The 72,089-nt window shown below is 38.7% G+C and overlaps 1 non-coding gene and 13 pseudogenes across 1 annotated transcript; all 14 read left to right on the forward strand.

Annotated features, from left to right (window-relative positions):
• Positions 1-6,978: 6,978 nt before the first annotated feature.
• Positions 6,979-7,085, forward strand: LOC132600939 (small nucleolar RNA R71). Its single transcript, XR_009567394.1, has one exon. It is a non-coding gene; the product is annotated as a small nucleolar RNA R71 (small nucleolar RNA).
• Positions 7,086-17,283: 10,198 nt separating this feature from the next.
• Positions 17,284-18,583, forward strand: LOC132643710 (flowering time control protein FPA-like; annotated as a pseudogene).
• A 1,503-nt stretch (positions 18,584-20,086) lies between these two features.
• Positions 20,087-21,343, forward strand: LOC132643711 (flowering time control protein FPA-like; annotated as a pseudogene).
• A 1,666-nt stretch (positions 21,344-23,009) lies between these two features.
• Positions 23,010-25,064, forward strand: LOC132643712 (flowering time control protein FPA-like; annotated as a pseudogene).
• A 624-nt stretch (positions 25,065-25,688) lies between these two features.
• Positions 25,689-27,880, forward strand: LOC132643713 (flowering time control protein FPA-like; annotated as a pseudogene).
• A 2,279-nt stretch (positions 27,881-30,159) lies between these two features.
• On the forward strand, positions 30,160-31,368 carry LOC132643714 (flowering time control protein FPA-like; annotated as a pseudogene).
• Positions 31,369-31,603: 235 nt separating this feature from the next.
• LOC132643717 (flowering time control protein FPA-like) lies at positions 31,604-34,173 on the forward strand (annotated as a pseudogene).
• Positions 34,174-35,518: 1,345 nt separating this feature from the next.
• LOC132643718 (flowering time control protein FPA-like) lies at positions 35,519-36,392 on the forward strand (annotated as a pseudogene).
• A 150-nt stretch (positions 36,393-36,542) lies between these two features.
• On the forward strand, positions 36,543-46,889 carry LOC132643719 (flowering time control protein FPA-like; annotated as a pseudogene).
• A 563-nt stretch (positions 46,890-47,452) lies between these two features.
• LOC132643721 (flowering time control protein FPA-like) lies at positions 47,453-51,269 on the forward strand (annotated as a pseudogene).
• Positions 51,270-51,841: 572 nt separating this feature from the next.
• Positions 51,842-54,137, forward strand: LOC132643722 (flowering time control protein FPA-like; annotated as a pseudogene).
• A 1,600-nt stretch (positions 54,138-55,737) lies between these two features.
• On the forward strand, positions 55,738-56,984 carry LOC132643723 (flowering time control protein FPA-like; annotated as a pseudogene).
• Positions 56,985-57,129: 145 nt separating this feature from the next.
• Positions 57,130-59,772, forward strand: LOC132643724 (flowering time control protein FPA-like; annotated as a pseudogene).
• Positions 59,773-71,941: 12,169 nt separating this feature from the next.
• LOC132643725 (flowering time control protein FPA-like) overlaps positions 71,942-72,089 on the forward strand; it is a 4,894-nt pseudogene continuing 4,746 nt past the window's right edge.

The raw sequence follows: 72,089 nt of genomic DNA on the forward strand, positions 1-72,089 counted from the left end.
TTGGCTCGACGAACTCGACGAGCTCGACTCTCTTAACTCCTCAGTCGAGGAGGAACTTTCTGATTGTGGGTCTGGTTGGCTGGGTGCAACTGGTGGGGGTGGCTTGCTGGGTGCGACCGGCCTCTTTTTAGGCCTGGCGTCCTTGATCAGATCGTCGTCGCGCAGCCGTGAGGGTACCTTGCTTGCAGCACGACCTTTTCCTTTTTGCGCGACCTTAGGTGAAGCCTTCTTTGATTGTCGTGGTTTACCCATACCTGTGGAAGGAAAAGTTAGATATGATGTACGAGAAGTTGTAAAAATTTTACACCTTATGAATTTAAGCCAAAGACTTTAATTAGGTCAGGTACCGTAACACAGTCGACGGACCGTCGATGGTGTTACGGGCCGTATCTTCATCCGTAACTGAAATGGTTCAATTAAGCAAAGGGACCGTAACACAGTCGACGGTCCGTAACATCTCACCGTAACATGATCAAAATTTTCAGAAAAGTTACTGGAAATTTGAGAGGTGTTACGGTATGATGTTACGGTCCGTCACTCGTGTTACGGTCCGTAACACCTCACCGTAACGTCTGTCAAAATTCCAGAAGGTTTTCATGGAATCCATCGATGTTACGGTCCGTAACATAGAATACGGGCCGTAACATCCCACCGTAACATCAGCCAAATTTCCAGAAAGTTTTCATGGAAATTATCGGTGTTACGTTGCGATGTTACGGTCCGTAACGTACGTTACGGTCCGTAACACATAATGACGGGTAACGGATTAGCAAACAAATGACTTGGCCAAATTTTCTCGTTTTAAGCACGAGGCCAAGATTTTGGACTTAATGTCCCATGGGTATGTTGTAAAATAATATTATATCCCCTCACATGCCTCGGGTTACTCAGACTTCACCCGGTTTTATTAAAGTTTTTATTGGGGACTTTTATCGAACAGTTGGGTGGCAAACCGATTTAGTAATTTCAAAAATGAAACCTTTAACCGGATTTGCCCTCCAATTCAGTGGGAAGCAATTGCTCGTGCCCAAGAATCTTTTAAACAACACCAATACCAATCCCAACCCTCAACCATTGTCAAATCCCCCATAACTTATCAATTGAAATTCAAACTCAACCAACACAGCCCAAATCACGAATTTTAACGCATATTATACGAAATTACTCATGAGCATCATAGAACTCGCATTGATAGCTAAAAGAAAAGAGCAAAGACATGTAATACCTGATCGTTGGCGATTGTAAGGATGAAACTCAAACTTACAACATGGATTGTGATTAGAAGATAGTAAAGAGATTTTTAGAGAAATATGGGGGAGAATGGAAGATGAAGAGAGGAGGATGTGAAGAAGAGAAGAGAGGATTTATGAGGGAGAAGGAGTTGAAAAACGTTTTAAGAATCCTTTTAATTTGAAATGGGAACCGTCGGTAATGTATTTAAACATTTCCGACAATTACGTTACCTGTTACGGACCGTATCCTGAAATACGGACCGTATCTTGTGTTACGGTCCATCAAACGACCCCGTTTCACTTATTCATTAATGACCTGGCAGTCCAATCGACGGACCGTAACTCGTGTTACGGTCCGTATCACCTGGCGTAACATGTTGAAAATTTCCAGTGAAGCCCAGATTTTGTATCAACGTTACGACCCAGGCTTACGGTCCGTAATACGTACGACGGACCGTAACTTGTACCGTAACACTCTTCCTCACCCTTCAGTGATTTTTTTCTTTTTTTCTTTTTGCCTGTTACGCTTCATGATACGGACCGTAACATGAGTTACGGGCCGTAACATGGAGCGTCTCGCCTTGAATCATTCAGCAGTTATTTCGTCCCTTCAGTTCTCAAAATCCCATCACATTAGCACATCAACAACACAAAAGAATACAAGGACAATACAAACTTTGAACTACTTACAAAGCGGTAAATGTGGGTTGCCTCCCACACAGCGCTTGGTTTAACGTCACAGCTCGACGTGGTACCTCATTTTCGAGTTCAGGAGCCATATTTCAAACGATACCTATCCACGACCTTACCATCATCAATACACCAATGGTAATGCTTCACTCTTTGTGCATTCACCTTAAACGTCCGAGTGCCATCCTCGGATTTCACCTCAATGACGCTTCCATTTGGGGATACACTCACAATTTCAAAAGGGCCAGACCAACGGGACTTTAACTTGCCTGGGAAGAACTTCAGGCGTGAATTGTATAACAAGACCAAGTCTTTTGGCTAAAAATCCCTTTTTAGGATCTTCAAGTCATGATAGTATTTCATCTTTTCCTTGTACAGTGTTGCACTTTCATAGGCATTGTTCCTAAATTCATCCATCTCGTTGATTTGAAACAACCGCAGCTTGGTTGCTTCATGCCAATCCATATTCAGCTTTTTCAATGCCCAAAGGGCTTTATGCTCAAGCTCAATAGGCAAATGACATGCTTTCCCAAATACCAACTTATACGGTGAAGTCCCTATAGGCGTTTTGAATGCCGTGCGATATGCCCATAAAGCATCATCCAACTTTTTAGACCAGTCAGTGCGATTCACATTGACCGTCTTTGCCAAGATGCTTTTTATTTCTCTGTTTGAGACCTCAACCTGACCACTCGTCTGAGGATGATATGGAGTGGCAACCCTGTGATGCACGCCATATTTTTCAAGAAGATCAACAAATGGTTTATTGCAGAAATGAGATCCACCATCGCTAATAATAGCTCTAGGAGTGCCAAATCTAGTAAAGATGTTCTTTTTGAGAAACGCATTGACTCTCCTACCATCATTGTTAGGCAAGGCCACCGCCTCCACCCATTTGGAGACATAATCCACTGCGACAAGAATGTATTTCAGGTCGTAGGAGCTCACGAAGGGCCCCATAAAAGCAATTCCCCATACATCATATAGCTCCACCTCAAGAACAAAGTTCATCGGAGTTTCATGCCTCCGACCTATTGTGCCCTGGCGTTGGCATTTATCACAAGAGCGTGCCAACATATTTGCATCACGATAAATGGCTGGCCAGTAGTAGCCACACTCTAGCACCTTGGCTGCTGTTCGATTTCCACTGTGATGTCCACCAACTGGAGAATCATGGCAAGCTTTCAAAATGTCCATCACCTCAGATTCCGCCACACATCTCCGGATCATATTGTCAGCACACGTTCTGAATAAGTAAGGCTCATCCCAACAATACTGTCGGCAGTCTCTCAAGAACTTCTTCTTTTGATATGTCTTCAACTCTTCAGGAACGATGCCAGTTACCAAATAATTGGCAATATCGGCATACCATGGTGCCACATCATTGGCAATGACCAAAACTCTTTCATCCGGGAAAGTGTCATCAATATCTAGCACATCACTCGGTCTCCCTGGTGCTTCCAGTCTGGAAAGATGGTCAGCTACTTGATTTTCTGACCCTTTTCGGTCTCTGACTTCAAAGTCAAATTCTTGTAGCAACAACACCCATCTTATCAACCGAGGCTTAGCATCCTTTTTCGCCATCAAATAGCGCAATGCAGCATGGTCAGTGTGAACCACTACCTTGGCACCCAACAAATAAGCCCGGAACTTTTCAAAAGCATAAACAATAGCAAGTAATTCTTGCTCCGTTACTGTATAGTTCAGCTGGGCTCCATTCAATGTTTTGCTGGCATAATAAATTGGGTGTAGGATTTTGTTTAACCGCTGACCAAGCACAGCACCAATTGCAAGACCACTGGCGTCACACATTAATTCAAAGGGAAGTGACCAATCTGGGGACACCACAATCGGTGCGGAGGTTAATTTCAGCTTCAACTCGTCAAACGCCTTGATGCACTTTTCATCAAAATTGAATTTGGATTCTTTTTCTAAGAGTTTGCACATGGGATTTGAAATTTTTGAGAAGTCTTTGATAAACCTTCTATAGAATCCGGCCTGCCCCAAGAAACTCCGAACTCCTTTTACTGAAACGGGCGGAGGGAGTTGTGAAATCACATTGATTTTAGCTTGATCAACCTCAATCCCTTTTTCTGAAATCTTATGGCCAAGGACAATGCCCTCCTTGACCATAAAATGACACTTCTCCCAGTTGAGCACGAGGTTGGTTTCCTCACACCGTTGCAGCACCCGATCAAGATGACCCAAACATTCATCGAATGAATCTCCCACCACAGAGAAATCATCCATGAAAACTTTAAGAAAGTTTTCAACCATATCAGAGAATATGGACATCATGCATCTTTGGAAGGTAGCTGGTGCATTGCAAAGACCAAATGGCATCCGGCTGAAAGCGAATGTCCCATAGGGACAAGTGAAAGTAGTCTTTTCTTGGTCTTCCAACGCAATGTTGATCTGGTTGTATCCTGAGTACCCATCCAAGAAACAGTAATAAGATCTTCCGGCTAGCCGATCAAGCATTTGATCAATAAAAGGCATTGGGAAGTGGTCCTTGCAAGATGCGGTATTCAGCTTCCGATAGTCCATACACACTCTCCAACCGGTGACAGTCCTTGTCGGAATCAACTTATTTTTAGAGTTAGGAACAACAGTGATGCCCCCTTTCTTTGGCACACACTGAACTGGGCTTACCCATGGACTGTTGGCTATCGGGTAAACCACCCCAGCATCTAACCACTTAATTATTTCCTTCTTCACCACCTCTTGCATCGGTGGATTTAATCTTCGCTGATGCTCAACACTCGGCGAACTTTCCTCCTCCAACTGTATTCGGTGCTCACAAATTCCGGCGGGAATCCCCCGGATGTCTGCAATAGTCCATCCCAAAGCTCTTAAATGCTTTCTCAATACTTCGATGAGTCTTTGGATTTGGCCCTCATTCAGAAGTGATGACACAATAACTGGGAGGGAGGCATTCGTTTCAAGAAACACATATTTAAGATGAGCTGGAAGTTGCTTGAGATCGAACTTCGGTGGCTCAATAATTGAGGGTTTTGCTGGAGGAGTTGTTCGCTTCTCTAGATCAAGAGATTGTTTCTTGGGCTCATAAGAGTAAGACCCCAGACCGATGAGTGCATTTATTGTCTCAGTATATTCCTCCATTTGTTCAGCATCAAAATTTACCAAGATGGCCGATAGTGCTTCACTCAAACATTCTTCCTCCATTTTGAATTCCACAGCATCATCCACCTCATCAACAAAATTTATGACTGAAATACTTTGATAAGGACTAGGTAATTTCATACCTCTGCTTGCGTGGAAAGTCACCTCCTCATCGTTCACCCGGAACTTTATTTCGTGCTTCTCGGAATCCATAAGAGCTCTCCCCGTGGCAAGGAAAGGTCTTCCCAGAATAATAGGAATTTCTTGATCAATAGCACAATCAAGAATCACGAAATCTGCCGGCAGAAGGAATTTCCCGATTTGAACCAGTACATCATCAACTACCCCCACTGGCCTTTTTATCGATCTGTCAGCCATCTGCAATCTCATGGTAGTTGGCCTCGGCATCGCTAACCCTGATCTCATAAAAATTTCCAGGGGCATAAGATTTATGCTAGCCCCGTTATCACATAAAGCCCTAGCAAAATTTTGCTGCCCTATGGTGCATGGAATTGTGAATGCTCCAGGATCTTCCCTCTTTTGCACTGTGGTCTTGGAAAGAATGGCACTAACGCGGTGAGTGATGCCCACAGTGTCATGTTTCAATGTTTTTTTCTTCTTTGTTAAAAGGTCCTTCAAATACTTAGCAAAGCCAGGCATTTCTTGGACAGCATCCATGAACGGAAAATTCATCGTTAACTGCTTGAGTTGATCATAAAATCGCAAGCACTTCTCATCTTCTGTTTTTCTCACCAGCCTTTGAGGAAAAGGTGGTGAAGATTTGAACAATTGGCTCAAAGGGCGAAGAGCACCGGAAAGTTTTGCCTTCCCCTTTTCCTGGTTTTCCACCGGTTCCTTTGGTTTATTAAGATTCAGCTCTTCTTCAACTACAATGGGGACTTCCTCCCCTGCTTCTTCCTCGACAATATCATCCAATACATTAGGCTGCGCTTCTTTTTCAACAATTGGTTCCTGATCAATTGGCTTTTTATTGTCACCCTGAAGTATTTTTCCACTTCTGGTGCTAATGGCAAGTACATTCTCCACAGAGTTCACTCCACTACCTTTTGGATTAGGAACTGTATCACTCGGTAATTGTCCCCGTTGAGGAGTATGCACTTCTCGGGAAAGGTCTCTGAATTGCGCTTCAAGCTTCTGAATGGAAGCTGAATGCGATAGTTGGACCTGGGACATTCCCTTGATTGTGCTCTCTGTTCTGTCTTGATTCATCAGCATTTTCTGCATCATACTCTTCAGTTCTGCAGAATCATTAGACGTGTTACCAGCAGAGTTAGTAGCTGAATTATCTTTCCATGGCTGGGAATTGGATGCTTGCCCCCTAGGTGGAATGTAGGGGTTAGAGCTCTTGTTGCCATAATTATTGTTATTGTAATTCCCTTGATTGGGATTACCCTGATCAGTTCTTCCATAATTCTGTCCTTGGTAATTTTGTTGAGGCCTTTGCCATGGGTGATTACCGGAACCTTGGTAGTTTTACCGTTGATAACCCCCTTGCGAGTTATTGACATAATTCACATCCTCATATTGTGGCTGCCCCTCAAGATAAGTTTCGTCAGAAACTTGATACATTCCGGGAGCATGAGGTGGCATCTCATCGATAACATTTACACATTTGGCCTCTTTCTCCATAAGCCTTTTGGATAATAAATCCACGGTGGTTTGCAGTTGAGTGAACGCATGATCTCGCTCATGATTTTCGTTGGCCACCGCGGCCACAGAGGGACTACCATATGATAGGAATTCGCTATCAGTCGAATGCCAGGCTTGATTATGGGTAGTAAGCTTGTCGAGCAACCGGGTGATGTTGACAAAGGTTTTGTCCATAAAGCATCCCCCAGCTGCAGTGTTGACAGCTATTTGATTCATTGTATCTAGCCCCTTGTAGAACTTCTCTGTGAGAATTGCATCTGGAAATCCATGATTCGGAGATTGAGCTAGATAATATTTGAACCTCTCCCATGCAGCATATAGTTGTTCCCCTGGAAGTTGTTTAAACCCAAAAATCTTATCCCGAAGCTCAGCCTTTTTGCTGGGTGGGAACCATTTTTTTAGAAAGATATTGGCCAGCTCATTCCAGGTATGAATAGTATTGCTCGGGAGCTTTTCATACCATTCCCTAGCTTGGCCAGCTAATGAATATTTGAAAACCCGCAGTCGCAGTGCATCAGCAGGAACAACACCTTGAGATTGTTGGGAACATACATGCACGAAATTCTTTAGGTGTCGAAGTGGACAGTCCTCCGAAGAATTTCGGAAATAGCCTTCAAGTTTCAATAGCTGATAGATAGAACTATCAATTTTGAAATTAGCATTTCCTGTTCTCGGGGAAACTACAGCAGAAGCATAATCAGCTTCGTCGATGAATTCTGCAAATACATTCTCATCCTCCTCTTCTTCTGGTGCAGGATGGTTCACTTGGATCCCCCCTTGGTTCCCTTGATTGCGATGGGGTCTTCCAGCCATGTTCACCTGGTTCACTAAAACAGCAAACGAAGTGTGATGGAATAGAAAAAGTTTTAAAGAATAGTACACAACAATTAGTAATTTCTGAACCGTATTCCCCGGCAACGGCGCCAAAATTTGATACGCTTAAATTACACCTATTAATGGCGTAAAGCGGACGTTGTCAAATATAGTAACCCAACAAGGTTGGGGTCGAATCCCACAAGGAATATGGAGAGAAAATACTAATCGTATGCGATACCGGTCTTTAGATGCTTTAATCCTATTCCGGATAGTTTGAATTGATTGTTGAATAATGTAATTTAATACTTTGACTTAAAATGTAATTAATGTGAGAGAGAGAGACTAAGGTTGTGTTCCCCAATTTGATTAGATATTATGCTTCAGGTTTCAAAGTGATATACTTCTAATGGTTGTTCTATGAATATGCACTTGGTCTCTTAAAGACTTCTTAATGTTTCCCAACAGTTAAGCAGTATTTCCTCTTTATGATTCTTCCGAATATAAAAGAGTTACAATCGAAGAGCGACCAATGATGCCAATTTAGACTTATTCTTATTCCTAAGTTAGTCTATTAAACGAGGGTTAACGCCTCGAGTCATTGTTATTCAATCTTACCAATATTGACTCTCTTTCCCAAGAAAAGTCAATATAATGGCTTCGGCTAATGCTTGCAATCATTACCCAACGTTACAACTCAAAGATAGAATAAATAACAACAACCATTATGCATATATCAATAATAGAAACCCATTCACATAATACCCATCATGGGATTCACAACCTTAGAATTGAAATTAGCTACTCATAATGTTTCTTGATAGAAAAAGCTTAAAGATTAACATAATACACTTACAATACTAATACAAGATGGAATGAGAGTGAAGTTGTTGCCTTAAATGCTCCAACCACTTCAAGATTAAAAACCTAGGGTTTATGCCTCTAAAATAAAATCTGAATGTTGAATTAAAACCCTACATTATGTATTTATAGAGCCAAAAATCGCGCCAAGTTTCTGGACAAAAATGCCCTTACGCCGCATTGTTACGGACCGTAACTCAGGTTACGGTCCGTCCTTCATTTCGTCATTTGACCACTTTGACGTTACGGCCACCATGCGACGGACCGTACCCTGTGTTACGGTCCGTCCTTCTGAAGCGTAAGTGGTGACAATTACTTGGCAACTTTCTGGAATTTTGGATGATGTTACGGTGAAGGGTTACGGACCGTAACATGCGTTACGGACCGTAACACTAAACCGTAACACTGAAGGTTTTATTGAAACTCTCTGGAAATTTAGCTCATGTTACGGTGACATGTTACGGACCGTAACATGAGTTACGGACCGTAACACTCCACCGTAACACTGATGGTTTCAATGAAAACTTTCTGGAAATTCAGGCCCTGTTACGGTTCAAAGGTATGGACCGTAACATGAGTTACGGACCCTGTTACGGTCCGTAACATGAGTTACGGAGCGTCGCTTAGCTCCAATTTGTCCGTTTTTTCAGCATTACTTCTCATTTCCAATCCTTAGTTAATCAACCCTATAAAACACAAAAATAACATAAGAAACAATGTAAAAACACTTAAAATCAAGCAACATGTCTAGTTACAAAGGCATAAAATGTGCTAAAATTCACGGCACATCAATACCCAACCCATTTTCAACCAAATTTCCAACAAAATTTACAGTAGAATCCTCTATTCTTTTATCACTATTAAAAGGGTTGGAATTACCAGATTTTAGGGCTTTTCTCAGAATCTCCATTTCAGTGACCTGAACTAACTGGTTGTGGTAGTGTTGCAGATGGGTTTTGGTCAATGGAGATTGGGTATTTTGGTGGTGAATCAGGCTATTTTGGGTCTGACAGAGTTGGGTTTTTTGAAGGTGAAGGTGTGGGGTTTATTTTTGGTACAATGGTAGAGGTGGAATCATCTTGAGACATGATTAATTTTGGGACAATTCGACATAGGAGAGGAGAAGTGAAAGGGTTAAGAACGTTACACACATAGAGAGAAGATGAATTGATTTTAAGTGAAGAGAGAGAGACAAAAGCTTTGGCTTAAAATGGGTGCAAGGAACCGATTCTGATTGGCCAACAAAGAACTTTTCTTACACTCCAGGTCGGTTTAGAAAAGATGTATCGTTTGGGCTCTAATTTTAAATTTGAGGCGGGAGGAATTTAATGACATTGCACCTTTTTGACAATTTAAAAACATATAAGTACTGAAGAGACTACTAACCTAAGTCACAGGAACCAGGTTCCTTGATAATCTTTTTAAAAATGTGGGCAAAACCTCTGAGAAGTGCAATGTCTCCAATGCTTATGTTGCCCTGAAGATGTCATGCGTGTATACCTGTAACAGTATAGAAGTAAGTTAGGTGTCACCAAAAAACACTTTTAGCATTGTACCTTTCTTCTTGACATAGCCAATCAAGGAGGGAATTTTAAGGAGAAGCAACTAGTTGAGCTTGATCAAGCCCAATCTCCAAACGATTTCTTTCAAATTATTCTTTGCTCAATGCTTTGCTGAAGATATCTGCTACTTGATCCTCTTTCTTGCAGAACTTCATACAGATCAACCCATTTTCAACATTATCCCTTAGGAAATGGTGCCTTACATCAATGTGCTTGGTCCTTTTGTGTTGCACGGGATTTTTTTTTTGCCATGTTAAGTACACACTCAGTAAGTACACCAAAATCCTCAAGCTGTTATTTGATCCATAGCAATTGAGCACAATACGAGGCAACAACCACATACTCAGCTTCAGCAGTAGAAAAAGCCACTGAATGTTGTTTCTTTGTACCCCAAAAGATCAAGCATGATCGTAGAAAAAAGTGCCATTTCAGTTGTGCTCTTCCTATCCACCAAGTATCCAGCATAATCAGCATCAGCATATCCAACCAAATCAAAATTATCTCCTGAAGGATAGTAGAGGACCAGGTCCTGAATCCCTTTTAGATACCTCAAGATTCTCTTTGCAGCTTTTAAATGAGATTCTTTTGGACTTGATTGGAACCTTGCACACTCAACAAATTTCTTTCCTTTTTCTTCGAAAATAAGGTGTTGTCAATTTTTCCTCTTGTAAATCTATTTTTTAGAACAAACTTTGACAATCCCTCATACCATGTTCGAGGAGCTTGCTTTCAACCATAAAGAGCCTTGTCAAGCTTGAACACATGCTCAGGATGCTCATGACTTTCAAAACCAGGAGGGTGCTTGAAAAAAAAAACTCTTCAGGTACCCATTAAGGAAGGCACTTTTGACGTCTATTCGGAACAATTTGAATTCCATATGAGATGCACAAACAATAGGAATCCTGATTGCTTCCATTTTTGCAACAGGAGCAAAGGTCTCACCATGATCAATACTTTCTTCTTGATTGTATCCTTGAACCACCAACCTTGCTTTGTTCCTTATGGTGTTTCCAGATTTATCAAGCTTATTGTGAAACACCCACCTAGTCCCAATCACTGTTCTGTCTGAAGGCATGGGGACTAGGTGCCACACTTTGTTTCTCTAGAAAAGATGGAGCTCTTCTTGCATAGCAGCTGTCCAGTCAGCATCCTTTAATGCCTCCTTGATATTTTTGGGTTCAATTTAAGACAGGAAGGCTAAAAAGGCAAACATGTTTCTCACCCTAGATCTAGTATGAGTTCCAAAATCTAAGGGAGTGATCACTTTATAAAGTAGATAAAAACCTTTGTACTTCTCATTTGATACTTGTACCTCAGGATTTGAAGGGCCAGGTTCCTCCGTGCTAGATTTGTCATTATCTTTATCAGAGGCTAGACTTTTATGATCGGTTTGTCCAACCTCAGGGGTACCTGATACAACATCTGCTTATGCTCAGCTTCGCTTGGAGTAATGGAGGGACCAGGTTCCTCTGTTCCTTCTGGAGATTCTGCTGCATCTTTTTCATTGCTCTACTTGACTTGACTTATCCATCTTCAGTTCTCAGAAACAGAGTCCAATAATCTAGAGTAGTCATCAACAATAACAAAGATATACCTTTTTCCCCCTCTACTTGGAGTCTCATTGGTCCACAAAGATCCATATGAAGAAGTTCAAGTGTCCTTGAGGTACTTACCTCTTCTTTGGTTTGAAAGAGGATCTGACATGCTTCCTTTTTATACAAGCATCACATACCTTGTGATCTTTAGACTTGGTCTTTGGAAGCCCACGATCCAGGTCCTTTACAACCAACTTGTTCATCCGTGAAAAGCTTGCATGCCCTAGCCGTCTGTGCCACGGTTCAGCATCATCCAGACCACAGAAACATGTCAGATCATTACCATTTAAATAATGAAGAAACAACCACATAGGACACTTAACAACTGTACTTCAAACCATCCGCATAATACACATTTTCAATTGCATCAGAGAGTGTCTTGCTAATTTTGCAACGCCAAGAATGTGACCTTTCTTGCCATTTTCAAAAGACACACTCCTTCCTTGAAAGGACTTGAGTGAGAAAAAATCCTTCATTTTTCAGTCATATGCTTTGAGCAGCCACTATCTATGTACCATTACTTCCTCTCACTCCAGTCTGCAAACTTAGTCGCTGATTAGATTTAGGAACCCAAACTAGCTTGGGTCCCTTAGAATGATAGAACGGGTGAATTAAGCTTTTTTTAGTCCATGCAGGCAAAACGGTTTTTCCTTTTTGGGGACCAGGTCCCTCTGTTCTAGATTCCCTTTCAATGAATTTCTTATTTTTCATAACAGCTTGAGTTTTGGCTTTGCATGCATCTTTGTAATGACCTGTTTGACCACAGTGAGCGCATAGCCAATTTTCAAAAGTGGTAATATACTTGCTATGTGGATTGTAGGGAGATTTAGCCTTTTAAAATCCAATACTTTCCCTTCTGCCGGTAATGCTTTTGTACATAAAGGTAATCACATCGGAGGACCAGGTCCATCGAAGCGACTTATCCAGATAATTCTTTACCCTCTTTAAGTCTTCTTGAAGCTGTTTGTTCCTTTCAAGCGCAACAATAAGATTCATCTTGGTTTTGTTAAGTTCTTTTTCAAGCTCAATCTGAATCTTACTAGCTTCTTCCTTTCCTCTAGAGGATGTGTTCATCCATTTTTTTCATTTGGTTATTTAGCAAAGAATTTTCTCTAGTTACTTCACCAACCTGTTCCTTCAGATCTACTATGGAAACTACCATGTCATCCTTCTCTTGTTCTAATTCACCAACTTCTTCAGTTACAAATCCATTTTCTTTAAGGAGGTCATGATATGCATCGATTAACGCATTTGCTAATGCCATCAATTTCTTTTAAGAGTAACTTTTCAAGTTTTTTTGAACATCAAGAAAATTTACTTCATCCTACTCATTTTCATCATTGGCATCGTCAGATTTTGCCATGAGTGCAAAGATTGATTCATATTTTGAAAGTCCATCGTCAACAACCATTATGGATGCATCTTCTTCATTATCTTCATCTTCAGATTCACTTGAGGAATCTCCCCAGGCAGCCAGAGCCTGCTTCACCAAGTGGAAACCTCAAAAGTTAAAAGATTGAATTACCAAATTACCCTTCTAAATATCTATATATCATATTAAAATTCCTTTCTAAATAATTTACATATTTTATCCAAAAAAATATATTAAACGAGAAAGAAACTAATATATCTAAAGTGTCTTTTCGTAAAGCTTGTAATTTATTCTTAATTTCATGCATGATTGTTTACTCAAAGTTTTGCATTAATAATATTAATACTATCTTAGATAACTATATGACATGGCATGGCATACACGTGCAATGCACGTGAGAAACTAGTAAAGATTACTCGGCATTCAGGTGCAACGCATGTGCCAAGAGACTAGTAATAAATAATAATGAAAGGAGCTAGTAGAAAATGCAGATAACAACATTTAACTACTTGTTTATTCAAGATTGATTATAGCATTTCTCATCATATATTTCCTTTCTTGAAAGAAGATTAATATTAGCACTGATTTCTTTTTATACATATGTGATTGCTTAAATATAACTAGTTCTTGATTAAAAGAGTTTAACTTGTAATCAAGATTACAAAGAGAATGAAATAATAGCACAAGATGGAGTGAAATAGAGAATGAGTTGTCGAGTAGTGGAATGGTGAATTTGTTTTCCATCTCATTAAGGAAGAAAAACTAATGATTGAACATAGAAAGCGCTAAATCTTAGCACTCCAACAAGCTCGGTAGGGAGAAGGAGAAGAGGAAGTACGATGAAAAGGGTATGAAATAGCTCGCTTTTATAGGCACCAGAAAAGGAAAAAATCGAGTAGTGGAGTGGCAAATTTGTCTTTCATCTCATTAAGGAAGTAAAACTTGTGATTGAACATAAAAGTGAGATCTTAACTAAACCTTAGTGTTTATAGGCACCAGAAAAAGAAGAAAATCTGATAGAGAGATTACGTTATTTACAGATGAGTTGAGTTTAGTTAGTGTTGTGCAAATTTTGGGTCAAAGCAATAAAACGATTGGATGTGTTCAAGTACTCCTGAAATTTTTTCGGGGGGGATTTCGGCTAGCAGTTCAGCAGAAAGTGGATGATCAGACCGTCGCTTAAGCTAATGGATGAAATTGCAGATGTTAAATTTTATGATAGCCTAAAATATAGGAAATATTTATTTGCATATGTGTGGGTAACGATGATGGTGACGGAAATGGATCACGGACGTGACTTGGAGCAAACTCGTCGAGATTTCTAACTGAACCAGATGTTGATCAGCCATTAAAGATAACTAGTTCTTAATTAAGAAAGGTTGAGTTATAATCAAGATTATTAAGAAAAACAAAAAATTAGCACAAGAAGGAGTGAAACAGAGAATGGGATGTCGAGTAGTGGAGTGCAGTGGCGGAGCCAGAAATCTAGACAGGGGTGTTCAAACTTTAAGGAAATCGATATAATTTTTCGCGTTGAATGCGTGCACCGAAAATTTTAAATAAAATAATGGCATATTTAGCAAACCCATACAAATACTTTAATAGAACTACAATTTTTAAATCAAAACTAACATAAAAAAGACAACAATTTTTTTTTCACTAATAAATGTACGATTTAAATAACTTCTCACAATTATGAATAAAGAGTAGAACTCTGGAAGCTAGAACCAAAAGAGGGAGAGAGTCGAGAGGGTTTAAAGTTTTTTGTTAAGGAAAATTTTATAAACTTGACTTTAAAACTTTAAGATTTGGTTAATATAAAAAATTATTTATAAGATTATTTGTTTGTTTTCACACAACTTTTAAGTTTTGAGAGTTACTCCTTTATTAGGAAACTTTTAGGTTATTAATTTTTAGAAGGGAGAGGAACTGTTGCTCACCACAAACAAAATGGTCCAATAAGAGTACATAATACTGCTATTAGGTATCGAACCCGCACCTCTAAGAACATGATGAACACCCTACACCGCTGTGCGACGACTCTTACTTGTGTCTACGGTGTTCAAACTCCACTATATACTCACACAAAGTGGTATTTGACCTATATACACGGTATAATTTTCCGGCGCTCGGCTGAACACCCTTGGGAGGCTGTAGCTCCGCCCCTGGTGGAGTGGTGAATTTGTTTTCCATCTCATCAAGGAAGAAAAACTTGTAATTGAACATAGAAGTGAGGGCTAAACCTTAGTTTTTATAGGCACCAAAAAAGGAAAGAATCTTGAGAAATAGATTATGTCATCTACAGATGAGTTGAGTTTAATAGCATATTTGGTCAAGTTGTCGACATCAGTTTATGTTTAGCACGTCCAGCTCAATATAGTTTTTTTTTGGGGGGGGGGGGGGGGGGTGGCTAAAACTAAAAATTAAAAAGAGGTCTCAAAATTTTTCGACATTACTCGACATACACGTGTTAGGCACATGCCGATAAACTAGTAATAATAAAATAAAACAGGAGGAGCTAGTAGAAAATGTAGATAAAAACATTTAGATATTTGTTTATTCAAGATTGATTTGATAGTTAATTTAATCTAAAAGACAATGTTATAGAATTTCCATTAATTTAATCAAAAGACAATGTAATAGAATTTCCATTAATTTAATCTAAAAGACAATGTTATAAAATTTCTCATCATATATTTCCTTTCTTGAAAGAAGAGTATTATTCGTAGTACTAATTTCTTCTTATACGCTTTTGGTTGCTGAGAATGATTTGAAGAAGGCACCTTTTCAAAAACACCATATGTCGATTGAATGTTTTCAAGTACTCCTAAATCTTTTGGCGTGGATTTAGGCCTGCAGCTTCGTAGACGGCGGCTGACCAGACTGCCAGGACACTTGAGCTGATGGATAAAATATAAATATAAAAATCTTATGATAGCGTGAAATATGGAAATTGTTGACGGCGATGGAAACTGAACACGGACATTACTTGAAGCAAACTTATCGTGATTTCTAGCACGAACTGGATCAGATTTTGATCGGCTATTTAAAGTTATTGAGAATGTTTTAGTAATCAAGATTATAAAGAAAAAGAAATAAAAGCACAAGAACAAGGAGTGAAACATAAAATGGGTTGTCGAGCAGTGAAATGACAAATTGGTTTTTCATCTCATTAAGGAACAAAAACTTGTGACTGAACAAAAAAGTGAGCTAAACTTTTGTGTTTATAAGCACCAGAAAAGGACAGAATCTTGAGAAAGAGATTATGATATGAGAGCCAAACTTTTGTGTTCATAAGCACCAGAAAAGGAGAGAATCTTGAGAAAGAGATTACGATACTTACATTTGAGTGTTTGGTCAAGTTGCCAACATCATTTAATTTGAGCACATGCATCTCAATATAATGGAAGGGTTTAAAAGAAATATTAGAGGTCTCGAAATTCTCTGACATAACTCTACATATACGTGCAACGCACGTGCCAATAAACCAGTAATAAATAAAATGGTCGGAGCTAGCAGAAAACGTAGGTAACAACATCTCGGTTAGAAGCTCTGTGGACAGCGGCTGACCATGTCGTCGGAGCTGGTGGATGAAAATATAGATATGGAAATTTATGATAGCTTGAAATAAGGGAATTGTGTATTGGCATATGTAGGGGTGACGGCAGCTGTGGCAGAAATAAATCACAGACATTAATTGTAGCAGACTTGTTGCGATTTCCAGCATGAACTAGATTAGATTTTGATCTCCCATCAAAGATAAATAGTTCTTGATCAAGAAAATTTGAGTTGCACTCAAGATTGTTAAGATAAAGAAACAATAACACAAAAAGAAGAAGCAGAGGAACATCAAAATTATTTTTCATTTGTGATTGAATGTAGAAGTGGGGCAAAACCTTAGCTTTTATAGACACGCAGAAAAGGACTTGAGAAAGAGATTATGCCATCTACAGATAAGTTTAACAGCGTGTTTGGTCAAGTCGTCGAAATCAGTATGTTTTAAGCACGTGTGGGTCAAAGCTACAGTTTTGTAGTCATTTTCTTTGTAATCAAGCATGGATTTTAAGGTGGGTTAGGGAGATAAGAAACTAATAAAGGCATTAATACTTGGAGAAAAATGACCAAATTGCTAGAATCAAATTATTTGCTCTATACAAAATTAAATGGAGTCTGTATTCTCCTTGATATCTATTTACGTACATTATTTTTGTTAAAAGAACAATATAATTGTACGTTCTCGATCAAAGTATAACCAATTTTACGTGAGCACGTGCAACTCAATATAATGGAAGGGGCAAAGACAAAAATAATAAAAAAAAGGTCTCGATTTTTTTTGACATGACTGGCATGCACGTGCAACGCGCATGCCGATAAACTTGTAATAAAATAAAATGGAAGGAGCTAGTAGAAAATATAGTTAAGAAAAACTTGTGACTGAACATAAAAGTGGTTCCAAAGATTGTGCTGCGGTGGAAAGATTTGACGATGGAACAACCTTGTTCTTGGTGCCACCTTTTGACTTCCTCATGAAGGTTCTGAAAGTTGCTGGTCCAAAACGTCTTTATGAGGTGGTTTTAAAGTTTTTACATCATGTACCTAGCGGCACGTCCTTGCCACCAGGGTCCAATCAACCTCAGTAAGTCGATGCACCATGGATAACATCCTCTCAAGCTACGTATGATGCAATGTCATCTGTGGAAAGGGTTTCACAAATGAACTATAATCAAGTTACCAAAGAAGATTTGAAGCCTTCAATTGACTATGGTTCTCTAACGGATGCATACCCCAGAAATCCTGTGCATCCAAGTAATACTGCAGCATACCCCGGGAATCCTGTACACCAAAGCAACACTGCAGCACCAACCCAAGAAAGGCTCTCTTTAACACCTGAACTTATTGCAACCCTAGCAAAGATGCTACCAGCTAACAAGTTATCAAGTGTGGTAGGAACAACCGTGCCTGGTATGCCTGCATCAGATATTGTTGTTGCACCTGGAAAAGTGAAGCAATAGTCTTGGAGATATGAATAACAAGCTTCTGGTAAAGTTGCCGATCACATGGCACAGTTTGGTAGCCAGTTTAACAACCAAACAACAAGTTTTCTCACGGCATCAAGCTCATCCGCAAGTCCTGAACACTCCAAACCAGTATTCTTAAGGGGCCACTAGTTTTAGCTAAAAGCAAGAGCATAACCTCAACTTGGAAGCACAAGGTGGTCCTCTTCAGACATCAACCTCGGCTATTATTTCTCAAGGTACACAATTCTCAGCCCAGCCCCATATTGATCGACATCTTCAGTTTGGAAGACATCAAGATGCTGTGAGTGGTTCTTAGAGGGTTCATGGCACAAATGACTTTGGACATTATGGTTTATTTGTTCCTCAACAACTAACAAATCTTTCTTCATTGCCCAACTAGACTCATGGTGCTAATATTTCCCAGCCACAAGCTGGAATGCCTATTGCCTCTGGGATAGGGCTTCCTACTCAAATGTAGCAGTTGCAATCTGCACTTTATGGGTCTGTACAGGAGGAGGAATCAGAACTAGAGGTAGACAAGAATGAACGTTACCAGGTAACTTTAATGTCCACAGCTAATATCCTTTCTAAGATACACCAGTAGAAGCCAAAAAGTCAAAGTGGGCAAGGCTCAGGCAATCATTAAGAACATCTCTTTAGCTAGGTTGTTAATGCTGCACTTGAAGGCTCCCCCGATCCGTCATAATTTAAGACAATGAAATGCAATCGCGCACCTACTAGCTAAGGAAGTTCTCCAGTCCAGTATAAATAAAGTGTTCTACCTAGTACGGCTTACCCCCATTTTGGAAAACCAACTGTGGCAAAATCATAAAGGGACTTCCTCTTTTGTGAAAAATATCAATGTACTTACTACTATTATACTTGCTAGTCTTGGAAACTTAAATGTCTCTCGTGCAATATGTCCTAGAAACTCTTTGGGTTCTATGTCTAACGCTTCGTCTACTACTTGCAATGCGCCTACTAGATCTACTAAGTCCAAACAGTTAGCCCACGAGGGCTCTACTCTGATTTGTAATATTTTGAATGTTTATTATATAAGTATCTGTAATAGTACTAGAAAATACATTTTTTTCTTATAGGCACCAGAAAATAAGAGAATCTTCAGAAATATATTATGATATTTACATATAGACTGTTACATCAAGTCGCCAAAATCATTTAACTTAGCACATGCATCACAGTATAGTAAAAGGGTTTAAAGGAAACACCAAAAAGAGGTCTAGAAATTCTCTAACATAACACGACACACACTTGTGTTGCACGTGCCAATAAACTGGTAATAAAAAAAAATGGACGGAGCTAGCAGAAAACGTAGGTAACAACATCTAGGTTAGAAGCTTCGTGGACAACGGCTGACCATGTCGCCGGAGCTGGTGGATGAAAATATAGATATGGAAATTTATGATAGCTTGAAATAAGGGAATTGTGTATTGGCATATGTGACGGCGGCGGTGGCAGAAATAAATTTCAGACGTTATTAGGAGATGACTTGTTCCGATTTCCAGAACGCACTAGATTAGATTTTGATCATCCCTTAAAGATAAATAGTTCTTGACCAAGAAAATTTGAGTTGTACTCAAGATTGTTAAGAGAAAGAAACAATAACACAAAAAGGAGAAGCAGAGAAGCAGTAAAATTGTTTTTCATTTGTGATTCAACGTACAAGTAAGGCAAAACCTGAGCTTTTATAGACACCTTGAAAAAAAAAGAATCTTGTGAAAGTGATTATGCCATTTACAGATGAGTTTAATAGTGTGTTTAGTCAAGTCGTCGAAATCAGTTTATTTTAAGCACGTGTGGGTCAAAGCTAAGGTTTTATGGTCATTTTACTTTGTAATCAAGCATCGATTTTAAGGTTGGTTAGGAAGATAAGAAACTAATAACGGCATTAATAGCCTTTTGAAATGGAGTTTGTATTCTTATTGATATCTATTTACGTACATTATTTTTGTTAAAAGAACAATACAGTAGTACTTTCTCGATCAAAGTATAATAAATTTTATGTGAGCACGTGCAACTAAATATAGTGGGAGGGGCTAAGACAAAAATTAAAAAAAGATGTCTCGAAATTTTCGACCTAACTGGCATGCACGTGCAACTCGCGTGCCGATAAACTTGTAATAATAATATGGAAAGAGCTAGTAGAAAATTTAGTAAAGAAAAACCTCTTTCTGAACATAAAAGTGGTTCGAAAGATCGTGTTGGGGTGTCAAGATTTGATGATGGAACAACCTTCTTGTGGTTTCCACCTTCTGACTTCCTCATGAAGGTTCTGAACGTTGCTGGTTCAGAATGACATTATGTGGTGATTTTAAAGTTTGTACATTGTGTACCTAGTGGAACATCCTTGCCACCAGGGTCCAATCAACCTCAGTATGTCGATGCACCACGGATAACAGCCTCTCAAGCTGCACATAACGCAATGCCATCTGTGGAAAGGGTTTCACAAATGAACTATAACCAGGTTACCCGAGAAGATCTGAAGCCATCAATTGATTATGGTTCTCTGACGGATGCATACACCAGAAATCCTGTGCGGCCAAGTAATACTGCAACATACCCCGAGAATCTTGTCCACCAAAGCAATGCTGCAGCACAAACCCAAGTAGGGGTCTCTTTAACACCTTAACTTATTGCAACCCTACCAAAGATGCTACCAACCGCACCTGCAGGACCTTCTGCTGTAATGCCTGCATCAGATATTGTTGTTGCACCTAGAAAAGTGCAGCAACAGTCTTGGAGATATGAACAACACGCTCCTGGTAAAGCTGCCGATCACATGGCAAAGTTTGGTAGCCAGTTTAACAACCAAACACAAGTTTTCTCGCAGCTTCAAGCTCATCCGCAAGTCTTAAACACTCTAAACCATTATTTTCAAGGGGCTACTAGTTTTAGCAAAATTCAAGAGCATAACCTCAACTTGCAAGCACACGGTGGTCATTCTCAGACATCGACCTCGGCCATCATTTCATAACGTACACCGTTCTCAGCTCAGCCCCATGTTGATCGACATCTTTAGTTTGGAAGAAATCAAGATATTGTAAGTGGTTCTTGGAGGGTTCATTGCACAGATGCCTTTGGACATTATGGGTCATCTGTTCCTCAACAACCAACAAATCTTTCTTCGTTGCCCAACCAGATTCATGAATCTAATATTTCCGTGCCACAAGCTGGCATGCCTATTGCCTCTGGGATAGGGCTTCTAATTCAAATGCAGCAGTTGCAATATGCACTTTATGGGTATGTACAAGAGGACGGATCAGAACCGGAGGTTAACAAGAACGAACACTACTAGGTAACTCTAATGTTCGCAGCTAATATCCTTTCTAAGATACACCAGCAGAAGCCAAATAGTCAAAGTAGGCAATGCTCGGGCAATCGTTGAGAAGATCTCCTTGAGCTAGGTTGTTATTTCTGCACTTGAAGGCTCCCCTGATCCGTCATAATTTCAGGCAAGGAAATACAGTCACGCACCTACTAGCTAAGGAAGCTCTTACCCAGTCCAGTATAAATAAAGAGTTCTACCTAGTAGGGCTTCCCCCCTTTGATGAAATCCAGCTTTGGCAAAATCATAAAGGGACTGCCTCTTTTGTGAAAAATATCAATGTACTTACTACTAATATGCTAGCTAGTCTTGGAAACCTAAATGTCCTGGGCGACATAAGTCCTAGAAACTCTTTGGGTTCTATGTCTAACGCATCGTCTACTACTTGCGATGCGCCTGCTAGTTCTACTAAATCAAAACTTTTAGCCCATTAGGGCTCTACTAAGATTTGTAATATTTTGAATGTTTATTATATAAGTATCCGTATTAGTATTAAAAAAAACTTTTGTTTTTACAGGCACCAGAAAATACGAGAATCTTGAGAAAGATATTATGAAATTCACATATGAGACTGTTTGGTCAAGTCGCGAACATCATTTAATTTGAGCACATGCATCTCAATATAATGGAAGGGTTTAAATGAAATATCAAAAAGAGGTCTAGAAATTCTCTAACATAACTCGACATACACGTGCGTTGCATGTGCCAATAAACTAGTAATAAATAAAATGGACGGAGCTCGTAGATAACGTAGGTAACAACATCTAGGTTAGAACCTTCGTGGACAGCGGCTGACCATGTCGTCGGAGCTTGTGGATGAAAATATCGATGTGGAAATTTATGATAGCTTGAAATAAGGGAATTGTGAATTGGCATATGTAGGGGTGACGGCGGCGGTGGCAGAAATAAATCTCAGACGTTATTAGCAGCAGACTTGTTGCGATTTCCAGCACGAACTAGATTAGATTTTGATCGTCTGTTAAAGACAAATAGTTCTTGATCAATAAAATTTGGGTTGTACTCAAGATTGTTAAGAGAAAGAAACAATAACACAAAAAAAAAACAGAGGAACAGTAAAAATGTTTTTCATTTGAGATTGAATGTACAAGTCGGGCAAAACCTTAGCTTCTATAGACACCCAGAAAAGGAGATAATCTTGTGAAAGAGACTATGCCATTTACAGACGAGTTTAATAGCGTGTTTAGTCAAGTCATCGAAATCAGATTATTTTAAGCACGTGTGGGTCAAAGCTAAGGTTTTGTGGTCATTTTTCTTTGTAATCAAGCCTAGATTTTAAGGTTTGTTAGGGAGATAAGAAACTAATAAAGGAATTAATAGCCTTTTGCTTGGAGATAAATTTACCAAATTTCTAGAATCCAATTATTTGTTTTATACTAAATTGAAATGGAGTTTATATTCTTCTTGATATCTATTTACGTACATTATTTTTGTTAAAAAAATAATATAATAGTATTGTTAAAAAAATAATATAATAGTACATTCTCGATCAAAGTATAATCAATTTTATGTGAGGATGTGCAGCTAAATATAATGGGAGGGGCTAAGACAAAAATTAAAAAGAGAGGTCTCGAAATTTTTCGACATGACTGGCATGCACGTGCAACGCGCGTGCCGATAAACTTGTAATAAAATAAAATGGAAGGAGCTAGTAGAAAATGTAGTTAAGAAAAACCTGTGACTGAACATAAAAGTTGTTCCAAAGATCATGCAGGGGTGGCAAGATAGAACAACCTTGTTCTTCTAGCCACTTTCTGACCTCCGCACGAAGGTTCTGAAAGTTGCTGGTCCAGAACGTCTTTATGGGGTGGTTTTAAAGTTTTTACATCATGTACCTAGTGGCACATCCTTGCCCAACCAGACTCATGATGCTAAAGTTTCCCAGCCACGAACTGGCATGCCTGCTTCCTCTGGGATAAGGCTTCCAATTCAAATGCAGCAGTTGCAATCTGCACTTTATGGGTCTGTACAAGATAAGGGATCAGAACCGGAGGTTGACAAGAACATACACTACCAGGTAACTCGCAGCTAATATCCTTTCTAAGATACACCAGTAGAAGCCAAATAGTCAAAGTGGGCAAGGCTCAGGCAATCATTGAGAAGATCTCCTTGAGGTTGGTTGTTACTGTTGCACTTGAAGGCTCCCCTGATCCGGCATAATTTCAGACAAGGAAATGCAGTTGCGCACCTATTAGCTGTGGAAGCTCTTAATATAATTTGATCACATGCATCTCAATATAATGGAAGGGTTTAAAGGAAATATCAGAAAGAGGTCTAGAAATTCTCTGACATAACTCGACATACACGTGCGCTGCACGTGCTAATAAAATAGTACTAAAAAAAATGGACGGAGCTAGCAGAAAATGTAGGTAACAACATCTAAGTTAGAAGCTTCGTGGACAGCGGTTGACCATGTCGCCGGAGCAGGTGAATGAAAATACAAATATGGAAATTTATGATAGCCTATTGGCATATATGGGGGGTGACGGCGGTGGTGGGAGAAATAAATCTCAGATGTTATTACCAGCAGACTTGTTGTGATTTCCAGTATGAACTAGATTATATTTTGATCGTCCATTACAGATAAATAGTTCTTGATCAAGAAAATTTGAGTTGTACTCAAGATTGTTAAGAGAAAGAAACAATAACACAAAAAGAAGAAGCAGAGGAACAGAAAAAATGTTTTTCATTTGAGATTGAATGTAGAATTCGGGCAAAACCCTAGCTTTTATAGACACCCAGAAAAGGAGAGAATCTTGTGAAAGAGATTATGTCATCAATGGAAAAGGTTTCACAAATGAACTATAATCAGGTTACCTGAGAAGATTTGAAGCCTTCAATTGAGTATGGTTCTCTGACTGATGCATACCCCAGAAATCCTGTTCAGCCAAATAATACTGCAGCATACCTCGGGAATCCTGTACACCAAAGCAATACTGCAGCGCCAACCCAAGCAGGGATCTCTTTAACACCTGAACTTATTGCAACCCTAGCAAAGATGCTACCAGCTAACAAGTTATCAAGTGTGGTAGGAACAACCGCGCTAGCAGGACATTCTGCTGGTATGCCTGAATCAGATATTGTTGTTGCACCTGGAAAAGTGCAGCAACAGTCTTTGAGATATGAACAACAAACTCTTGGTAAAGCTGCCGATCACAAGGCACAGTTTGGTAGCCATTTTAATAACCAAACACAAGTTTTCTCACAGCTTCAAGCTCATCCGCAAGTCTTGAACACACCAAACCATTATTCTTAAGGGGCCACTACTTTTTGCCAAATGCAAGAGCATAACCTCAACCTGTAAGCACAAGGTGGTCCTCCTCAAATATCGACCTGGGCCAATATTTCTCAAGGTACACAGTTCTCCGACCAACCCCATATTGATTGACATCTTCAGTTTGGAAGACATCAAGATGTTGTGAGTGGTTCTTAGAGGGTTCATGGCACAGATGCCTTTGGACATTATGGTTCATCTGTTCCTCAACAGCGAACAAACCTTGCTTCATTGCCCAACTAGACTCATGGTGCTAATGTTGCCCAGCCACAAGCTGGAATGCCTATTGCCTCTGGGATAGGGCTTCATACTCAAATGTAGCAGTTGCAATCTGCACTTTATGGGTCTGTACAGGAGGAGGGATCAGAACTAGAGGTAGACAAGAATGAACGTTACCAGGTAACTTTAATGTCCACAGCTAATCTCCTTTCTAAGATACACCAGCAGAAGCCAAATAGTCAAAGTGGGCAAGGCTCAGGCAATCATTAAGAACATCTCTTTAGCTAGGTTGTTAATGCTGCACTTGAAGGCTCCTCTGATCCGTCATAATTTAAGACAATGAAATGCAATCGCGCACCTACTAGCTAAGGAAGTTCTCCAGTACATTATAAATAAAGTGTTCTACCTAGTACGGCTTACCCCCTTTTTGGAAAACCAACTGTGGCAAAATCATAAAGGGACTTCCTCTTTTGTGAAAAATATCAATGTACTTACTACTAATATACTTGCTAGTCTTGGAAACGTAAATGTCTCTCGTGCAATATGTCCTAGAAACTCTTTTGGCTCTATGTATAACGCTTCGTCTACTACTTGCGATGCGCCTGCTAGATCTACTAAGTCCAAACTGTTAGCCCATGAGGGCTCTACTATGATTTGTAATATTTTTAATGTTTACTATATAAGTATTTGTATTAGTACTTAGAAAAACATTTAATTATATTATATTTACATATAGACTGTTTGGTCAAGTCGCCAACATCATTTAATTTAGCACATGCATCTCAATATAATAAAAGGGTTTAAAGGAAATATCAAAACGAGGTTTAGAAATTCTCTTACATAACTCGACATACACTTGCGTTGCACGTGCCAATAAACTGGTAATAAAAAAAAATGGACGGAGCTAGCAGAAAACGTAGGTAACAACGTCTAGGTTAGAAGCTTCGTGGACAGCGGTTGACCATGTCGCTGGAGCTGGTGGATGAAAATATAGATATGAAAATTTATGATAGCTTGAAATAAGGGAATTGTGTATTGGCATATGTGGGGGTGACGGCGGCGGTGGCAGAAATAAATTTCAGACGTTATTAGGAGATGACTTGTTCCGATTTCCAGAACGCACTAGATTAGATTTTGATCATCCCTTAAAGATAAATAGTTCTTGACCAAGAAAATTTGAGTTGTACTCAAGATTGTTAAGAGAAAGAAACAATAACACAAAAAGAAGAAGCAAAGAAGCAGTAAAATTGTTTTTCATTTGTGATTCAACGTACAAGTAAGGCAAAACCCGAGCTTTTATAGACACCTTGAAAAAAAAAGAATCTTGTGAAAGTGATTATGCCATTTACAGATGAGTTTAATAGTGTGTTTGGTCAAGTCGTCGAAATCAGTTTATTTTAAGCACGTGTGGGTCAAAGCTAAGGTTTTATGGTCATTTTTCTTTGTAATCAAGCATCGATTTTAAGGTTGGTTAGGGAGATAAGAAACTAATAACGGCATTAATATCCTTTTGCTTGGAGATAAATTTTGCAAATTGCTAGAATCCTATTATTTGTTTTATACTAAATTGAAATGGAGTTTGTATTCTTATTGATATCTATTTACGTACATTATATTTGTTAAAAGAACAATACAGTAGTACTTTCTCGATCAAAGTATAATAAATTTTATGTGAGCACGTGCAACTAAATATAGTGGGAGGGGCTAAGACAAAAATTAAAAACAGAGGTCTCGAAATTTTTCGACTTAACTGGCATGCACGTGCAACTCGCGTGCCGATAAACTTGTAATAAAATAATATGGAAAGAGCTAGTAGAAAATTTAGTTAAGAAAAACCTCTTTCTGAACATAAAAGTGGCTCCAAAGATCGTGTTGGGGTGTCAAGATTTGATGATGGAACAACCTTCTTGTGGTTTCCACCTTCTGACTTCCTCATGAAGGTTCTGAAAGTTGCTGGTTCAGAACGACATTATGTGGTGATTTTAAAGTTTTTACATTGTGTACCTAGTGGCACATCCTTGCCACCAGGGTCCAATCAACCTCAGTATCTCGATGCACCACGGATAACAGCCTCTCAAGCTGCATATAACGCAATGCCATCTGTGGAAAGGGTTTCACAAATGAACTATAACCAGGTTACCCGAGAAGATCTGAAGCCATCAATTGACTATGGTTCTCTGACGGATACATACCCCAGAAATCCTGTGCGGCCAAGTAATACTGCAGCATACCCCGAGAATCTTGTCCACCAAAGCAATGCTGCAGCACAAACCCAAGCAGGGGTCTCTTTAACACCTTAACTTATTGCAACCCTACCTAAGATGCTACCAGCTAACAAGTTATCAAGTGTGGTAGGAACAACCGCACCTGCAGGACCTTCTGCTGTAATGCCTACATCAGATATTGTTGTTGCACCTATAAAAGTGCATCAACAGTCTTGGAGATATGAACAACACGCTCCTGGTAAAGCTGCCGATCACATGGCAAAGTTTGGTAGCCAGTTTGACAACCAAACACAAGTTTTCTCGCAGCTTAAAGCTCATCCGCAAGTCTTAAACACGCTAAACCATTATTTTCAAGGGGCTACTAGTTTTAGCAAAATTCAAGAGCATAACCTCAACTTGCAAGCACACGGTGGTCATTCTCAGACATCGACCTCGGCCATCATTTCATAACGTACACCGTTCTCAGCTCAGCCCCATGTTGATCGACATCTTTAGTTTGGAAGAAATCAAGATATTGTAAGTGGTTCTTGGAGGGTTCATTGCACATATGCCTTTGGACATTATGGGTCATCTGTTCCTCAACAACCAACAAATCTTTCTTCGTTGCCCAACCAGATTCATGAATCTAATATTTCCATGCCACAAGCTGGCATGCCTATTGCCTATGGGATAGGTCTTCTAATTCAAATGCAGCAGTTGCAATATGCACTTTATGGGTATGTACAAGAGGACGGATCAGAACCGGAGGTTAACAAGAACGAACACTACCAGGTAACTCTAATGTTCGTAGCTAATATCCTTTCTAAGATACACCAGCAGCAGCCAAATAGTCAAAGTAGGCAAGGCTCGGGCAATCGTTGAGAAGATCTCCTTGAGCTAGGTTGTTATTGCTGCACTTGAAGGCTCCCCTGATCCGGCATAATTTCAGATTGAAAAATTGTTTTTTATTTGAGATTGAATGTACAAGTCGGGCAAAACCTTAGCTTCTATAGACACCCATAAAAGGAGATAATCTTGTGAAAGATACTATGCCATATACAGACGAGTTTAATAGCGTGTTTGGTCAAGTCATCGAAATCAGATTATTTTAAGCACGTGTGGGTCAAAGCTAAGGTTTTGTGGTCATTTTTCTTTGTAATCAAGCCTAGAATTTAAGGTTTGTTAGGGAGATAAGAAACTAATAAAGGAATTAATATCCTTTTTCTTGGAGATAAATTTAGCAAATTGCTAGAATCCAACTATTTGTTTTATACTAAATTGAAATGGAGTTTATATTCTCCTTGATATCTATTTACGTACATTATTTTTGTTAAAAAAATAATATAATAGTACATTCTCGATCAAAGTATAATCAATTTTATGTGAGCACGTGCAGCTAAATATAATGGGAGGGGCTAAGACAAAAATTAAAAAGAGAGGTCTCGAAATTTTTCGACATGACTGGCATGCACGTGCAACGCGCGTGCCGATAAACTTGTAATAAAATAAAATGGAAGGAGCTAGTAGAAAATGTAGTTAAGAAAAACCTGTGACTGAACATAAAAATTATTCCAAATATCATGCAGGGGTGGCAAGTTAGAACAACCTTGTTCTTCTAGCCACCTTCTGACTTCCGCACGAAGGTTCTGAAAGTTGCTGGTCCAGAACGTCTTTATGGGGTGGTTTTAAAGTTTTTACATCATTTACTTAGTGGCACATCCTTGCCCAACCAGACTCATGGTGCTAAAGTTTCCCAGCCACGAACTGGCATGCCTATTTCCTCTGGGATAGGGCTTCCAATTCAAATGCAGCAGTTGCAATCTGCACTTTATGGGTCGGTACAAGAGAAGGGATCAGAACCGGAGGTTGACAAGTACAGACACTACCATGCAACTCGCAGCTAATATCCTTTCTAAGATACACCAGTAGAAGCCAAATAGTCAAAGTAGGCAAGGCTCAGGAAATCATTGAGAAGATCTCCTTGAGGTTGGTTTTTACTGTTGCACTTGAAGGCTCCCCTAATCCGGCATCATTTCAGACAAGGAAATGTTGTTGCGCACCTATTAGCTGTGGAAGCTCTTAATATAATTTGAGTACATGGATCTCAATATAATGGAAGGGTTTAAAGGAAATATCAGAAAGAGGTCTATAAATTCTCTGACATGACTCGACATACACGTGCGCTGCACGTGCTAATAAACTAGTACAAAAAAAAATGGACGGAGCTAGCAGAAAATGTAGGTAACAACATGTAAGTTAGAAGCTTCGTGGACAGCGGCTGACCATGTCGCGGAGCAGGTGGATGAAAATACAAATATGGAAATTTATGATAGCCTATTGGCATATATGGGGGGTGACGGCGGCGGTGGGAGAAATAAATCTCAGACGTTATTACCAGCAGACTTCTTGCGATTTCCAGTACGAACTAGATTAGATTTTGATCGTCCATTACAGATAAATAGTTCTTGATCGAGAAAATTTGAGTTGTACTCAAGATTGTTAAGAGAAAGAAACAATAACACAAAAAGAAGAAGCAGAGGAACAGAAAAAATGTTTTTCATTTGAGATTGAATGTAGAATTCGGGCAAAACCTTAGCTTTTATAGACACCCAGAAAAGGAGAAAATCTTGTGAAAGAGATTATGCCATTTACAGACGATTTTAAAAGCGCGTTTGGTCAAGTCGTCAAAATTTGTTTATTTCAAGCATGTGTGGGTCAAAGCTATGGTTTTGTGGTCATTTTTCTTTGCAATCAAGCTTGGATTTTAAGGTTGGTTAGGGAGATAAGAAACTAATAAAGGAATTAATAGCCTTTTTCTTGGAGATAAATTTAGCAAATTGCTAGAATCCAATTATTTGTTTTATACTAAATTAAAATGGAGTTTATATTCTTCTTGATATCTATTTACGTATATTAATTTTGTTAAAAGAATAATATAATAGTACATTCTCGATCAAAGTATAATCAATTTTATGTGAGCACGTGCAGCTAAATATAATGGGAGGGGCTAAGACAAAAATTAAAAAGAGAGGTCTCGAAATTTTTCGACATGACTGGCATGCACGTGCCGATAAACTTGTAATAAAATAAAATGGAAGGAGCTAGTAGAAAATGTAGTTAAGAAAAACCTGTGACTGAACATAAATGTTGTTCCAAAGATCATGCAGGGGTGGCAAGATAGAACAACCTTGTTCTTCTAGCCACCTTATGACTTCCTCACGAAGGTTCTGAAAGTTGCTGGTCCAGAACGTCTTTATGGGATGGTTTTAAAGTTTTTACATCATGTACCCAGTGGCACATACTTGCCACCAGGGTCCAATCAACCTGAGTATGTCGATGCACCACTGATAACATCCTCTCAAGCTACGTATAATGCAATGCCATCAATGGAAAAGGTTTCACAAATGAACTATAATCAGGTTACCTGAGAAGATTTTAAGCCTTCAATTGAGTATGGTTCTCTAACTGATGCATACCCCAGAAATCCTGTGCAGCCAAATAATACTGCAGCATACCTCGGGAATCCTGTACACCAAAGCAATACTGCAGCGCCAGCCCAAGCAGGGATCTCTTTAACACCTGAACTTATTGCAACCCTAGCAAAGATGCTACCAGCTAACAAGTTATCAAGTGTGGTAGGAACAACCGCGCCAGCAGGACATTCTGCTGGTATGCCTAAATCAGATGTTGTTGTTGCACCTGGAAAAGTGCAGCAACAGTTGTTAAGATATGAACAGCAAGCCCCTGGTGAAGCTGTCGATCACAAGGCACAGTTTGGTAGCCATTTTAACAACCAAACACAAGTTTTCTCACAGCTTCAAGCTCATCCGCAAGTCTTGAACACACCAAACCATTATTCTTAAGGGGCCACTACTTTTGGCCAAATGCAAGAGCATAACCTCAACCTGTAAGCACAAGGTGGTCCTCCTCAAATATCGACCTGGGCCAATATTTCTCAAGGTACACAGTTCTTCGACCAACCCCATATTGATTGACATCTTCAGTTTGGTTGACATCAAGATGTTGTGACTGGTTCTTGGAGGGTTCTTGGCACAGATGCCTTTGGACATTATGGTTCATCTGTTCCTCAACAACGAACAAATCTTGCTTCATTGCCCAACTATACTCATAGTGCTAATGTTTCCCAGCCACAAGCTAGCATGCCTATTGCCTCTAGGATAGGGCTTCCTACTCAAATGTTGCAGTTGTAATCTGCACTTTATGGGTCTGTAAAAGAGGAGGGATAAGAACCAGAGGTAGACAAGAGCGAACGTTACCAGCCAACTTTAATATCTGCAGCTAATCTTCTTTCTAAGATACACCAGCAGATGCCAAATAGTCAAAGTGGGCAAGGCTCAGGCGATCATTGAGAAGATCTCTTTAAGCTAGGTTGTTAATGCTGCACTTGAAGGCTCCCCTGATCCGGCTTAATTTAAGACAATGAAATGCAGTCGCGCACCTACTAGTGTAGAAAACTCTTACCCAATTCAGTATAAATAAAGTGTTCAGCCTATTACGACTTACCCCTTTTTGGAAAACCAGCTGTGGCAAAATCACAAAAGGACTGCCTCTTTTGTGAAAAATATCAATGTTCTTACTACTAATATGCTTTCTAGTCTTGGAAACTTAAATGTCTTGCATGAAATAAGTCCTAGAAACTCTTTGGGTTCTATGTCTAACGCTTCGTCTACTACTTGCGATGCGCCTGCTAGATCTACTAAGTCCAAACTGTTAGCCCATGAGGGCTCTACTATGATTTGTAATATTTTGAATGTTTACTATATAAGTATTTGTATTAGTACTTAGAAAAACAGTTTTTCTTATAGGCACCAGAAAATAAGATAATCTTGAGAAATATTTTATTATATTTACATATAGACTGTTTGGTCAAGTCGCCAACATCATTTAATTTAGCACATGCATCTCAGTATAATAAAAAGGTTTAAAGGAAATATCAAAACGAGGTTTAGAAATTCTCTTACATAACTTGACATACACGTGAACCATACGTTCCAATAGACAAGTAATAAATAGAATGGACGGAGCTAGCAGAAAACGTAGGTAACAACATCTAGGTTAGAAGCTTCATGGACAGTGGATAACCATGTTGCCGAAGCTGGTGGATGAAAATATGGATATGGAAATTTATGATAGCTTGAAATAAGGGATTTGCGTGTTGGCAAATGTAGGGGTGATGGTGAATCTCAGATGTTATTAGGAGCAGAATTGTTGCAATTTCCAGCACAAACTACATTAGATTTTGATCGTCCATTAAAGATAAATATTTCTTGATCAAGAAAATTTGAGTTGTACTCACGATTATTAAGTGAAAGAAATAATAACACAAAAAGAAGAAGCAGAGGAGTAGTAAAATTGTTTTTCATCTGTGAATGGACGTAGAAGTCAGGCAAAACCTTAGCTTTTATAGACGCCCAAAAAAGGAGAGAATCTTGTGAAAGAGATTATGCTATTTACAGAAGAGTTTAACAGCGTGTTTGGTCAAGTCGTCGAAATTAGTTTATTTTAAGCACGTGTGGGTCAAAGCTAAGGTAAGGTTTTGTGGTCTTTGTAATCAAGCAAGGATTTTATGGTTGGTAAGGGAGATAAGAAGCTAATAAAGGCATTAATAGCCTTTTGCTTTGAGATAAATTTAGTAAATTTCTAGATTCCTATTATTTGTTTTATACTAAATTAAAATGGACTGTGTATTCTCTTGATATCTATTTACGTACATTATTTTTGTTAAAAGAACAATATAATTGTACTTTCTCGATCAAAGTATAACCAATTTTATGTGACCACATGTAGCTAAATATAATGGGAGGAGCTAAGACAAAAATTAAAAAGAGAGGTCTTGAAATATTTTGACATGGCTGGTATACACGTGCAACTCGCGTGCCGATAAACTTAATAAAATAAAATGGAAGTAGCTAGTAGAAAATGTAGTTAAGAAAAACTTGTGACTGAACATAAAAGTGGTTCCAAAGATCGTGCTAGGGTGGCAAGATATTATGATGGAACAACCTTGTTCTTGTTGCCTCCTTTGACTTTCTCAAGAAGGATCTGAAAGTTGCGGGTCCAGAACGACTTTATGGGGTGGTTGCACATCATGTACCAAGTGGCACATCCTTGCCACCAGGTTCCAATGAACCTTAGTATTTCGATGCACCAAGGATTAAATCCTCTCAAGCTGAATATGATGCAATGCCATCTGTGGAAAGGGTTTCACAGATGAACTATAATCAAGTTACCCAAGAAGATCTAAAGCCTTCAATTGACTATGGTTCTCTAACTGATGCATACCCCAGAAATCCTATGCAGCCAAGTAATACTGCAGTATACCTCGGAATCCTATACACTAAAGCAAGCAGCACCAACCCAAGTAGGGGTCTCTTTAACACCTGAACTTGTTGTAACCCTAGGAAAGATGCTACCAGATAACAAGTTATCAAGTGTGGTAGGAACAACCGCGCCTGGTATGCCTGCATCAGATATTGTTGTTGCACCTGGAAAGTGAAGCAATAGCCTTGGGGATATGAACATCAAGCTTCTGGTAAAGTTGTCGAGCACATGGCACAGTTTGGTAGCCAGTTTAACAACCAAACACAAGTTTCTCACAGGTTCAAGCTCATCCGCAAGTCATGACCACACCAAACCATTATTCTCAAGGGGCCACTTATTTTAGCCAAATGCAAGAGCATAACCTCAACTTGCAAGCACAAGGTGGTCCTCATCAGACATCGACCTGGGTCATCATTTCTAAAGGTACACAGCTCTCAACCCAGCCCCATGTTTATTGACATCTTCAGTTTGGAAGACATCAAGATACTGTGAGTGGTTCTTGCAGGGTTCATGGCACAGATGCCTTTGGACATTATGCTTCATCAGTACCTCAACAACCAACAAATCTTGCTTCATTGCCCAACCAGAATCATGGTGCTAATGTTTCCCAGCCACAAGTTGGCATGCCTATTGCCTCTAGGATAGGGCTTCTAACTCAAATGCAGCAATTGTAGTCTGCACTTCCTGGGTCTCTTTAAGCTGAGGGATCAGAATCGGAGGTTGACAAGAACGAATGCTACCAGTCAACTCTAATGTTCGCAGCTAATATCCTTTCTAAGATACGCCAGTAGAAGCTAACTAGTCAAAGTGGGGAATGCTCGGGCAATCATTGAGAAGATCTCTTGAGCTAGATTATTAATGTTACACTTGAAGGCTCCCCTGATCCGGCATAATTTAAGACAAGGAAATGTAGTCGCGCACCTACTAGCTAAGGAAGCTCTTACCCAGTCAAGTATAAATAAAGTGTTCTACCTAGTACGGCTTCCCCTCTTTGTGGAAAATCAGCTTAGGCAAAATCACTAACGGACCGCCTCTTTTGAGAAAAATATCAATGTACTTATTACTAATATGCTTGCTAGTCTTGGAAACTTAAATGTCCTGCGTGACATAAGTTATAGAAACACTTTGGGCTCGATGTCTAAAACATCATCTACTACTAGCAATGCGCCTGCTGGTTCTACTAAGTCCAAACTATTAGCCCATGAGGGCTCTACTATGATTTGTAATATTTTGAATGTTTATTAAATAAGTATCTATATTAGTACTCAAAAACACATTTTTTTTTATTGGCACCAGAAAATAAGACAAACTTGAGAAATGTATTATGATATTTACATATGAGACTGTTTGGTCAAGTCGCCAACATCATTTAATTTAGCATATGCATCTCAGTATAATAAAAAGGTTTAAAGGAAATATCAAAAATAGGTCTAGAAATTCTCTAACATAACTCGACACACATGTGCAACGCAAGTGCCAATAAACTACTTATAAATAAAATGGAAAGAGATAGCAGAAAGTGTAGGTGACAACATCTAGGTTAGAAGCTTCATGGACATCGGCTAACCATGTCGCTGGAACTGGTGGATGAAAATATAGCTATGGAAATTTATGATAGATTGAAATAAGGGAATTGTGTGTTGGCATATGTAGGGGTGATGGCGGCGGTGGCAGAAATAAATCACACACGTTATTAGGAGCATACTTGTTGCGATTTCCCAAACGAACTAGATTAGATTTTGATCGTCCATTGAAGATAAATAGTTCATGATCAAGAAAATTTGAGTTGTACTCAAGATTGTTAAGAGAAAGAAAACAATATCACAAAAAGAAGAAGTAAAGGAGCAGTAAAATTGTTTTTCATTTGTGATTGAACGTAGAAGTCGGGAAAAAGCATAGCTTTTATAGACACCCAAAAAAGGAGAGTCTCTTGTGAAAGAGATTATGCCATTTATAGACGAGATTAATCACATGTTTGGTCAAGTCGTCAAAATCAGTTTATTTTAACCACGTGTGGGTCAAATCTAAGGTTTTGTGATCATTTTTCTTTGTAATCAAGCATGGATTTTAAGGTTGGTTAGGGAGATGAGAAAATAATAAAGGCAATAATAGCCTTTTGCTTGGAGATAAATTTAGTGAATTGCTCGAATCCTATTATTTGTTTTATTCTAAATTGAAATGGAGTTTGTATTCTCCTTGATATTTATTTACGTACATTATTTTTGTTAAATAACAAAATAATAGTACTTTCTCGATCAAAGTATAACCAATTTTAGGTAAGCACGTGCAACTCAATATAATAGCAGGGCTAAGACAAAAATTAAAAAAAGAGGTCTCAAAATATTTCGACATGACTGGCATTGACGTGCAATGCGCGTGCCGATAAAATGTAATAAAATAAAATGGAAGGAGCTAACAGAAAATGTAGCCAAGAAAAACTTGTGACTTAACATAAAAGTGATTCCAAAGATCGTGCTAGGGCTGCAAGATTTGATGATGGAACAACCTTGTTCTTGTAGCCACCTTCTAACTTCCTCACGAAGGTTTTGAAAGTTGCTGGTCCAGAACGTCTTTATGGGGTGGTTCTAAAGTTTGCACATTATGTACCTAGTAGCACATCCTTTCCACTAGGGTCCAATCAAACTCAGTATGTTGATGTACCACGGTTTACATCCTCTCAAGCTACGTATGATGCAATGCCATCTGTGGAAAGGGTTTCACAGATGAACTATATTCAGGTCACCTAAGAAGATATGAAGCCTTCAACTGAGTATGGTTCTCTAACTGATGCATGCCCCAGAAATCCTGTGCAGCCAAGTAATACTGCAGCATACCTCGGGAATCCTGTACACTAAGCAATACTGCAGCACCAGCCCAAGCAGGGATCTCTTAAACACCTGAACTTATTGCAACCCTAGCAAAGATGCTACCAGCTAACAAGTTATCAAGTGTGGTAGGAACAACCGCACCAGCAGGACCTTCTGCTGGTATGCCTATATCATATGTTGTTATTGCACCCGGAAAAGTGCAGCAACAATCTTGGAGATATTAACTGTAGGCTCCTAGTAAAGCTGTCGATCACATGGCATAGTTTGGTAGCCAGTTTAACAACCAAACACAAGCTTTCTCACAGCTTCAAGCTCATCCACAATTCTTGAACACGCCAAACCATTACTCTCAAGGGACCACTAGTTTTAGCCAAATGCAAGAGCATAACCTCAACTTACATGCACAAGGTGGTCCTCCTCAGACATCGACCTCGGCCATCATTTCTCAAGGTACAAAAGTCTCAGCCCAGCCCCATATTGATCGGCATCTTCAGTTTAGAAGACATAAATATACAGTGAGTGGTTCTTGGAGGGTTCATGGCACAGATGCCTTTGGACATTATGGTTCATCTGTTCTTCAACAACCAACAAATCTTGCTTCATTGCCCAACCAGACCCATGGTGCTAATGTTTCCTAGCCACAAGCTGGCATTCCTGTTGCCTTTGGGATAGGGCTTCCTACTCAAATGCAGTAGCTGCAATCTGTACTTTATGGGTCTGTACAAAAGGAGGGATCATAATCAGAGGTTGACAAGAGCGTACACTACCAGGCAACTCTAATGTTCGCAGCTAATATCCTTTTTGATATACACCAGCAGAGGCCAAATAGTCAAAGGGGGTAAAGCTCAGACAATCATTGAGAAGATCTCCTTGAGCTAGGTTATTAATGCTGCACTTAAAGGTTGTCTTGATTCGTCAAAATTTCAGACAAGTAATTGAAGTCGCACACCCACTAGCTAAGGAAGCTCTTACCCAGTCCAGTATAAATAAAATGTTATACCTCGTACAGCTTCCCCCTATTTGTGGAATACCAGTTGTGGAAAAATCACAAAAGGATTGCCTCTTTTGTGAAAAATATCAATGTACTTACTACTAATATGCTTGCTAGTCTTGGAAACTTAAATGACCTGCGTGACATAAGTCCTAGAAATTCTTTTGGTTCTATGTCTAACGTATTGTCTACTACTTGAGACGCACCTGCTAGTTCTACTAAGTCCAATCTATTAGCCCATGAGGGCTCTACTATGATTTGTAATATTTTGAATGTTTATTATATAAGTATTCGTATTAGTACTCAAAAAAAAAGACTTTTGTTTTTATAGGCACCCGATAATATGAGAATCTTGAGAAAGATATTATGATATTCACATATGAGACTATATGGTCAAGTCGCCAACATCATTTAATTTGAGCACATGCATCTGAATATAATTTAAGGGTTTAAAGGAAATATCAAAAAGAGGTCTAGAAATTTTCTATCATAACTCGACATACACATGCAATGCACGTGCCAATAAACTAGTAGTAAGTAAAATGGAAGGAACTAGCAGAAAAAGAAAAAAAGAAAAAAAAGGTAACAACTTCTTGGTTAGAAACTTCGTGGACAGCGGCTGAATATGTTATCCGAGCTGGTCGATAAAAATATAGATATGGAAATTTATGATACCTTTAAATAAGCTAATTGTGCATTGGCATATGTAGGGCTGACGGCGGCGGTGGCAGAAATAAATCACAGATGTTATTAGGAGCAGACTTGTTGCAATTTTCAGCACGACCTAGATTAGATTTTGATCGTCCATTAAATATAAGTAGTTCTTGATCAAGAAAATTTGAGTTGTACTTAAGATTGTTAAGAGAAAGAAACAATAACACAAAAAGAAGAAGCAGAGGAGCAGTAAAATTGTTTTTCATTTGTGATTGAGCATAGAAGTCGGGCAAAAACTTTGCTTTTATAGACAACCAGAAAAGGAGAGAATCTTGTGAAAGACATAATGCCATTTACAGACGAGTTTAACTGCGTGTTTGGTCAAGTCGTCGAATCAGTTTATTTTAAGCACGTGTGGGCCAAAGCTAAGGTTTTGTGGTGATTTTTCTTTGTAATCAAGAATGGATTTTAAGGATGGTTAAGGAGATAAGAAACTAATAAAGGCATTAATAGCGTTTTGCTAGGAGATAAATTTAGCAAATTGCTAGAATCCTATTATTTGTTTTATACAAAATTGAAATGGAGTTTGTATTTTCCTTGATATCTATTTACGTACATTAATTTTGTTAAAATAAAAATATAATAGTAATTATTTTTGTTAAATAACAATATAATAGTACTTTCTCGATCAAATTTTAACCAATTTTATGTAAGCACGTGCAGCTCAATATAATGGGAGGGGCTAAGAAAAAATTAAAAAAAAGAGGTTTTTTCGACATGACTGGCATGCACGTGCAACGCGCATGCCGATAAACTTGTAATAAACTAAAATGGAAGGAGCCAGAAGAAAATGTAGTTAAGAAAAACTTGTGACTAAACATAAAAGTGGTTCCAAAGATCGTGCTGGGGTGGCAAGATTTGATGATGGAACAACCTTGTTCTTGTAGCTACCTTCTGACTTTCTCACGACGGCTCTGAAAGTTTCTGGTCCAGAACGTCTTTATGGCTTGGTTTGAAAGTTTGCACATCATGTACCTACTGGCACATCCTTGCCACCAGGGTCCAATCAGCCACAGTATGTCGATGCACGGATAACATCCTCTCAAGTTGCTTATGATGCAATGGCATCTGTGGAAAGGGTTTTTGCTGGCATTCCTGCATCAGATGTTGTTGTTGTACCTGGAAAAGTGCAGTAACAGTCTTGAAGATAGGAACAACAAGCTCCTGGTAAAGCTGCCGATCACATGGCACAATTTGGGAGCTAGTTTAACAACCAAACATAAGTTTTCTCACAGCTTCAAGCTCATCCACAAGTCTTGAACACGCCAAACCATTATTCTCAAGGGGCTACTAGTTTTAGCCAAATGCAAGAGTATAACCTCAACTTGAAAGCACAAGGTCGTCGTCCTCAGGCATCGACCTCGGCCATCATTTCATAAGGTACACAATTCTCAGCCCTGCCCCATGTTAATCGATATCTTCAGTTTGAAAGACATCATGATGTTGTGAGTGGTTCTTGGAAGGTTCATGGCACATATGCCTTTAGACATTATGGTTCATTTGTTCCTCAACAACCAACAAATCTAGATTCATTGCCCAACCAGACTCATGGTGCTAAAGTTTCCTAGCCACAAGCTGGCATGCCTATTACAACTGGGATAGGGCTTCCAACGCAAATGCAGCAGTTTTAATCTGCACTTGATTGTTCTGTACAGGAGAAAGGATCAGAAACTGGAGATTGAAAAGAACGAACGCTACCAGGAAACTCTAATGTTGGCAGCTAATCTCGTTCCTAAGATACACCAGTAGAAGCCAGATAGTCAAAGTGGGCAAGGCTCAGACAAACATTGAGAAGATCTCCTTGAGCTAGGTTATTAATGCTGCACTAGAAGGCACCCCTGATCCTGCATAATTTCAGACAAGAAAATGCAGTCGCGCACCTACTAGCTACGGAAGCTCTTACCCAATCCAGTATAAATAAAGAGTTCTACCTAGTATAGCTTGTAACACCCCGTATCTTAAAATAAAAGTTAGACCCGTATCGTTAGAGTTTCAGAGGAAATTTAAAGGTTTGAGCGTGTTGCGAAAGTGGCTAGGGGGCCTACTTCGGGCAACCATAACACCTTGATTTGTTGGGAATTTGGAAAAGGTTCTTTAATGAAAGTTGTAGTACATAGAAATACCTTTCCAGGCATATAAGGATCGGGCCAATCAGAGTTCGGATAAAGGAGATATGATGGTCTCAAAATGGCTAATAGAGGGGTGCTCAGATTCGATAGAATCGGCTAAGTTTTCGATACGTCTTCCTTCCATCCAAATTTCGTGAAAATCCGTTGGGAATTTGAGAAACCTTAAAACATAAAAGTTGTAGCCCTTTGAAATATCTTTCCAATGGTATATTATAGAGCCAAAACGGAGATTTATGCTAGGATTTATGCCCATTCTACCGAACGTTGTTAGAATGGCCTAGGGCGCCGCCCCAAGCCAAAATTTGCAAAAAAACGTAATTTTCGTCGGGGCCTATAGTATAGGCCTAGAGCCCCGCCTTGGGCGACGGCCAGGGCGACGCACCAGGCCAAATTATGCCTGAAACGTCCTTTTCGAATTTTATATGTACCCAACTCCGAAAAACTTTTCCCACTTCTTTCTAAACCGCCTTTTTGGAAAGAAAACACTCTAGGGCTTCCACAAATCATAAAAGGTGAGTTCCTACTCAAACCCTATTGATTATTACATCAATCTAACAAAGATTAACGCTAGAATCCCAATCTATTCCATAGATTATCGATTGAATCTTCGTCTTGGACAAAGGAACTCTAGAATCCGAATTCAAGAGGATTGAACTTCAAAAAGGTAATACTTCTACTCTCTAATCACTTATAGTTGTGAATTGATGAGTTCTTGGGAGAATTGAAAATGGGTTTGATAGAGAGCACCATATGAACTATGCTAGGGTTTTGGATTATTAACTTAGGATTGTTGTAGTCATATGGGTGATGAAGAATGATGTTACTTTCATCAAATTGAGATTGTAGAATCACCTAGAAGTAATAGAATAGGAATTGGATGAAGAAACACCATTAATGGAGATTATAGAGCTTGATGCCCACCAAGTGTTTGATAAAATGCTTAGATGACCAAAGCATGGATATTATTGCTAATATAGAATCCCTTTGACTTGTATTGATATAGATCAAAGTTGAAAGGGTTAACGAACGGTGTATTACGCTCAAAGGCTGAATTAAGGTATGTGAGGCTAACTATCTACGTTAGGGAATGTTCATGATTCTCCCTACGCCTCATTCTTCATACTTGTCAGTAATTTGACTCAAAATACAGTTTAGCCTTAGTTTCATGATATGTTGTAGAACTGTTATCTTCTAGGGTTGCAATTACAGAATTCGTTCATGGTTGTCAATTTGAATATCATGAACTCAGCACGTAATCTTTATAGACTTACGTATTGTTACCACATGAGTCTCAGTCTAGAAATTCAGTATGCTCAGAAACAGTCAATGTTTTCAATTCAGTCCAACATGTCTATTTCAGTTCAGCATTTTTCATAGTTATTATGGTCTCAATCCTTTTTAATTAACCATAATTAAACATATGTGATTTTTTTCAAGGGAACAGCACAGTCTTGTGTATACGTATACATGGCCGAGGCCATTGACGCACTACTAGGGCGAGGCCATAGCGTGCATCACATATACAAACACAGATAATACAGATGATTCAGCTACAGAGCAGGGAGTATTCATATCTCTACTTCTTTGCTATTATAGTTACAGTTATCAGTTTCAGTACTTTATTGCTTCAGTTTCTTTACATACCAGTACAATTCAAATGTGCTGATATCCCTTTTTTATTGCTTGGGGGCCTGCATCTCGCGATGCAGGCAACGATATATAGGTTGACGACTCAGCTATTTAGGAGTGCACGTATCAGCTACTGTTGAGCCCCAAATTCCTTCAGGGCGCTGTCAGCTATCTAGTTATTTCAGTTTATAGACAGCTCTATTATTCAGTATTCTTAGAGGCTTCATTTTCACAGTCCAGACAGTCAGATATTTGTTATGTTAGCCTTGTAGACAGTTATACTCAGTTGTTCGGTTGTTTTGGTTTGGCCATGTTGGCTACTTTCAAATATGTTCAGATTGTCTAAGTATTTTCGCATTATGATATTTCAGTCAGACTTTTAGTTAATCAGCATGTGTTAGTTTTATTTTATAATTCAGTCATGTTTTGATATCACATGTTGATTCAACCAGCCAAATGGTTCGCTCGGTCACATGCAGTCAGGCACCGGGTGTCATGTTATGTCTAGGCCCAGGTTTAGGGCGTGATAAAGCTTCCCCCCATTGTGGAAAACCAGCTGTGGAAAAATCACAAAAGGATTGCCTCTTTTGTGAAAAATATCAATCCACTTACTACTAATATGCTTGCTAGTCTTGAAAACTTAAATGTGCTAGGTCACATAAGTCCTAGAAACTCTTTTGGTTCTATGTCTAGTGCATCGTCTACTACGTGCGATGTGCCTGCTGGTTCTACTAAGTCCAAACTATTAGCCTATAAGGGCTCTACTATGATTCGTAATATTTTGAATGTTTATTATATAAGTATTCGTACTAGTACTCAATCAAAAAAAAACTTTAGTTTTTATAGGAACCAGAAAATAAGAGAATCTTGAGAAATATATTATGATATGTACATATGAGACAGATTGGTAAAGTCGCCAACATCATTTAATTTGAGCACATACATCTCAATATAATGGAAGGGTTTAAAGTAAATATCAAAAAGAGGCCTATAAATTCTCTGACATAACTCGACATACACGTGCAATGCATATGCCAATAAACTAGTAATAAATTGAAGTGGAAGGAGCAAGCAAAAATCGTAGGTAACAACATATCGGTTAGAAGCTTTGTGGAAGCGGCTGACCATGTCGCCGAAGCTGGTGGATGAAAATATAGATATTAAAATTTATGATAGCTTGAAATAAGGCAATTGTGTATTGGCATATGTAGGGCTAACGGTGTCGATGGTAGAAATAAATCACAGACATTATTAGGAGCAGACTTCTTACGATTTCCAACACGACCTAGATTAGATTTTGATCGTCCATTAAAGCTAAGTTGTTCTTGATCAAGAAAATTTGAGTTGTACTTAGGATTCTTAAGAGAAAGAAATAATAACACAAACAGAAGAAGCAGAGGAGCAGTAAAATTGTTTTTCATTTGTGATTGAAGGTAGAAGTCGCACAAAAACTTTGCTTTTATAGACACCCAAAAGGAGAGAATCTTGTGAAAGAGATTATGCCATTTACGGACAACTTTAACTGCGTATTTGGTCAAGTCGTAGAAATCAGTTTATTTTAAGCACGTGTGGGTCAAAGCTAAGGTTTTGTGGTCTTTTTTTTTTTTTTTTTTGTAATCATGCATGGATTTTAAGGATGGTTAGGGAGATAAGAAACAAGTAAAGGCATTAATAGTGTTTTACATAGATATAAATTTAGCGAATTACTAGAATCCTATTATTTGTTTTATTGTAAATTGAAATGGAGTTTGCATTCTCCCTGATAACTATTTACGTACATTATTTTTGTTAAAAGAAAAATATAATAGTACTTTGTCGATCACAGTGTAACCAATTGTAAGCACGTGTAGCTCAATATAATGGGAGGGGCTAAGACAAAAATTAAAAAAAGAGGTCTCGAAATTTATCGACATGACTGCCATACTCGTGCAACGCACGTGCCGATAAACTTGTAATAAAATAAACTGGAAGGAGCTAGTATAAAATATAGTTAAGAAAAACTTGTGAATAAACTTAAAAGTGGTTCCAAATATCGAGCGGGGGTGGCAAGATTTGATAATGGAACAACATTGTTCTTAGTGCCACCTTTTGACTTCCTCACGAAGGTTCTTAAAGTTGTGTGTCCAGAACGTCTTTATGGGATGGTTTTAAAGTTTGCACATAATTTAACTAGTGGCACATCCTTGCCACCAGGGTCCAATCAACCTCAGTAGGTCAATGCACCACAGATAACATCCTCTCAAGGTGCATATAATGCAATGCCATCCTTGGAAAGGGTTTCACAGATGAACTATAATCAGGTGACCTGAGAAGATATGAAGCCTTCAATTAAGGTACACAGCTCTCAACCCAGCCCCATGTTGCTCTCAAGGTACACAGCTCTCAACCCAGCCCCATGTTGATTGACATCTTCAGTTTGAAAGATATCAACATGTTGTGAGTGGTTCTTGGAGGATTCATGGCGCAAATGCCTTTGGACAGTATGGTTCATCTGTTCCTTAACAACCAACAAATCTTGCTTCATTACCCAACCAGACTCATAGTGCTAATATTTCCCAGCCACAAGTCGGCATGCCTGTTGCCTCTGGGATAGGGCTTCCAACTCAAATGCAGTAGTTGCAATTTTCACTTTATAGGTCTGCACATGAGGAGGGATCAAAACTGGTGGTTGACAAGAACGAACGCTATTAGGTAACTCTAATTTTTGCAGCTAATCTCCTCTCTAAGATACACCAACACAAGCCAAATAGTCAAAGTGGGCAAGGTTCGGGCAATCATTGAGAAGATCTCCTTGAGCTAGGTATTTAAAGTGTTCAACCTAATACGGCTTCCCCCCTTTGTGGAAAACTAACAGTGGCAAAATCACAAAGGGACTGCCTCTTTTGTGAAAAATATCAATGTACTTACTACTAATATGCTTGTTAGTCATGGAAACTTAAATGTCATGCATGAAAGAGGTCCTAGAAACTCTTTTGGTTCTATGTCTAACGCATTGTCAACTACTTGAGTCTACTACTTGCGATGAGCCTGCTAGATCTACTAAGTCCAAACTTTTAGCCCATGAGGGTTCTATTATGATTTGTAATATTTTGAATATTTATTATATAAGTATCCGTATTAGTACTAAAAAAAACTTTTGTCTTTATAGGCACCAAAAAAGAAGCGAGTCTTGAGAAAGATATTATGGTATTTACATATGAGACTGTCTGGTCAAGTCACCAACATCATTTAATTTGAGCACATTCATATCAATATAGTGGAAGGTTTTATAGGAAATATCCAAAAGAGTCAAGAAATTATCTAACATAACTCGTCATACACATGCAACGCACGTGCCAATAAGATAGTAATAAATAAAATGGAAGGAACAAGCAGAAAACGTAGGTAACAACATCTCGGTTAGAAGCTTCGTGGACAGCGGCTGACCACGTCGCCGGAGCAGGTGGATGAAAATATAGATATGGATATTTATGATAGCTTGAAATAGGGGAATTGTGTATTGGCACAAGTAGGGGTGATGGCGGCGATGGCAGAAATAAATCAGAAACGTTATTGGGAGAGAACTTGTTGCGATTTCCAGCACGGTCTGGACTAGATTTTGATCGTCCATTAAAGATAAATAGTTCCTGACAAAGAAAATTTGAGTTGTACTCAAGATTATTAAGAGAAAGAAATAATAACACAAAAAGAAGAAGCACAGGAGTAGTAAATTTGTTTTTCATTTATGATTGAATGAAGAAGTGGGGGAAAATCCTTAGCTTCTATAGACAACCAGCAAGGAGAGAATCTTGAGAAAGAGATTATGCCATTTACAGATGAGTTTAACAGCGTGTTTGGTGAAGTCGTCGAAATCAGTTTATTTTAAGCACGTGTGGGTTGAGGCTAATGTTTTGTGGTCATTTTTCTTTGTAATCAAGCATGGATTTTAAAGTTGGCTAGGGAGATAAGAAACTAATAAAGGCATTAATATTATTTTGCTTGGGGATAAATTTAGCAAATTGCTAGAATCCTATTATTCGTTTTATACTAAATTGAAATGTCGTTTGTATACTCCTTGGGATCTATTTACGTACATTATTTTTTTTAAAAGAACAATAGAATAGTAATTTCTCGATCAAAGTATAACCAATTTTATGTGCGAACGTGCAACTCAATATAATGGGAGGGGCTAAGACAAAAATTAAAAAAAGAGGTGTCAAAATTTATCAACATGACTGGAATGAACGTGCAACGCGCGTGCCGATAAACTTGTAATAAAATAAAATGGAAGGAGCTAGTAGAAAATATAGTTAAGAAAAACCTGTGACTGAATTGACCTGAGAAGATCTGAAGCCTTCAATTGACTATGGTTCTCTAACTGATGCATACCCCAGAAATCCTGTGCAGCCAAGTAATACTGCAGCATAACTCGGGAATCCTGTACACCAAAGTAATACTGTAGCACAAACCCAAGCAGGGGTCTATTTAACCCCTGAACTTATTGCAACCCTAGAAAAGATGCTACCAGCTAACAAGTTATCAAGTGTGGTAGGAACAACCGCGCCAGCAGGACCTGCTGCCGGTATGCCTGCATCAGATGTTGTTGTTGCACCTGAAAAAGTGCAGCAACAATCTTGGAGATATGAACAACAAGCTCTTGGTCAAGCTGTCGATCACATGGCACAGTTTGGTAGCCAGTTTAACAACCAAACAAAAGTTTTCTCACAGCTTCAATCTCATCTGCAAGGCTTGAACACGCCAAACCATTATTCTCAAGGGGTCATTTTCGCCAAATGCAATAGCATTACTTCAACTTGCAATCACAAGTTGGTCCTCCTCAAACATCAAACTCGGCCATCATTATTCTAGGTACACAGTTCTCAGCGCCGCCCCATAGTGATTGACATCTTCAGTTTAGAAGGCATCAATATGCTGTGAGTGGTTCTTCGAGGCTTCATGGCAGAGATGCCTTTGGACATTATGGTTCATCTGTTCCTCAACAACCAACAAATCTTGCTTCATTACCCAACCAGACTCATGGTGCTAATGTTTCCCAGCCACAAGTTGGCATGCCCGTTGCCTCTTGGATGGGGCTTCCAACTCAAATGCAGCAATTGCAATATGCACTTTATGGGCCTATACAGGAGGAGGGATCAGAACTGGAGGTTGACTAGAACGAACACTACCAGGAAACTCTAATGTTTGCATCTAATCTCCTTTCTAAGATACACCAGCAGAAGTCAAATAGTCAAAGTGGGAAAAACTTAGACAATCATTGAGAAGATCTCTTTGAGTTAGGTTGCTAATGTTGCACTTGAAGGCTGCCCTGATCCGGCATAACTTCAGATAAGATAATGAAGTCGCGCACCTTCTAGCTATGGAAGCTCTTACCTAGTCCAGTATAAATAAAGTGTTCTGCCTAGTACGGCTTCCCTCCTTTGTGGAAATCCATCTGTGGCAATATCACAAAAGGACTGCCTCTTTTGTGAAAAATATCAATGTACTTACTACTAATATGCTTGCAACTCATGGAAACTTAAATGTCCTGCATGACATAAGTCCTAGAAACTCTGTTCATTCTATGTCTAACGCATTGTCTACTACTGGCGATGTGCCTGCTAGATCTACTAAGTCCAAACTTTTAGCCCATGATGGCTCTACTATGATTTGTAATATTTTGAATGTTTATTATATAAGTATTCGTATTAGTACTCAAAAAAAATTGTTTTTATAGGCACCAGAAAATAAGAGAATCTTGAGAAAGATATTATGATATTTACATATGATACTGTTTGGTCAAGTCACCAAAGTCATTTAATTTGAGCACATGCATCTCAATATAATGGAAGGGCTTAAAGGAAATATCAAAAAGAGGTATAGAAATTCTCTAACATAACTCCACATGCACGTGCAACGCACGTGCTAATAAACTAGCAATAAATAAAATGGAAGAAGCTAGCAGAAAACATAGGTAACAACATCTCGGTTAGAAACTTCGTGGACAGCGGTTGACCATGTCGCCAGAGCTGATGGATGAAAATATAGATTTGAATATTTATGATAGCTTGAAATAAGGGAATTGTGTATTGGCATATGTCGGGGTGACGGCGGCGGTGGCAGAAATAAATCACAGACGTTATTGGGAGCAGACTTGTTGCGATTTGCAGCACGATCTGGACTAAATTTTGATCGTCCATTAAAGATAAATAGTTCTTGATCAAGAAAATTTTAGTTGTACTAAAGATTGTTAAGAGAAAGAAATAATAACACAAAATAAAGAAGCACAGGGGCAGTAAAGTTGTTTTTCATTTATGATTGATCACAGAAGTCGGGCAAAACCTTAGCTCTATAGACACCCAGAAAAGGAGAGAATATAGAGAAAGAGATTATGCCATTTTCAAACGAGTTTAACAGTGAGTTTGGTCAAGTTGTCAAAATCAATTTATTTTAAGCACGTGCGGGTCAAAGCTAAGGTTTTGTGGTCATTTTTCTGTGTAATCAAGCACGGATTTTAAGGTTGTTTAGGGATATAAGAAACTAATAAAGTTATTGATTGCCTTTTGTTGGGAGATAAATTTCGCAAATTGCTAGAATCCTATTATTTTTTTATACTAAATTGAAATGGAGTTTGTATTCTCCTTGATATCTATTTACGTACATTATTTATGTTAAAAGAACAATATAATAGTACTTTCTCGATCAAAGTATATCCAATTTTATGTGAGTACGTGTAGCTCAATATATATAATCAATTTTATGTGAGTACGAGTAGCTCAATATATTGGGAGGGGCTAAGACAAAAATTAGAAAAAGAGCTCTTCGAATTTCTTGACACGACTGGCATGCACGTGCAACGCGCGTGTCGATAAACTTGTAATAAAATAAAATGGAAGGATCTAGTAGAAAATGTAGTTAAGAAAAACTTGTGGCTGAACATAAAAGTGGTTCCAAAGATCATACTTAGGTGGCAAGATTTTATGATGATACAACCTTGTTCTTGGTGCCACCTTTTGACTTCCTCACGAAGGTTCTGAAAGTTGCTGGTCTAGAATGTCTTTATGGGGTGATTTTAAAGTTTGCACATCATGTACCTAGTGAAACATCCTTACCACCAGGATCCAATCAACCCCAGTATGTCGATGCACCACGAATAACATCCTCTCAAGCTGCGTATCATGCAATGCCATCTGTGGAAAATGTTTCACAGATGAACTACAACCAGGTTAACCGAGAAGATCTAAAGCCTTCAATTGACTATGGTTCTGTAACTGATGCATACCCCATAAATCCAATGCAGCCAAGTAATACTGCAGCATACCCCAGTAAACTTGTACACCAAAGCAATACTGCAACACCAACCCAAGCTTGGAAGGGCTTAAAGGAAATATCTAAAAGTGGTCTAGACATTCTCTAACATAACTCGACATACACGTGCAATGCACATGCCAATAAACTAGTAATAAGTAAAATGGATGGAGCTAGCAGAAAATGTAGGTAACAACATCTTGGTTAAAAGCTTCGTGGACAGCAGCTGACCATGTCGCCCGAGCTGGGGGCTGAAAATATAGATATGGAAATTTTTGATAGCTTGAACTAGGGGAATTGTGTATTGGCATATGTAGGGGTGACGGCGGCGGTGGCAGAAATAAATCACAGACGATATTAGGAGCAGACTTGTTGCGGTTTCAAGCACGAACTAGATTAGATTTTGATCGTCCATTAAAGATAAATAGTGCTTGATCAAGAGAATTTGAGTTGTACACAAGATATTTAAGAGAAAGAAACAATAGCACAAAAAGAAGAAGCAGAGGAGCAGTAAAATTGTTTTTCATTTGTGATTGAACGTAGAAGTCGGGCAAAACCTTAGCTGTTATAGACACCCGGAAAAGGAGAGAATCTTGTGAAAGAGATTATGCCATTTAAAGAATAGTTTAACACCATGTTTGGTCAAGTCGTCGAAATCAGTTTATTTTAAGCACGTGTGGGTCAAAGCTAAGGTTTTGTGGTCATTTTTCTTTGTAACCAAGCATTGATTTTAAGGTTGGTCAGGGAGATAAGAAACTAATAAAGGCATTAATAATATTTTGCATGAAGATAAATTTAGCGAATTTCTAGAATCCTATTATTTGTTTTATTCTAAAAAGAAATGGAGTTTGCATTCTCCCTGATATCTATTTACGTACATTATTTTTGTTAAAAGAACAATATAATAGTACTTTCTCAATCAAAGTGTAACCTATTTTATGTAAGCACGTGCAGCTCGATATAATAGGAGGGGCTAAGGCAAAAATTAAAAAAATAGGTCTCAAAATTTATCGACATGACTGCCATGCACGTGCAACGCGCGTGCTGATAAACTTGTAATAAAATAAAACAGAAGGAGCCAGTATAAAATATAGTTAAGAAAAAATTGTAACTGAAATTAAAAGTGGTTCCAAAGATCGTGCGGGGGTGGCAAGATTTGATGATGGAACAACCTTGTTCTTAGTGCCACCTTCTGACTTCCTCACGAAGGTTCTTAAAGTTGCGTGTCCAAAACGTCTTTATGTGGTGGTTTTAAATTTACACATCATGTACCTAGTGGAATATCCTTGCCACCAGGGTCTAATCAACCTCTGTATTTAGATGCACCACAGATAACATCCGTTCAAGCGGCATATGATACAACACCATCAGCGGAAAGGGTTTCGCAGATGAACTATAATCAGGTTACCCGAGAAGATCTGAAGCTTTCAATTGAGTATGGTTCTCTAACTGATGTATACCCCAGAAATCCTTTGCAGCCAAGAAATACTACAGCATACCATGGGAATCCTGTACATCAAAGTAATACTGCAGTACCAACCTAATCAAGGGTCTCTTTAACCCCTGAAATTATTGCAACCCTAGCAAAGATGCTACAAGCTAACAAGTTATCAAGTGTGGTAGGAACAACCACGCCTGTAGGACCTTCTGCTGGTATGCCTTCATCAGATGTTGTTGTCACACCTGAAAAAGTGCAGCAGCAACCTTAGAGATATGAACAGCAAGCTCTTGGTAATGCTTCCGATCACATGGCACGGTTTGGTAGCCAGTTTAACAACCAAACACGAGTTTTCTCACAGCTTAAAGCTCATCCGCAAGTCTTGAAAACCCCAAACCATTATTCTCAAGGGGCCACTAGTTTTAGCCAAATGCAAGAGCACAACGTCAACTTTCAAGCACAAGGTGGTCCTCCTCAGACATCGACCTGGGCCATCATTTCTCAAGATACACAGTTCTCTGCCCATCCCCATGTTGATCTACATCTTCAGTTTGGTAGACATAAAGATGCTATGAGAGGTTCTTAGAGGGTTCATGGCACAGGTGCCTTTGGACATTATGGTTCATATGTTCCTCAACAACCAACAAATGTTGCTTCATTTCCCAACCAGACTCATGATGCTAATGTTTCCTAGCCACAAGTTGGGATGCCCGTTGCCTCTTGGATAGGGCTTCCAACTCAAATGTAGCAGCTGCAATCTGCACTTTATAGGTCTGTACAAAAGGAGGGATCAGAACCGAAGGTTGACTAGAACGATCGCTACCAGTCAACTCTAATGTTTGCATCTAATCTCCTTTCTAAGATACACCAGCAAAAGCCAAATAGTCAAAGTGGGAAAAGCTTAGACAATCATTGAGAAGATCTCTTTGAGTTAGGTTGCTAATGTTGCACTTGAATGTTGCCCTGATCCGGCATAACTTCAGACAAGGAGATGAAGTCGCGCACCTACTAGCTAAGGAAGCTCTTACCCAGTCCAGTATAAATAAAGTGTTCTGCCTAGTGTGGCTTCCCCCCCCCCCCCCCTTTGTCGAAATCCATCTGTGGCAATATCACGAAAGGACTGCCTCTTTTGTGAAAAATATCAATGTACTTACTACTAATATGCTTGCTACTCATGGAAAATTAAATGTCCTGCCTGACATAAGTCCTAGAAACTCTGTAGGTTCTATGTCTAACGCATTGTCTACTACTTGTGATGCGCCTGCTAGATCTACTATGTCGAAACTTTTAGCCCATGAGGGCTCTATTGTGATTTGTAATATTTTGAATGTTTATTATATAATTATTCATATTTGTACTCAAAAAAAAATGTTTTTATAGGCACCAGAAAATAAGAGAATCTTGAGAAAGATATTATGATATTTACATATGAGACTATTTGGTCAAGTCGCCAACATCATTTAATTTGAGCACATGCATCTGAATATAATGGAAGGGCTTAAAGGAAATATCAAAAAGAGGTCTATAATTCTTGTAACATATCTCGACATTACACGTGCAACGCACCTGCCAATAAACTAGTAATAAATATAATGGAAGGAGCTAGAAGAAAACGTAGGTAACAACATCTCGGTTAGAAGCTTCGTGGACAGTGGCTGGCCATGTCGCCGGAGCTGATGGATGAAAATATAGATATGAAAATTTATGATAGCTTGAAATAAGGGAATTGTGTATTGGCATATGTAGGGGTGATGGTGGCGACGGCAGAAATAAAGCATAGACGTTATTGGGAGCAGACTTGCTGCGATTTCTAGCACGATCTGAACTAGATTTTGATCGTCAACTAACGATAAATAGTTCTTGATCAAGAAAATTTGAGTTGTACTCAAGATTGTTAAGAGAAAGAAATAATAACACAAAAGAAGAAGTACAGCAGTAGTAAAGTTATTTTTCATTTATGATTGAATGAAGAAGTGGGGAAAATCCTTAGCTTTTATAGACACAAAGAAAATGAGAGAATATTGATAAATAGATTATGCCATTTAAAGATGAGTTTAACAACGTGTTGGCTCAATTCGTCGAAATCAGTTTATTTTAAGCATGTGTGGGTCAAAGCTAAGGTTTTGTGGTAATTTTTATTTGTAATCAAGCATGGATTTTAAGCTTGGTTAGGGAGATAAGAAACTAATAAAGGCATTAATAGCCTTTTGCTTTGAAATAAATTTAGCAAATTGCTATAGTCCTATTACTTGTTTTATACTAAATTGAAATGCAGTTTGTATTCTCCATTATTTCTATTTACGTACATTATTTGTTAAAAAGAACAATATAATAGTAATTTCTTGATCAAAGTATAACCAATTTTATGTAAGCACGAGTAGATCAATATAAGGGGAGAGGCTAGGACAAAAATTAAAAAAAAGGGTCTCAAAATTTTTTGACATGACTGGAATGCACGTGAAACGCGCATGCCAATAAACTTGTAATAAAATAAAATGGAAGGAGCAAGTAGAAAATATAGTTAAGAAAACCTTGCGACTGAATATAAAAGTGGTTCCAAAGATCATGCTGGGGTGGCAAGATTTGATAATGGAACAACCTTGTTATTGGTGCCACATTCTGATTTCCTCACAAAGGTTCTGAAGGTTGCTGGTCAAGAATGTTTCTATGGGGTGGGTGGTTTTAAAGATTGCACATCATGTACCTAGTGGCACATCCTTTCCACCAGGGTCCAATCCACCTTAGTATGATGATGCACCACGAATAACATCTTGTCAAGCTGCATATGATGCAATGCCATCTGTGGAAAGGGTTTCACATATGAACTATAATCAAGTAACCCGAGAAGATCTAAAGCCTTCAACTGACTATGGTTCTCTAACTAATTCATACCCCAGAAATCCTGTACAGCCAAATAATACTGCAGCATACCTCAGGAATCCTGTATACCAAAGCAATACTACAGCACCAACTCAAGCAGAGAACTCTATAACACCTGCGCTTACTGCAAACATATAAAAGATGCAACTAGCTAAAAAGTTATCAAGTGTGGAAGGAACAACCGTGTCTGTGGGACCTTCTACTGGTATGCCTGCATCACATGTTGTTGTTGCACCTAGAAAAATGCAGCAACAGTCTTGGAGATATCAATAGCAAGCTCCTGGTCAAGCTGCCGATAACAGGGCACAGTTTGGTAGCCAGTTTTACAATTAAACACAAGTTTTCTCACAGTTCAAGCTCATCCGCAAGTCTTGAACACGTCAAACCATTATTCTCAAGGGGCCACTAGTTTTAGCTAAATGCAAGAGAAAACCTCAACTTGCAAGCACAAGGTGGTCCACCTCATACATCGACCTCGGCCATCATTTCTCAAGGTACACAGTTCTCATCCCAGCCCCCTATTGATCGCCAGCTTCAGTTTGGAAGACATCAAGATGTTGTGAGTGGTTCTGGGAGGATTCATGGCATAGATGCCTTTGGACATTATAGTTTATCTATTCCTCAAAAACCAACAAATCTTGTTTCATTTCCCAACCAGACTCATGGTGCTAATGTTTCCTAGCCAGAAGCGGGTTTTCCTGTCGCCTATGGGATAGGGCTTCCAACTCAAATGCAGTAGTTGCAATCTACACTTTATGGGTCTGTACAGGAGGAGGGATAAGAGTCGTAGGTTGATAAGAACGAACGCTACCAGGCAACTCTAATGTTTGCAACTAATCTCATTTCTAAGATACACCAGCGGAAACCAAATAGTCAAAGTGGGTAAGGCTCAAGCAATCATTAAGAAGATCTCTATGAGTAAGGTTGTTAATGCTGCACTTGAAGGCTCCCATGATCCGGCATAATTTCAGACAAGGAAATGCAGTCGCGCACCTACTAGTTAAGGAAGCTCTTACTCAGTCCTGTATAAATAAAGTGTTCTACCTAGTACGGCCTCCCCCCTTTTGTGAAAAACTAGTTGTGGAAATATCACAAAGGGACTGCCGCTTTGTGAAAAATATCAATGTTCTTGCTACTAATATGCTTGCTAGTCTTGGAAACTTAAATGCCTTGTGTGACATAAGTACTAGAAACTCTTTTGGCTCTATGTCTCACACATCGCCTGCTACTTGTGGTGCGCCTTCTTGTTCAACTAAGTCCAAACTATTAGCACATGAGGACTCTACTACGGTTTGCAATATTTGGAATGTTTATTATATAAGTATCCGTATTAGTACTCAAAAAAAAATTGTTTTTATAGGCACCAGAAAAGAAGAGAATCTTGAGAAAGATATTATGATATTTACATATGAGAGTGTATGGTCATGTCGCCAACATCATTTAATTTGAGCGCATGCATCTCAATATAATGGAAAGGTTTAAAAGAAATATCAAAAAGAGATCTCGAAATTCTCTAACATAACTCTACAAACACGTGCAGCGCACGTGCCAATAAACTAATAACAAATAAAATGGTAGGAGCTAGCAAAAAACATAGGTAACAACATCTCGGTTTGAAGCTTCGTGGATAGCGGATGACCATATCGCCTAAGCTGGTGGATGAAAATATAGAAATGGAAATTTCTGATAGCTTTAAACAAGGGAATTATGTATTGGGACGGTGGCAGTGGAAGAAATTAATCAAAGACGTTATTGGGAGCAGACTTGTTGCAATTTTCAGCACGAACTGGATTAGATTTTGATCATCCATTAAAGTTAAATAGTTCTTGATCTAGAAAATTTGAGTTGTACACAAGATTGTTAAGACAAAGAAACAATAACATAAAAAGAAGAAGCAGAGGAACAGTAAAATTGTTCTTCATTTGTGATTGAACGTAGAAGTGGGGAAAAACCTTGGCTTTTATAGACACCCATAAAAGGAGAGAATCTTGAGAAAGAGATTATGCCATTTACGGATGAGTTTAACAGCGTGTTTGGTCATGTAGTCGAAATCAGTTTATTTTAAGCATGTGTGGGTCAAAGCTAAGGTTTTGTGGTCATTTTTCTTTGTAATCAAGCATGGAATTTAAGGTTGGTTAGGGAGATACAAAGCTAATAAAGGCATTAATAGCCTTTTTCTTGGAGATATATTAGCAAATTGCTAGAATCCAATTATTTGTTTATACTAAATTGAAAAGGAGTTTGTATTCTCCTTCGATCATATCTAATACGTACATTATTTTTTTAAAAAGAACAATATAATAGTACTTTCTTGATCAAAGCATAACCAATTTTGTGTAAGCACGTGAAACTCAATATAATGGGAGGGCTAAGACAAAAATTATAAAAAAAAAAGTCTCGAAATTTTTCGATATGACCAGCATGCACGTGCAACACGCGTGCCGATAAACTTGTAATAAAATAAAATGGAAGGAGCTAGTAGAAAATGTAGTTAATAAAAACTTATGACTGAACGTAAAAGTGGTTCAAATGATCGTTCTGGGGTGGAAAGATTTGATGGTGGAACAACCTTGTTCTTGGTGCCACCTTCTGACTTCCTCACGAAGGTTCTTAAAGTTGCTGGTCCACAACATCTTCATGGGGTGGTTTTAAAGTTTGCACATCATGTACCTAGTGGCACATCCTTGCAACCAGACTCCAATCAACCTCAGTATGTCGATTCACCATAGATAACATCCTCTCAAGCTAAGTATGATGCAATGCCATCCGTGGAAAGGGTTTCACAGATGAACTATAATCAGGTTACACGAAAAGATCAAAATCCTGCAATTGACTATGGTTCTCTAACTGACGCATACCCCAGAAATCTTGTGCAGCCAAATAACACTGCAGCATACCCCGGGAATCCGGTACACCAAAGCAATACTATAGCACCAACCCAAGCAGGGGTCTTTTTAACACCTGAACTTATAGCAACCCTAGCAACGATGCTACCAGCTAACAAGTTATCAAGTGTGGTAGGAACAACCACGCCTGTAGGACCTTCTGCTAGTATGCCTGCATCAGATGTTATTGTCACACCTGGAAAAGTGCAGCAGCAGCCTCAGAGATATGAACAGCAAGCTCCTGGTAATGCTTCCGATCACATGGCACAGTTTGGTAGCCAGTTTAACAACCAAACACGAGTTTTCTCACAGCTTCAAGCTCATCTGCAGGTCTTGAACACGCCAAACCATTATTCTCAAAGGGCCACTAGTTTCAGCCAAATGCAAGAGCATAAACTCAACTTGCAAGCACAGCGTGGTCCTCCTCAGACCTCGACATCTACCATCATTTATTTAGGTGCACAGTTCTCAGCCCAGCCCCATGTTGATCGGTAGCTTCAGTTCGGAAGACATCAAGATGTTGTGAGTGGTTCTGGGAGGGTTCATGGCACAGATGACTTTGGACATTATAGTTCATTTGTTCCTAAACAACCAACAAATATTCCTTCATTGCCCAACCAGATTCATGGTGCTAATTTTTCCTAGCCACAGGCTGGCATGCTTGCTGGCTCTAGGATAGGGCTTTTAGCTCAAATGCAGCAATTACAATCTACAGTTTATGGTTTGTACAGAAGGGGGGATGAGAACCGCAGGTTGACAAGAACGAACGCTACAAAACAACTCTAATGTTCGTAGCTAATCTCCTTTTTAAGATACACCAGCAGAAGCCTAACTGTCAAAGTGGGCAAGGATCAGATAATTATTAAGAAGATCTCCTTGAGCTAGGTTGTTAATGTTGCACTTGAAGGCTCCTCTGATAAGGCATAATTTTAAACAACGAACGGTAGTCGCGCACCTACTAGCTAAGGAAGCTCTTACCTAGTCCAGTATAGATAAACTATTCTACCTAGTATGGCCTCCCCCTTTGTGGAAAACCAACTTTGGCAAGATCACAAAGGGACTGCCTCTTTTGTGAAAAATATCAATGTACCTACTACTAATATGGTTGCTAGTCTTGGAAACTTAAATGTCCTGTGTGACATAAGTCCTAAAAACTCTTTTGGTTCTATGTCTAACGCGTCATCTACTACTTTCAATGCGCCTCGAGTTATACTAAGTCCAAACTGTTAGCCTATGAGGGCTCTACTATGATTTGTAATAGTTTTAATGTTTATTATATAAGTATTGGTATTAGTACCCAAAAAAACTTTTATTTTTATAGGCCCCAGAAAAGAAGATAATTTTGAGAAAGATACTATGATATTTACATATGAGAGTGTATGGCAAAGTTGCCAAATCATTTAATTTGAGCACATACATCTCAATATAATTTAAGGGTTTAAAATAAATATCAAAAAGAGGTCTCAAAATTCTCTGACATAACTCGACATATACGTGCAACGCACGTGTGAATAAACTAGTAATGAATAAAATGAAAGGAGCTAACAGAAAACGTAGGCAACAATATCTCAGTTAGATGCTTCCTGGACAGCGGCTAACCAAGTCATCGAAGCTGGTAGATGAAAATATAGATATGGAAATTTATGATAGATTGAACTAAGGGAATTGTGTATTGGCATATGTAGGGGTGGCTGCAGCAGTTGTAGAAACAAATCACAGACATTATTGGGTGCAGACTTATTGTGATTCCCAGCACGAACTAGACTAGATTTCGATCGTCCATTAAAGATAAATAGTTCTTGATCAAGAAAAACTGTGTTGTACTCAAGATTGTTAAGAGAAAAAAATAATAACACAAAAACAAGAAGCAGAGGAGCAGTAAAGTTGTTTTTCATTTATGATTGAATGTAGAAGTGGGGAAAATCCTTAGCTTTTATACACACCCATAAAAGGAGAGAATCTTGAGAAATAAATTATGCCATTTACAAATGAGTTTAATAGCGTTTTTGGTCAAGTCGTCGAAATCAATTTATTTTAAGCATGTGTGGGTCAAAGCTAATGTTTTGAGGTCATTTTTCATTGTAATCAAGCATGGATTTTAAGGTTGATTAGGGATATAAGAAATTAATAAAGGAATTCATAGCCTTTTGCTCAGAGATAAATTTAGCAAATTGCTAGAATCCTATTATTTGTTTTATACTAAATTGAAATTGAGTTTGTATTCTCCTTCATATATATTTACGTACATTATTTTTGTTAAAAGAAAATATAATAGTACTTTCTCGATCAATGTATAACCAACTTTATGCGAGCACGTGTAGCTCAATATAATGGGAGGAGCTAAGATAAAAAATAAAAAAAGAGGTCTCGAAATTTTTCGACATGACTGGCATGCACGTGCAACGCGGGTGCTGATAAACTTATAATAAAATAAAATGGAAGGAGCTAGTAGAAAATGTTGTAATGAAAAACTTGTGATGAACATAAAAGTGGTTCCAAAGATCATTCTGCGGTGGAAAGATTTGATGATGGACAACTTTGTTCTTGGTGCCACCTTCTAACTTCCCCACGAAGGTTTTGAAAGTTGTTTGTCTAGAACGTCTTTATGGGGTGGTTTTGAAGTTTGCACATCATGTACCTAGTGGCACATCCTTGCCACCAGGGTCCAATCAACCTCAGTATGTCGATGCACCACGGATAATATCCTCTAAAGCTATGTATGATGCAATGCCATATGTGGAAAGGGTTTCACCGATGAACTATAATCAGGTTACCGAAAAGATCTAAAGCCTTCAATTGACTATGGGTCTCTAACTGATGCATACCCCAGAAATCTTGCAAGTAATACTGCAGCATACCCCGGGAATCCTATACACCAAAGGCATACTACAGCACCAACCCAAGAAAGGGTTTCTTTAACACCTGAACTTATTGCAACCCTAGACAAGATACTCCCAGCTAACAAGTTATCAAGTGTGGAAGGAGCAACCACGCTTGAGGACTTTCTACTGGTATGACTACATCAGATGTTTCTGTTGCACCTGGAAAAATGCAGCAACAGTCTTGGAGATATGAACAGCAAACGTCTGGTCAAACGCAGCTTCAAGCTCATTCGCATGTATTGAACAAGCCAAACCATTATTTTCAAAGGGCCTCTAGTTTTAGCCAAATGCAAGAGATAACCTCAACTTGCAAGCACGAGGTGATCCTCCTCAGACATCGAACTCAGCTATCATTTCACAAGGTACACAATTCTTAGCCCGGCCCCATGTTGTTCGGCAGCTTCAGTTTGGATGACATCAAGTTGCTGTGAGTGGTTCTAGTAGGGTTCATGGTATAGATGCCTTTGGACATTATGGTTCATCTATTCCTCAACAACCAACAGATATTGCTTCATTGTCTTACCAGACTCATGGTGCTAATGCTTCCCAGCCACATGCTGGCATGCCTATGGCCTCTGGGATAGGGCTTCCAAGTCAAATGCAAAAGTTGCAATTTGCACTTTATGGGTCTGTACAGGAGAAGGGAACAGAACCGTAGGTTGACAAGAACGAACACTACCAAGAAACTCTAATGTTTATAGCTAATCTTCTTTCTAAGACACACCAGTAGAAGCCAAATGGTCAAAGTGGGTAAGGCTCAGGCATTGATTGAGAAGATCTCCTTTAGCTAGGTTGTTAATGCTGCACTTGAAAAATCCCCTGATTCGGCATAATTTCAAACAAGGAAATGCAGTCATGCACCTACTAGCTAAGAAAGCTCTTACCCAGTCCAATATAAATAAAGTGTTCTACCTAGTACGGCCTCTCCCTTTTGTGGAAAACAGGTGTGACAAGATCACAAAGGGACTGCCTCTTTTGTGAAAAATATCAATGTACTTACTACTATTATGCATGCTAGTCTTGGAAACTTAAATGTCCTGAATGACATAAGTCCTAGAAACTCTTTTGGTTCTATATATAATGCATCGTCTACTACTTGCGAGGAGCCTCCTATTCTACTATGTCCAAACTATTAGCCCAGGAGGGCTCTACTATGGTTTGTAATATTTTGAATGTTTATTATATAAGTATCTGTATTAGTACTCAAAAAAAACTTTTGTTTTTATAGGCACCAGTGAAGAAGAGAATCTTGAGAAAGATATTATGATATTTACATGTGAGAGTGTTATGTCAAGTCGCCAACATCATTTAATTTGAGCACATGCATCTCAATATCATGGAAGGGTTTAAAAGAAGTATAAAAAAGAGGTCTCGAAATTCTCTGACATAACTTGACATACACGTGCAGCGCACGTGTCAATAAACTAGTGATAAATAAAATGGAAGGAGCTAGCAGAAAACATAGGTAACAACTTTTGACACCCAATTTTCACCCTCCTTTATTCCAATTTATATCCTCGGGCTTCTAAAGTATCGATAAATCAAATACTTTATCGTCATTACTATTTTCATTATCATTGCTATTAGTACTATGATTGCTATTAATATTATTCTTATTGTTGTTATTATTATTATCATCACCATCTTCGTCATCATCATCATCATTTTATTTTTTTTCCTTTTTATCATTTGTAAGGTACCTCATGTTACTTGACTTAATCAAGTAGTAAAACTACTCCTTTGTACACTGTTAAAATACAATTGTAATATTTTTTACTATAGCATTTTTTTCCACTAAACTGTGCAACATCTCATAATCTATTTAATTGATGGTGACTATAATATATTACGGAGTATTTAATAAATAAACTTAATTACTTAGTTAATATTTGTTCTACTATTATATAACATAAAATTATTTTACAATCCAATTTAGAAGCTCAAAAGGAAATACTAGGGAAGAAAGGACTTTTAAAAAAAGCCTAAATCTGTCTAGACATGATTAGTATTAATTTGCTATTCAACCTCCCCTCTCACGTGCCCAAATAATTTCATGCACATTCCCACTTAATCTTCCTCTTTTCAAGTAAGAAATATTTACCCAGACTTTAGTACATACCCCACAAGAAGTTAATTTCTGAAGAAAAATCATCTCCTTGCTCCTCTTTCCTTCATTTTTCCTCCTAGTAGCCAGCAGACCCTATTCTTTCTCCCCCTCATAGCCTTTTGACTTCTCTCATCTTCTTCAATCATTTTCTGCTTCCCAAATGGCTCTTCTCTATTTTTCATGACAAAATCTTTTGTTTACGGCAAAGAAGATTTCATTGTCGATTTTGTATTCAAAATTTAAACTTTCTTAGGCTCCAATGTCAACCTATAAATACTAGCATTTGGAGTTTAGTTGAAGGGGGGATTTTGGCCACAGCTCATCCCTTTTACAGCAAGCTCTTAGCAGTCGCCATTATCAAATTAAACCAGTTTTGAAGACACCATCTTTTACCTTTTAAGCATCTCCTACACCTTGAAAGCTACTGCTCTCTCATTTTCTTATGCTCGAATATATCTTCGGCTTTACGATTTTTTTCTATCTCTGTTTGTTCTTAGATGGTAAGAGCTTTTCTTTGTTTCTGGTCATGTCGCTTCGGTCTTAAGCCGGAGATTCGAGTAGTCGAAGCCGATGCCCCAGTTCGTTGCACCGCAACAAGGTCCGTAACTTTAAATTTCTTCAACCCCCCCCCCCCCCACCCCCCGTTTATTGTGTTTTGGTTTTAACAAATGTTTGTTTATTCGGATATGTGACTTAAACTTTACTAATTAGTTTCCATGTAGAAAACATGATTTTAAAGTTTGTTTGTTGATGATAGCAGTGCGTCCACCAAACAATATATGGAGAGACCTAGTTGTCGATCACTTCGCTTAGACAGTGCGGTAGGTAAATAACACAAGATTTTACCGTGAAAAACTCCTTGCTCAAGGGATTAAAAACCACGACCAACCACGTAGGATTTCACTTCACTACATTGAGAAACTTCATATTACAACCTCTTGCAATCTAGGAATTTAACTCACATAAATCCCTCGCCCTTACAATACACCTATTATAAGCTACAACTCTTGACTACCCTTAGCCAAGCACACAACCACATTTGACAAACTCTAGCCAAACCAAGTAATACACTTGAAACTAACTCTAGACAAGGGTACCACTCAATAGATTGAATAGGTAAATTTCCTAACAACTACTGAGAATTTAAGCTACCTACAACAGCTTCTTGAAAGAAGAGTACGTTTAAAGTTTAAAGAACAAATGAACAAAGACTCACAACAACCTAAAGAACATAGACATAATCTGGTGTCTAGATCAGGTTCTTTAGCATGCAAGTGGCTTTTTTCTTAAGAGCACTTGAGAACTTGTGGCGGCAAGGATTTGCACAAGATGGTTTAGGTCTTCAAGTAATGCAAAATATGTTGGAACAAGTTGTATATATATTGGGGAACATGTGGGTGAGATAGAGACAACTCATCCTATGTTTGACTTCAGGCATGGGCCACAGCACTACTATACAGTTGGCAGTGCATCTTTACAGTTGTTTATATCTATTGTACGACGTACAGAAGGACCAGACAGCGAACCAGGTCTCTTTCTATTTCTTCAGCAGTTTGACAATTATCAAAACATAGAATGTACTTTGTCTTATAAATTTTTCCGTTTTTGATGATGACAAGCTTTGACACAATGTTCACCCTGAATTAAGTCCTACTTGTTCCACCTGGGACATAGACCAATTTTAAAGCATAATACATCTTAGCAACATGATGCAAACACAGACTAGAGGACCAAATCACTCATCAGTGTGGTGCACACAAAGCAATCCCCTTAATTTCAGCCCGCCCCCCTTTTAATCACAGCATTGCTAATCATTGCTAAACCACTTTTGCAGTTCTTCTCCCCTTTTGATCACAGCATTGCTAATTCATCGCTACAACCACACACTTCCCCCTTTTGGCATCATCGAAAAGTAATTAAGATACAGCAGCAATAAAACACAAAGACAAAGTAACTTTCCCAATAGATATTAGCAAAGAGGATAGTAATCAATTCAGTACGCAATTATATTGATTTGATCTACAAATGTACCAAAAGTCACGACAAGCCAACAAGTATAGAATCTAAGCAAAAAAAAGGGCATGTTTGAAAAGACATGGACTAGGGAGGATTATTGGGATGGTTTAGGGATTTTCAATTTCTGTTGCTGGTTCCGTACCAGAACCTGGTGCTTCTATTTATTCAGGCAATATTGCTTTTAGAAGGGCATTTCTGCCTTAAGCTATTGAATCTCTGCATTTGTCGCTTCTTGAGCTTCAATTAAGATTGAGATGGTGGAAGGGCTGGCACTACCTGCTACTTTGGTCGCATATCCACAGTCTTCCAAAGTAGCTATAGAGAACATGTGCCCCTTTGTTCCTAGAGAGGCTGTTCCAGTTCTCACTTTGAAGTGTACAAGTACCTTTGTTAGAAAAAAACCATAAGGGAGACCATGTTTCCCTTGCACAGTCCTTGCCACTTTTATCATTCGCTCAATCATGATGGCTGATAGGTTGACTGGTTCAAAAGAGATTAGAGCTTCCATGAGGACCAGGTCTGCCAAGGTGACGGTAGAGCATTCCACCACTCTTGGCAAGAGCACTTGTTGACGAATTTAAAGACCAGTTAGTGCTCAGGCTTAAGCTCATTTTTGTAGAGACTCGCTTTTGTAGCAGACCTTGCTACTTTGACGATGACCTTTTTGAAGCCAGTGGATCCCTTCCCTGTTACGGCTCTCACTCCATTTGTCTTTACTCCTAAAATTTCTGCAAGTACTGACTCAATCAGCACAAACTCGGTTCCATTTACTGATAGAGCCAGAGCACCATCATCAATTTTGAGCAGGCTACTATACGTTCAGTCACTTTTGCTTCATATACGCTAGGTGTTGGTGGAGTGAAGAGATGAATCCATCTTTGAAATTTCACCATCTCTATTAATTCTTTCATGCCAGATTTCTCGCGTAGGTTGATATCAAAGATTCTTCCAAAAACAACCTTTTGTTATGGCAAGTTCTCTTTTCCTTTTTGACTTTTGGAGGAACCTGGTTTCTCATTGATACTCACTTTTCTCTTCTTTTGGGAAGAGGATTGAATATCCTGATCCTCTCCTTCCTTCTCCCTTCAACTTTCATTACCCAATTTTTCACTCTCGTCACCTTCAGACTTAAGATTAAGAGAGCTTTATATCTTACCCACCACCTTTTTCTTAAAATTTCTTCTCAATGGCACGGTTTCATTGTCCTCTTCTTCCTCATCACTGTGCTTTTCAATGGCACGGCTTCTCTCTTTCTTTCCCACTTTTTTTATTTTCTAACTCTCAGTTCAATTGCATTGCTCATTTTGACTGAAAATGGTAGAAAATGACGTGAATTTCCTTGTCATCCTATGCTTATGGGTTTCAGAGGGACCAGATGTTACACCTTGGAAAATTTCGCGTCGTTTGCATTATAAGTAAACTAACGTAAGCCCAAAGTGGACATGAAGCCTTTATAAGGTTGAGGAGGGTATCTAATAATTTTAAGTATGTACCTTAAGGTTCAGAGTTGAATGAATCGGCGGAAGTAAGTTCGTTGAAGGTTAGGATTGGTGTCATGTTTTTGGGAAGATTTCGTGTCATTGAGCTATACAGTGCTTATAATCACCTTGAGGGGGATTTATATGGATCCTTATATGGTTAATGAAGTTTTATACAAGTACCAAGAAGGTCCCAGAAGTATTGGAGGTCAAACGAATCGAAAAGAACGCATTTTCGTGAAAAATTGGAATTTTGGGGCAGTATGCGGTCGCAAACTAAGTTTGTTGTGAAGCAAACTGGCCGCGAACTTGCTATTATGGCTGGTATCACTGCCCGAAACCACCCCCATGTTGTGGAGGGAGTATGCGGCCACATATAAGTTTGTGGTGCCGTGTACTCCCCGCATCACGGGGCGGTGGGCCGGTTTTCAGCCCTTTTTAATATCCAAAAGATCCCATTTCTCATATCCACCTTCCACACTTATCTCCCCACATTATTAGAGAGTTCTATAAGGTTCTCCAACATTTCAAAACCTTCCACACTATCAAAATAGAAGATCAAACATTAAAACCTCAAGATAATCCATGGAAGACGATTATTCTTGCTTCTATTCAATGTTGTGATGAACTTGGTCTTGGAAGGAGTTGAGTGAGGTGAAGTTCTTCTGTTATAAGGTATTTTATTCATCTTATTTATATGATTGAATTGGTTTAAAGGTTTAACAAGTCTTGAAAGGGAAAGGAATCATAGTAGGGAGGTCACAAAGTATCAAGTGGAAGTTGATGACTATTAGTTGATTTTGAAAGGGGATTTTGGATTTACTTAAGCCTAAGTTGAATTAAATCTATTAATTATGGTATTTTTGATGTTGTTATTTTTTATTGGGAGTTGTTTTGGAATTTGGTGGAAGTATACAAAATAGGGGAAATGCTGCCCAAATTCCGCTAGCTCAATAATTACTCTAGTTTGAACTTATGAGTGTTTTCAAGACTTAACTCTAGTACGAATTCTCTTGAATGTAGAGTTGCGATATTGGGAAGAGAACGTTAAGCAGTTAAGGAGACGAAAAGATATGTTAAGTCTAACCCTTTCCTGCTTATGGCATGATCAGTTTGATACGAACATACATGCAAATGTCCTCTATGATGACTCCATTTCTAGAAATGCTAAAGCTTGTGATTCTTGAGGTTCATATGATATTATTGACAGTTGTCCCATAATTATTGATCTTTCTCCTATGAGTATTGACTTTATTCATTGTTGTTCATCTAATCTTATGGTAATTATTCCTTCAAGGTGAGATATAGCGATGATGATGATTCCATAATAGAAATTGGAGATTTACCGACCTTACGTCACTTCGGTAGAGTTGTAACATTTTATTTGAGCTCTCATGCATGCTTTATATATATGTATGTATTTTCTCATACCGCGTCGCGCTATAATTGGTCGGGCAGGCACGTAGATGTGTACACCACTGCAGTGGGCAGGTTATGATGTTAACCCGGACGCGAGATGATGATGATAACACCGAACCTAAATGGTCGGGCAGGATACTATATATGTATGTATGAAAATGTTTTTTTAAATAATCTAAGCACGCATGACATCTGCCTTAAAAGGCATTCAGAGGTACAGATTGATCTCTTTATCTTATCTTATCTTCATATCTTTATTATTTTGTTACTCATGCTTTACATACTCGGTACATTATTCGTACTGACGTTCTTTTGTTTGTGGACGCTGCGTTCATGCCAGCATGTAGACAGGGAGACGAACTAGACCCCTAGGCTGCTTCATCAATGACTGTTCAGGAGCGCTCCATTTGTTTCGGAGCTGCAGTACAGCTGGTATTATTCTTTTGTGTACATATATGGGCATGGCGGGGTCCTGTCCCGTCTTTATGATGTTACCCACTCCATGTAGAGGCTCGTAGATAAACGTATATATTTAGATGCTCTATAACTTTATTGGTTCATAGTTTGTATATCATTTTTGGCAGCCTTGTCGGCTTGTACTTATGGGCATAGTTGATGGTGATTATATAGACATGTGTATATTTATTGAACTTGTGTCTCTTACAGTTTATGATATTTATGAGTTAGCCATGTGGCCCACCTAGATATGATTATGAGATATATGTCAGGAGGTGCTAGGTAGGTTAGCTCCGGGTGACTGTCACAGCCCTCCGGTTGGGTCGTGACACCATGTGTTAGAGATTTCGGGGAGGATTCATTTGTAATTTGGTCAGATGAGGATAAGAAATTTGAGGATGAAGGATTTGAGTCCATTTTGCTTTGGTTTGGAAAGGGTTGATGACACGAAGCAACACTTAGTAACAGGAGGGAAATGTAGAGAGGTTCAAACAGATTTGTGTATGAGAGATGGTTAAAGAGAAAGGCTAACGGTCTGAGGATTTTAGTAAATGGAGAGAGAGACAAGAAAGATGTTTTTAAAAGTAGCATAGGCGATGTTTTAGAAGGGGTGCAACAAAAGGGAACGGATCGGTTTAGGAGAGAGGTAATGATTCATCGGAGACGTTATTTTGAAAGTTATTTTGGTAAAAGGAGTATGACTTGATTAACATATTTTGCAGTTCAAACACATACATTAGCGCTGAAAGGATTACTAACCTGAGTCACAGAGACCATGTCCCTAGACAAATTCTTGAGTGTATCAAGCTAAAACTTTAAACTGTGAGACATTGCTTGTGCTTACACTCTCCTGATTTTGTCATGCATATATACCTGGTTCTTTGATTTCGACACTCCCAAACTTCAGTTCTTCCTTTTTGTCACCAACGGCGCACACCCTCCTATGAAGGCTTCAAGGGGAGATTTTTTTTTTTTTTTTGTAACTAAGAGTTGTCACGACCAATCAACTAAATTAGCAGTGTCTTTTCATCCTCTCCAGACTGTAGGCAATATTACAGATTGGTTTTGGGAATCCATACAAGTTTGGGTCCCTTATAATTGTAAAAAGGATGAATCAAGCTCCTTTTAGCCCACATAGGTAGCACATTTATTCTCCCTTTTTGAGATACTTTCTTTTGAGGACCTGTTCCTTCCATTTTTTTCTGAGAACCTTTCTTCTGAGGACCATCTCCTCCTATTCCAACTGTAACACCTCGTATCTTAAAACAAAAGTTATACCCGAATCGTTAGAGTTTCAGACGAAATTTAAAGGTTTGAGCGTGTTCCAAAAGTGGCTGAGGGGCCTATTTCGGGCAACCATAATACCTTGATTCGTTGGGAATTTGGAAACGGTTCTTCAATGAAAGTTGTAGTACATAGAAATACCTTTCCATGCATATAAGGATCGGGCCAATCAGAGTCCGGATCAAGGAGATATGATTGTCTCAAAATAGCTAATACAGGGGTGCTCATATTCGATAGAATCGGCTAAATTTTCGATACGTCTTCCTTCCATTCCAATTTCATGAATATCCGCTGGCAATTGGAGAAACCTTAAAACATTAAAGTTGTATCCCTTTGAAATATCTTTCCAACGGTATATTATGGAGCCAAAACGGAGTTTTATGCTAGGGGTTATACCCTTTCTACCGAACATTTTTAGAATGGCCTAGGGCGCCGCCCCAAGCCAAAATTTGCAAAAAAAAATGTAATTTTCATCAAGGCCTGTAGTATAGGCCTAGTGCCACACCTTGGGCGACGCACCAGGCCAAATTATGCCTGAAACGTCCTTTTTGAATTTTATATGTACCCAACTCCGAAAAACTTTTCCCACTTCTTTCTAAACCGTCTTTTTGGAAAGAAACACTCTAGGGCTTCCACAAAGCATAAGAGGTGAGTTCCTACTCAAACCCTAATGATTATTACATTGATCTAACAAAGATTAACGCTAGAATCCCAATCTATTCCATAGATTATCGATTGAATCTTCGTCTTGGACAAAGGAACACTAGAATCCGAATTCAAGAGGATTGAACTTCAAAAAGTTAATACTTCTACTCTCTAATCACTTATAGTTGTGAATTGATGAGTTCTTGGGAGAATCGAAAATGGGTTTGATAGAGAGCATCATATGAACTATGCTAGGGTTTTGGATTATTAACTTAGGATTGTTGTAGTCATATGGGTGATGAAGAATGATGTTACTTTCATCAAATTGAGATTGTAGAATCACCTAGAAGTAATAGAATGGGAATTGGGTGAAGAAACACCATTAATGGAGATTGTGGAGCTTTATGCCCACCAAGTGTTTGATAAAATGCTTAGATGACTAAAGCATGTATATTATTGCCAATATAGAATCCCTTTGACTTGTATTGATATAAATCAAAGTTTAAAGGGTTGAAGAACGTTGTATTACGCTCAAAGGCTAGAATTAAGGTATATGAGGCTAACTATCTACGTTAGGGAATGTTCATGATTCTCCCTACGCCTCATTCTTCATACTTGTCAGTAATTTGACTCAAAATACAGTTTAGCCCTAGTTTCATGATATGTTGTAGAACTGTTATCTTCTAGGGTTGCAGTTACAGAATTCGTTCATGGTTGTCAATTTGAATATCATGAACTCAGCACATAATCTTTATAGACTTATGTATTGTTACCACATGAGTCTCAGTCTAGAAATTCAGTATGCTCAGAAACAGTCAGTGTTTTCAATTCAGTCCAGCATGTCTATTTCAGTTCAGCATTGTTCATTGTTATTATGGTCTCAGTCCTTATTAATTAACCATAATAAAACATATGTGATTTTGCCCAAGGGCACAGCACAGCCTTGTGTATACGTATAAATGGCCGAGGCCATTGACTGACGTACTACTAGGTCGAGGCTATAGCGTGCATTTATTATTAGGTCGAGGCCCCACATATACAAACACAGATAATACAAATGATTCAGATACAGAGCAGGGAGTATTCATATCTCTACTTCCTTGCTATTACAGTTACAGTTATCAGTTTCAGTTTCAGTTTCAATACTTTATTGCTTCAGTTGCTTTACATACCAGTACAATTCAAATGTGTTGATGTCCCTTTTTTATTGCTTGGGGTCTGCATCTCGCGATGTAGGCAACGATATATAGGTTGACGACTCAGCTATTTAGGAGTGCACGTATCAGCTACTGGTGAGCCCCAAATTCCTTCGGGGCGTTGCCAGCTATCCAGTTATTTCAGTTTATAGACAGCTCTATTATTCTGTATTCTTAGAGGCTTCATAGACACAGCCCAGACGATCAGATATTTGTTATGTTAGCCTTGTAGACTGTTATACTCAGTTTGTCAGTTGTTTTGGTTTAGCCGTGTTGGCTACTTTCAGATATGTTCAGATTGTCTAAGTATTTTCGCATTATGATATTTCAGTCAGACTTTTAGTTAATCAGCATGTGTTAGCATTATTTTATAATTCAGTCATGTTTTGATATCACATGTTGTTCAGCCAGCCAGATGGTGCGCTCGTTCACATTTAGTCAGGAACCGGGTGTCGTGTTACGTCCTGGCCCAGATTCAGGGCGTGACACTAACTCCCTTTTTGACAAAATTCTCGTTCCACTGAAGAGACTTAATCCTTGGTTTACATGCCTCCTTGTAGTGTCCTGCTTTCCCACAGTGAGTGCACAACCAATTTTTAGTTGTGGAGACATAATTGTTGTGTGGATTGTAGGGTATTTTCTCTTCTTCAAAGCCAAGCCCTTCTTTAACATCTCTTTTACTCTTTTACATGGAAGTAATCACATCAGAGGACCAGGTCCACTTGAGAGGTTTGTCAAGATAAAACTTTACCCTTTTCAAATCCTTTTCCAATAGCTCATTCTTCTCAATCTCAAAGATTAGGCTTAGTTTTGCTATCTTTAACTCATTTTCAACCACTAGAAGAGTTTCACTTCCTTCACCTTTTCCCCTGAAAGACACTTTCACGCCTTCTCTCACTTGACTTTCCAACAAGATGTTTTGTTGATTTGTCTCATAGATTTGTTTCTTTATTTCTGCAGAGGATATACACAGGTCATCCTTTTCTTGCACTATCTCATCAATTATTTGATTTAGCTCACCCTTCTCAGCAACCAGAACATGATACGCATCAATTAGCATGCTTGATAGTGATATCATTTTTCTTTGAGAGTAAGCTTTCAAGTTTTTGTTTATATCAAGAATGTTTCCCTCCTTATCCTTATCATCATCATCATCCATGTCAGACTCAGCCATAAGTGCAAATATTGACTCATTTTTAGTTGTTTCATCTTCAATGGCCATCATTGATGTGTCTCATTGGTCATTTTCATCTTCAAATTCACTAGAGGAATCTCCCCATGCAGCAAGCGCTTGCTTCACCAGGTTGTCAGCAACTTCTCATCTTTTGAATCTCCTATCGGGAACCTGGTTCCTTCTGGCAGTCCTGTCATAATTGTCCTGCTTGTTTTGAGGACAATCTTTCATGAAGTGACCAGGTTTCCCACATTTGTGACAGTAGTTGTCGTTTTCTCCGAAGTTTGTTGGAGCTTCCTGTCTTGGTGAATCCACCATTCTTCTTGATTATCTTATGAAATCTCCGCGTAAGGTAGGCCATTTCAGATTCATCGTCACTTGAATCTCCTCTGGCAGCTTTAAGAACCAGATTTCTTTCTTTCTTTACTTCTTTCTTTTCTACCTTCTTCAAGGTCATATTTATCTTATATGTCTTGAGATTTCCTATTAGTTCATCAACAGTCAGCTTAGTGAGATCTTTTGCTTTATAGATGGCATTTAGTTTGTTGTCCCAAGAATCAAGCAAAACTCAGAGTAGCTTCCTTACCAGTTTGGTAGCTGTGATGACCTCTCCTAGAGAGTTGAGTTCATTGATTATAGAGGTGAATCTAGTGTGCATGACATGGATAGATCCGTCCTCTTTCATTTTGAACAGCTCATACTCTCTAGTGAGCATGTCAATCTTGGAGTTTTTTACTTGAGTTGTTCCTTCATGGGCAGTTTGGAGAGCTTCCCAGATCTCCTTAGTAGTTGTACATGATGAAATTCGATTGTACTCATTTTCTCCTATACCACAGACAAGAATCTTCTTTGCTTTATAGTTCTTCTCCACAGCCTTCCTGTCTGCCTCAATGTATTCTTTCCTTGTTTTTGGAGTGGTTACCAAGCTAGCTTCATCTTTTTTTATTACAGGGACATGAGGACCATCACAAATGATGTCCCACAGCTCTGAGTTTTCAACCATAATGAAGTCGTGCATCCTAGTCTTCCACAACCCATAATATTTTCCGTTGAATCTGGGTGGTCTAGTGGATGATTGACCTTCTTCCAAGTTTGGTGGGGCTGCCATTTCACATATTCTTTCTAGGTGTTAACCTTTTAGAAAGTACCTGCTCTGATACTAATTGATGATAGCAGTACCTCCACCAAATAGTACATGGAGAGACCTGGTTGTCTACCAGTTCTCTCAGACAGTGCAGTAGGTAAATAACACAAGATTTCACCATGGAAAACTCCTTGGTAAAGAGATTAAAAACCACGACCTACCACGTAGGA

This window comes from Lycium barbarum, chromosome 6 (assembly GCF_019175385.1).
Source record: "Lycium barbarum isolate Lr01 chromosome 6, ASM1917538v2, whole genome shotgun sequence".
In the NCBI taxonomy this organism is placed as follows: Eukaryota; Viridiplantae; Streptophyta; class Magnoliopsida; order Solanales; family Solanaceae; genus Lycium; species Lycium barbarum.